General features: G+C 44.1%; 1 protein-coding gene and 2 pseudogenes across 1 annotated transcript; 2 read left to right on the top strand and 1 right to left on the bottom strand.

The window, feature by feature from the left end:
• Positions 1–19032: 19032 nt before the first annotated feature.
• Positions 19033–46290, top strand: LOC114685709 (zinc finger protein 883-like). The gene is made up of 6 exons (XM_028860349.2): positions 19033–19319; positions 23104–23230; positions 24483–24575; positions 28200–28292; positions 42274–42368; positions 42947–46290. The coding sequence occupies exons 1-6, from the start codon at positions 19302–19304 to the stop codon at positions 44525–44527; spliced, it is 2007 nt and encodes a 668-aa protein (XP_028716182.1). The 5' UTR covers positions 19033–19301; the 3' UTR covers positions 44528–46290.
• A 5568-nt stretch (positions 46291–51858) lies between these two features.
• LOC114685698 lies at positions 51859–52415 on the bottom strand (annotated as a pseudogene).
• Positions 52416–62453: 10038 nt separating this feature from the next.
• On the top strand, positions 62454–64484 carry LOC114685703 (annotated as a pseudogene).
• Positions 64485–72089: the final 7605 nt, after the last annotated feature.

Here is a 72089-nt window from a genome sequence, read left to right as displayed (position 1 = left end):
GTTTGATTTCTGCATACCAGAAGATCCTTTGAGGGCACGTGGAGCCCTGCCATCCCCTGGCACCGAATCCCAGGCTTGTTCCCCCAGGTCTGGGTGAGGGGCAGTAAAACAACTTGGTGCTTAAATCCATTCAGATCAAGTGTTGGGAGGGAACCTGGAACACAGCAAATCTACATCTGCCTGCTGTTGAGGAGGAGAAATGAAGGCCTGGGGTCACACCCATTTCACAGTACTTGCTGGGAGCCCAAGGCAGACTTCCTTGTTCACAGTTTGAGGCACCCTGGCTGTCCCATAGATGGGTGTGATGTTCAGAAACTGAGTGAGGAGTGAGTGGAGAAAGTGAGCGAGCGGATGTTGGCAGCTTGGAGACCCGTGGAGGATGGTGTGGTGACTATGGTAGGATGATGTCCCTTCTTAAAATGTGAATGAGGGGACGTAGTGTGACCTTCTGCTATCCATCCACCCCTGGAGCTTCCCCTGCACTCCTACATTTCCAAGTCTCCAAACCTCTCAAACAAGCTGTTCCTTACAGAGATCCCTTAATTCCTCTAAATCATTCCATCTCAATTCTACAGTCCCACCAAATGCCTTGAATTCTTAGTCTTAAAGCCCTCTACTGATACCTGATTTTTGTGACCCAGCATAAGACACATGTAGATTGTGACTACATCTAACAAAATGCTCAAAGCACTGGATCTCCTTTTTTTCTGAATCTTTGGCACTGGCAATATCTGTACCCCTGGACCTCAGGTTTTCTGTTTCCGTTTCTATGAGTCCAGACAGGGGGCAGAGGGCACCCAAAACTAAGTTCTAATTGCCGTGTCTCTTGATAACTTGGTTCCTCAGATTTTACTTTTCCAAGATACCCTCGATCAGTCTGGTTTGAACCTGTTCCCCATTTCTGCTGCCCCTACATATACAGTCCAGAAATCTTGGTTGAAGGGACTCTGTCTAGCTCGAATGTGGCGAGCACGGCTCTGGCAGGCCTTGCTCTTCTTCTCCATTCTCTCTGCCTTGCCAAAAACCATTAGATTACACTCCTAAAGCTAGCCACCAAGCTCTGTTCCCTTATTTGGCCACTTCCTCCTTCTGAGGCTGACTACCAAGGTCCAGCTATCAAAGCATTAAAGTCCAGGACTCAAAAGCCCCCTTTAGTTCACCTAATGAACATTTAAAATTAAACACCTAATCCTAACATGAGGTTTTCCCCATTACTTTTATAAACCACCATTTGACTATGTGTCATGTCTGTCTCCTCTCTATCCAGAGGCCGTCCTTTGTCCCTCTGGGAAAAATACCCCCTCCCCATTTCTACTGTCCCCTTCCCCTTCTCCCTTCTCCCCTATCTCCTTTACCACCACAACCTAGCCCATTCTAGCACAGACCTCCCATTTTTCTCCTCTTAAAAATCACACCTGCAAGGTCATTTGCTGCCATTTTTCTGCCCGAGTCAGAAAGCAGCCACTTTAACTTTTCTTGCCCGCTTAATGGAGGCTCTCTCTGTGAGAACAGGAGTTTGGCTGTGGTTTGTGCCTAAGCCGGGGTCCAGGAGGGCCCTGCTGTGTGTTTGTCCTCTTCACCAGTTTCCCAAGTCAAGTTGCAGACTGTTGAGGTTTTTGCACATTTGGTTCTTTTCATATTGTAATTCCATGTTCCTGGGATACCATGGTCTTCCCAGATTCCTCATCTCACCCATATCTCGACCCCTAGAAATGTTCATCTTACTCACTGTTGACTGTACCATATGCCTCTTGGGCTCTGTACCCCAAGGCCCCTTGACTTAGGAGCCCTCATATTTGGGTTTTGGGTTGGTATCACCTGATGCAGAAATGATGTATAGTCCTTAGGAATTTGCTGCATTTTGTCTCCCAGTTACCCAAAACCACACAATATACAACATTCATCCTTGCTGTCATGTGAGGGATAGGATTTTCCTGCCTTAAGACACAAGGATAAGATGGGAGAAACACACACACACACACACACACACACACACACACACACACACACACCTTCTGACCATCATAAGACAGCCAGATGGGTCAGCACCAATCAAGGCTCCCAGTGGAACTCTAATCTACTTCTTCCGTGTACGGTACATCCTCATCAACCTCAAGTGCAGGGAATTCTATCAAGAATAGCAGTGCTTAGCTCCTCGGCTGCTACCCCCGTCTTCATCAATGCAAAGGCCTCACTTGATTGCAAGGCACTGGCTGGCTTAATCATGGAACGTGGGCTGCTGAGGGAGAATTGTTACCAAAAGTTCATGCTACACTATCAGTATACAAGACAAGATGTGCCAGCTCATGCAATAGTGGGAATGGACTATTGTGGGTACAACCAACAACTTTCAGATTGGATTTAAGTCCCTACTGCAAAAGAGAATTCACAGCTACTAAAGTAGGCCATGACAGAAACTTATGGTGGGGTGATCCGAGGTGCCAGCAACTGCTATTATTTTGTTGAGTAGATGTGAGCAGTTGACGAATTTCCTTCTGAACATTTATTCTTATACCCACAGAGCACTACCTCTGCCTGCCTGAGTTGTGCAGGAGGACACCTCTTGCAGTGTACTGTGGTTGCTGATGGAGAGACATGTTAACTACTGAGAACAAGTAACTATCGCATTGGCATGGTAGTCCAGAACTCAAAAAAGAATCAAGAGCACATCACTTCTTCCAAGGCTCTGGAATATAAGTTTGAAAAAAGAGAACAGAAGGTCTGAGGGTAGACACATGGCCCGAGGAAGGAATGGGACATAATAGAAAAGAAAGGGACATTGGGACACCTGGGAAAGGATAGGAGCCCCTCACTCCAGAATCCAGGTGCAAATAACAAATTTCAATGTGTGAAGGTTGCCTACCAAGAGGTGTCACGTCCGTGGAAATTTCCAGTGAGAATGCTAATACAGGGATGAGGAGTGCATGGCTTTTGAGTATGTGGATCCCTTCTCAGAGGCAACTCTGACGGGAAGAGCAGGTTCTGAACACCCCTTGGGAGGCAGAAAAAGAAGTGCCTGAGGACTTAGCACAAACAAAGGATACTCCTACCTGCAGCTGTCTTAGATGGTCCAGGATGTTCAACTGTTCAGAAAAGCCCCAGCTCTTGTGGTGGTATATTGTGTACCCCAATAAAGCTTGCCTGATGAAAGTTAGTAGTTAGTCACCACAATCAAACTTGTAGTCATGTTAGGTATGTTTTCAATGTCTAACAGAGATATATTTTAGGTGAACAGGTCATCTTCAAATACTCAAGAGATCTACAGAATATGGCATTTAAGATGTTTTAATAACATAGATTTTTTTTCTTTTTTTTATGACTATGAGACACATCTGCTCCTGATAGCACCAATCTACTTCAGAGAAAATGATGGGCATTGAAGAAATTCTGTGGCGATATTGTGTTCCCCAATATATTGTGCACCCTAATAAACTTATCTGGGGTCAGAGAACAGAACAGCCACTAGGTAGACATAGAGGTCAGAAAAATTGTGGCAAACATACCTTTAATCGTATCACTTGGGAGGCAGAGATCCATCTGGATCTCTGTGAGTTCAAGACCACATTAGGAATAGAGCCAGATGTGGTGGCACACACCTTTAATCCCGGCACTTGAGATCTCATGTGTTTGCTTGGAAAAGACACACGCCTTTAATCCCAGAAAGTTATGGCAGGAAGCAGAAAGGTATATAAGGCATGAAGACCAGAAACTAGAGTCTTTTTAAGCATTTAGGCTTTTAGCAGCAGTACATCCGAGATCCATTTAGATGAGGACTCAGAGGCTTTCAGTCTGAGGAAACAAGATCAGCTGAGAAGTTGGCAAGATGAGGTTGGATGTGGCTGGTTCTGTTTCTCTGATCTTTCAGCTTTCACCCCAATACCTGGCTCTGGGTTTGTTTTTATTAATAAAACCTTCTAAGATTCATGCTACAAAATTCCATATGGAGTTCACTTTCTTTGTGGCCAAGAAAGTGCCCTTACATTGACTGCTGACAGTATGCTGTCCAAAATGGACAAGCAGGACACAAAAGAAAGGACTGATAATCCTTGCCAAGAAAAGATAGGAAGACTCTTTAGAAAATCCTGCTTCAGAAATGAGTCTGTCAGATATGCTAGACTTGTAGGACAAAGATGGATGCCCCAACGTTGCAGAGAAACCTCAGGTGATTTTCCAGGCAGCCAGCTGTTTCTGTCATTTCTCACATTTTTTGGAAGTCACTTGTTTGTGCTTCCTCCTTTATTCAATATTATTTCCTTCTCTGGTCTCTGAGGGAGTTGAAGATTAGATAGTTATACTTAGTTTTCCTTGTTAACAAATTCAGAAAAGAAACCCATCAAAGAGGTGTAAAGTGTGTAACTTTGAAAGACATCAAAAGATAGTTTTCAGTTGATAACACAAATTAGGGTAGAAGGTGAATTATATACAATCCTTTGGATTCACAAAGATAGGATAGATTATGGAGTATTTTCTCTGAATGTGTAAAATGCAAATGGACTAGACATTGTTGATGTTATTTATTGCCTGTATTATATTGTATATAGTTATTGTACTTATTTACATAATTTTCTTATATTAGTTATAACCTTTTACTACTTTAGACAAAAAAGGGGAAATGTGGTGATATTTTATTTGTGCTCTAACAAATAAGGCTTTCCTGAAAATCAGAAGGAGCTAGCCCTAGTTAACCATAGAGGTCTGGAGGTCTAGACAGACAGACAGAAAGTGATAGAGCTGGGTGGAGAGAGGAAGTGATAAGGCAGGGTGGAGAGAGTAGCTTGCTCTCTTTGGGCAGATGATTTCACAGGGGTAAGAACTAGTGGCTTGCTGCTCTGCCTCTCTGATCTTTCAGCTTTTACCCCAATATCTGGCTCTGGGGTTTTATTATTAATGAGACCCCTTAGTAATTCATGTTACAAGCTCCCCCATAGCAGCCTCCTCTCCAGTACTAGGGAGGGAGGATGCAAAACATGACAGCCACCCTTGTCTTCCATCATGGCTTATCACCAGCTAGGTGGGGAGGACTCGTTGGCCCCTATCCATTCACACAGACATCCCTTGGAAGAGCCCCAAAAACTTCACAAAGAAGGTCCACTAAACACCCACCCTCACAACAAGGTTGAAAAGGAGCCAAGAAGTTATGTACTCAGCTTCCCTGCTGGAAATGAAGTCCAGTATTAAGGCTCAGAGCCGCTAGCAGCGGTCTTTTTACTCTCCAGGCCTCGGTTTTCTCTACTAGAGGAGAAAGTGGGGTAGAACGGAGCCCCCATTCTCATCCACCTTAATTCCTGAGCCTGCTTTGCTTCCTACCGAGGTCTCCATACAAGTCTCATCAACTAGTGTTCTGTCTGTGATTTCTAGGCAGCTAATTGACCCCACAGAGGCTCAACTCTCTTATCTATAAAGTGAAACAACTTAGGAAAACATACTAATTATTTTTCCAGACAGGAGCTTGTGTATAGCACACACTGTCTTGGAACTAAATTATATAGCCCCAAGTGATCTCAAAATCACCATAATCCTCCAGGCTCAGCCCCCTGAGTGGTAACACTCTGATTGAACCACTACACTCAGCTTAAGAAAACGTTTTTCATTCTTGTAGGGCCTGGTGGCGAGGCTGATGGATCTGGGTGGCACAAGTCGGGAGGTAAAAGCATGGGCACTACAAGTTCAAGATTGCATCATGATCAGTCTTGGCTACATGAGACCATGACTCAAAACCAAAAACAACAAGATAGTTAGATGTAAGGTAGCTACTGTTAACACTGCAGGACTTGTAATGCATGCAAACACTTGCTGTTATTAACAGTTAGACTGTGAATTCAACAGCAGGACACATTCATTGAGGAAAACAAAACAAAACAGAAAAACAAAAACATGTGGTCCCTAGGGCCCTGCTTGCCACTTGTGAGGCTTTCAGAAGGTAGCTTTTCACTCTGACTTCAACACTAAGTATGGTAACAGGTGTCCTGGTCAGTTCTTATTGTCAACTTGCCACAGTCTAGAGTCATTCTGATAAGACAGCCTCAATTGAGCAATGGCCAAGATCAGGTTGGCCTCTGAACATGTCTGGGGGTGGAGAATCACCTTATTTATTGACATAGCTCACTGTGGGCAGCACCATTCCTAAGCAAGGAGGCCTGGGCTATATAACAACTCTAGCTGATCATGAGTCAGAGAGTGAACCAGTAAGCAGAGTTCCTTCTTGGTTTCTGCTTCAGTTCCTGCCCTGACTTCCCTTAGTGACAGGCTGTGACCCAGAAGTATAAGGCAAATAAACTCTTTCCTCACCTAAGTTACTTTTGGTCAGAGTGTTTTATCACAGTCATAGAAAGCAAACTAGAGCAGTGGCTCTTACCTCATAGGACTACTGAGTGATTTGAAACCAGTGTGAAGTATGAATGAAGGAATGATGCCCATCTCTAGTACTACAATGCTTGTAGTCTATTATCATTGCTTTTTTTTTTTTTTCAGTACCAAGGACTAGAAGTCATGAATCACCCTCAACCCTATTTGTTTGTTTGTTTATTCTGTTTGAAACATAGTCTCAATTATACCTAAGCAGGCCCCAAAACACATGGCAATCCTTCTGCCACAGTCTCCCAGCTGCTGGGGTTTCAGTCAAGCAATTGCACGGCTCTCTACACTGCTCTCTTGACCCCTGCTCTCAGGCTGGTGCTCACTGGCATCTTTACAATAAAAACTCTGAAACCTTAAATAAAGTTTCATGATTGTGTGTGGGTGCTGGTGTTGCACGTGGCACAGGCATTTGCACATAGGTCAGAGGACAACTTCTGTGGAGTTGGGTCTCTCCTTTAGTCCACTCAGGAGGATTTGAAGGATCAAACTTGAGTCACTAGGCTTTGAAACAGGTGTCTTTATGCCCTAAGCCGCTTCACGGGTCCTCTTTTTGAGACAAGATGGGCTCATTCACCCTGGGCCAATCTCTGACCTGGAATTAGTCCACTTAATCCCCTAAGAGGAAAGTTTAATTAAAATTCTCATTTGAAGTCACAACAAGAAACTGGGAGGCAGCACACTGTAACGCAGGTTTCTGTGGCTCTTGTTGGTTATTTGCGGAGCTCTTACCCTGAGAGGAAATGTCACAAAACACAACAGAATCCACTAACAAGAGTTTTATTAAGATAAGAGAGAGAGAGACAGATGTGCACAGGCCTGTGGAAAAGACACATGAGTAAAGATGGAGCCGGGAATCATGGTGCTGGCTCATAAAGGCTGGGCCATGCCTGAGTACACAGGTCCATGTGACTATTCCACACATGCGTGTAGATCACATGGTTGCGCTGTGTGCTTTATGCAACCATGCAAAGCCACGGGGTCCTTGTCATGCAAGACATTTTGACCCAAAAATGACTAGGCAGCAGTGACTAGGTCCTGTTGGACGTGCAGGACCATGCCCAACCGTGGGGGCGTGTTGTGAATCCATATCATCCTGGACTCCTGTTTTTTTTTAAAAAAAAAGAAAAAAAAATGGCAGACGAGTGGGTATGGAGTGTCGTTTCTCTCAAAGACTGCTTCCAGCTGAATGGTGGGCATCAGTTGGCTCTTGGGGAACGGGGAGGGTAGCTTCTGAAGTCCTGGGATGATGGTGGGGGTCCTGGGATGAAGTTCTGTCGTCCCTTGTTCTGCAGCTGTCCATCCTTTGTGCTGTGGCTGGGAACCTTTTGTCTGACAAGATACTGTTGACATTAAAAAAAAGCTTAGAGAGAAAAGAATCATTATTATTTTATTTTTGGAGTTGACATTTATCTGAGGCAGATCTGGCCTGTCCAGATGGAGACATGTTAAAAAGTGGCTCTGAGAGAATTAATGATTATTATGGTGTTCCATTCAGCTCTAGTATCCAATTTCCAGATAGCTAACATGAATAGGTGCCTTAGTCTGTGGCTTGTGACAAGTTTCTGCACCCCAATAAATCTCTCTGCCGACACAGCAATCCAAATCAAGCCGAATTAGAAAGGCCCCAGTTTAATGAGTAAAGCGCTCCTGGATGATTTTCTGACCCTCCAGAGAGGAGATTCTGTGGTAGTTGTGTTAAGCATCTCTGGGGGAGGAGCGGTGTTTGGGGAGAGAGATGGGGGAGGGGAGTTGAGGTGGAGCTTCCACCAGAACATTCCAAATTTTTTGGGTATATGGGTGTCAAGGGCTGAGGTGGAGCTTCCACCAGAACAGATTAGATGTTTCTCAACTCCTTTTCCCTGGCAAAGAATGGTTTTAATGGAGTCACTGAGACATGCAAGAGTAAAGTCTTGGATTTGAGAATATCTGTAGGGACTCACACTCTGTCGTTGGCTCTGCTGCTACCAGGACCATGGAGCAGTGAGCTGATGGAGAGATTTCCATTTCAACAGGCAAGAATGGGATTCAACCTCAGTCACTCACAGAAGAAGCACTGGTCTCAGCAAGAACCAGAGGATTGTACTGATAGAGATGCTGATGAGGAGACCTTGCTCAGAATCAGGAAGCCTCCAGCTGGGTTGGACTGGCTCCACAACCTGCATTCTGCCCTGGTTCTGATTCCTTTGGACTGCCTTGCCCAGCAGGGGTGAATTCAGGACAGCTTTCCAGATCAAGGCCTGTACCTCCAGTTCTGCCAGCATGGGAGCCTTGGCAGCTGCCCAAATTTCTGTCATCACACAGATAGCATCTGTTAGCACAAGCACATCTTGGGGAGGAGCTAGTTAATCTCTCCCCTTGCTTCTTGGGCTGGATCTGCACACTGGAGCTGAAGCCTAGCATTGGAACATCACTGATCCCTAGGCATGCTGGGAAACTGATACCTTGTGGCCCTCCCTAATTTCCTTGATCTTATAATGGGACAAAGCAGGAGTGTGAGCTATGGCATTTGCCCTCAGTAGGTGCTAGGTGGGGTCAGGAGTGAGATTCTTAGGAGACATAGGTTCTAGTGAAGAGATAACATCCAAGCCATATAATATGGGGTATTAGTTTCTTCATCAGTAAATGGAAGGCTCTCAGGTGGTTTGGCCTGACTTAGGCCTTATGGTAAATGAATAATGCAAGGACTGTGGAAGCCAAAATTCAGTGGGATCTTGAGTATGAGGCAAGCCTGTGCTACATGATGAGATCTTGACTTTGAATTGTAAATTCTGCCTGTGAGATCATTGGCACAATTCAGTGGGTTTGGGTTCCAAGCAATCAATGCTCACTAAAACCAACCCAGGCCAGTGACTGGGTCCTTTGTCTAGTGAACTCAGAGAACAAATTTCATGGCCAATGGGAGGGTTAATTTTAGAAAGCAGTTTTGTTATAGGATGATAGAGGAGAGCTTCCAAAATAGGAAGCAGGCAGAATTCCTCTACAGCAAGAGCAAGTCTCAGAAAGAGTTGCCACCAAGAGTCATTGCCTAGGACCCCATAATGTTTATCAGGCTAATACAAGCTGGCCGGGTCTGGTTGTTACACAGATTACTTTCACACACCTCTTTATCCTCATAACTTGACTGCAGTTTGGGGCACTCCTCGCTTGTAACTTCCAAGAAGTGTGCTCACTGTTGTGTAAAAAGACATGATAGTATCAAGAAACCAGACCACAGATCAGTGTTGTTACTTACATTTTTGTTGCTGGGATAAAACACTATTACCAAAGCCATATACAGAAGGAAGTTTTTTTTTGGCTTTTGGTTCCAGGCGGATAAGAGTCTGTCATGGCAGGGAAGCATGGAAATAAGCAAACACTGTGGTTAGAGCTGGAGGCTGAGAGTGAACTGGGAATAGAGCATGAATTTTAGACCTCAAAGTCTGCCACCAGTGACACACCTCCTCCAACAAAGATGTACCTCCTAAACTTATCCAAACATCACCACCAACTGGGAGCCAAGTATTCAAACATCTTAGCCTGTGAAGCATATTCTCATGCAAACCACTACTAGTGCCCCTAAGTTTTGGGGTTTTTTTTGGTGTTTTGTATTTTTATTTGTTTTTGTGGCATTTGTGACTATGGCCAGGACAGAACTGTGAAGAGAATTAAGACAGAACTGGTAGTTAATGATCAGAAACAGAATTCTAGGTCTTGGACCCTAAAATGCTTGACTAGCTTCCTTCTCCTGTTCTCATCCCTGGGAGGAGTGTGCAAGGGACTGACACTAGGTATCCCAAGAGGCATGGGTGTGGTGATGGGTCAGACCCAAAGTGGCTGTCTTGAAACACAGGACAAAGAAAGGTGTGTAGAGTTGGTTGAGACAACTCCATCCCATCAAGTACAGAGAGAATCTCAACCCAAAGGCTCTCTGTTAGTGTTCCTTACCAGTGGAAAAGAAAAGTCAAAAGATTTGTTAATTCAAGTATCATGTCAGTGCACTGTTCTCTCTGCATTAATCTCTTGGGGAGAGTGATATAAATAAGGCAGGAGCATAACTTGGGGGAAAACTTGCCTCCCATGCTCTAATTTAGTCACTAGTTTGGACTCCCACTGTGAAGGCAATACAGACCCCATGTTAGGGTAGGGCCATCATCTTAGACCACCTGCTGTACTCAGTTCCAAGAAGGACATTAGGAGTGTGCCATGACAACTTGAACAGATACAGGGCAGTATGCTCCTGCAGACATTCTGTCTGTGGTTTATAGCCCTTGAAGATATCTAGATAATCCTGCTGAGTGGCCAGATAGTCCTGCTCTGCAAGTTGTGGTTCCCAGTCAAAAAGTCTAACCCAATGGTTTCAAATGTGGTTTCTCACCCAAAGTTTAGACCAATAGTTTTTAAAAATCACCTTGTCCCATATCCCTTCTATCCGATCCTAAGTTACCAATTCCTGGCTTGTGGTTTTTCCCTATGAAATCTCTGTATACTTGGGCTTGTGGCCACTGCCACATTTCCTTCCATCTGCCGTGTGGTGGCCCAGGTTAAACCTGATAATAAAAGGACCCTTATGTGCTTGCATCAGAAACCAGCTCCTTGGTGGTCTCTAGGGGTTTTGCAAAATGGGTACAACACCAGTATGATAGAAGACAAAGCAGGGCATTATAATCTGTGTTCTACAAGCACATTTGTACCTCATTTGTCAGAAGTAATCAGCATGTACATATTGCTAATCCATAGTTCAGCACTGAACTTTAAAGGTAGATGTCACCCAACCAGAGAGCCTGCATGGAACTGACCTAGGCCTGCTGCATACATGTTACATCTGGGTAAACTCACTCTTCACATGAGACTCCTAACAGTGAGAGGAGGGGCTGTCTCTGACTCTCTTGCCTGTTTTGGGGATTCATTCCTCCTACCTTGACTCATTCAGCCTTAATAGAAGAGGAGGTGCCTAGTCTCACTGCAACTTGATATAGCATGGATGGCTGATATCCATGGGAGGCAAGCCTGTATCTGAAGAGAAACAGTGGAGGAGTGGATGGGGGTGGGTGGGAGAAGAGGGAAGAACTGGAAAGAGGGCATGGGAGGAAACTTTGATTGGGATGCAAAAACAAATACAAACAAAAAACAGAGGAAAACTCAGAAAGTATTATAATTAAAAAATTAAAAGTTAAGGGGAGAAAAAAAGGAAAGAAAGAAAGAGAGAGAGAGAGAGAGAGAGAGAGAGAGAGAGAGAAAGAAAGAAAGAAAGAAAGAAAGAAAGAAAGAAAGAAAGAAAGAAAGAAAGAAAGAAAGAAAGAGTAGATGTGATCTGAAACCAGGAAGGAAGGATCCAGGACTGAGATTATGCAAACCCTTCCTGGGTACACAGGCAAAGACAACGATGAGGCAAAGTTTGGAGTCTCAAAGACAAGGCCTCCCACTTTGTCAGAGGGACAAGACTAACTTTCAGTTGATTTCTTACCTTTGTTTAGTCTTTTATAAAATATGGGAGAGATAGATTTTCCTACATCTCCCCAGATTCCCTGCTCTCTGAATGAAGTTCTTTGTTAGTTGAGATAGATACCAACACACACACACACACACACACCAACCCCCCCCCCATAAGTCTTAAATCCCTGGATGCTGGATATCCGCTGCTAATGTAATAAGACAATCAAACCAAATTAATAAATTCAGGTTTAATGACGGAGCAAAGTAATCCTGGGTGACCCTTGGAAAGGCAGGGGAAGAGTCACATGGCAAGGATGGCTACCAGGCCTTAAGTAACCTGTAGGAATGGTCTTGAACAGCCCCAGGGAGGGCCTGGCTTTTGGTGGGCTTTGAGGGGCAGTTCTAGGGGAGGAGCTGCTGTTTTTCGGGCTTTGAGGGGGCGGGTTTGGGGAGAGATGGGCGAGGGAAGCTGAGGCGGAGCTTCCATCCAAACACCCCCTACAAAACCAGAACAGGATTTACTCCTGGAAAATAACACAATGGCAGTGGTGAAGGAGAGACACAGATCTACGCTGTCACCCTCAGCAGCACTGTTTCCCTAACATTTTAGGGACCTCAACTAAAACAGGGCGTCTATGACTTGGGCACATAAAAGAACTTCAGTTGTAGTCTCTGTATCGAGCAGAGTTGTAGAGTTGAATAAAGTTACTTTAACATAGGTCTGAGCACAATGTTTAAGAAGACAGATATGGGGGTGTGGGAATGCGCATATCGAAGAAGAGTCATGGAGAGTAAGACACATCCATATGTAGATACAGGCTCCATAAAGGAGAGTCACATTTAACCGTCTTAATATTAGCTATGTATAGCATCTTGGTGACTCTCAAGTTACATCTGAAAAGTTGCTAAGAAACCTTTCTTTTCTTGTTCATCTTTCTTCTTTCTTTTTTTCTTTTTAGATTTATTTATGTACTTTATGTATATGAGCAACCTATCTGCATGTATATCTTCATGACAGAAGAGGGCATACAATCCCATTATAGATGGTTGTGAGCCACCATGTGGGTGCCAGGAATTGAAAGCAGGACCTCTAAAAGAGCAGCCAGTGCTCTTAACTGTGGTGATATTGTGTTCCCCAGTATATCATGCACCCTAATAAACTTATCTGGGGTCAGAGAACAGAACAGCCACTAGATATAGAGGCTAGAAAATGGTGGCACACACACGCCTTTAATCCTATCGCTTGGGAGGCAGAGATCCCTCCCTGTGAGTTTAAAGCCACACTGGAAACAGCCAGGCCTGGTGACTCACGCCTTTAATCCCAGGAAGTGAGCCTTTAATCCCAGGAAGTGATGGCAGAAAGCAGAAAGGTATATAAGGCATGAGGACCAGGAACTAGAGCTGGTTAAGCTTTCAGGCTTTCGAGAAGCAGTACAGCTGAGATCCATTTGGATAAGGACTCAGAGGCTTCCAAACTGAGGAAACAGGGTCAGATGAGGAACTGGCAAGGTGAGGTGGCTGTGGCTTGTTCTGTTTCTCTGATCATCCAGCATTCACCCCAATACCTGGCTTCAGGTTTGTTTTATTAATAAGACCTGTTAAGATTCGTGCTAGACTTAACCGATGAGTCATCTCTCCAGCCAGTCTTTTTTTCCCCCTTAACATGTGATTTTATAGAGTAGTTCTCAAAATGCCATATGAAGAACTATAATAGGATAAGATACATCCTTGTTGTGGCCATGGCATAGACCCTAGTGCCGAGCCAGGTTGGGAACTCCCTTCTAAGAGCCTCAGGGAAAAGTGTGCATTTCATACACAGTATAGTTAATAATAATGTGGATTAGAGAAGCAAAGTGGAGGTTTGCAAACATCAGGAAAAAGGCCACCACTCAGGGATTTGTTGTCTTCCTGAGAAGAGAGGGTGGACAAAGGCAGAAGGCACTTCTGGTATTGTTCTACCTGTTTCTCGAAACCCCCAGAGACCACCAAGGAGCCAGCTTCTGATGCAAGCACATAAGGGTCCTTTTATTCAGGTTCAACCTGGGCCACCACCATGCAGATGGAGGGAAATGTGGCAGTGACCTAGAGCCCAGGTGTACAGAAGATTTATAGGGAAAAAGTATAAGCTGGGAATTACATGCTTTGGCAACTTAGGATTGGGTAGAAGAGATATGAGGCAAGGTGATTTTTTGAAACTTGGTTTAGACTTTGGGTGAGAAACCACATTTGAAACCATTGGGTTAGACTTTTTGACTGGGAACCACAACTTGCAGAGCAGGACTATCTGGGCTGCTCAGCAGGATTACCTAGATATCTTCAAGGGCCATAAACCACAGACAGAATGTCTGCAGGAGCATACTGCCCTGTATCTGTTCAAGTTGTCATGGCACACTCCTAATGTCCTTCTTGGAACTGAGTACAGCAGGTAGTCTAAGATGATGGCCCTTCCCTAACATGGGGTCTGTATTGCCTTCACAATATAACTTCCTGTAAAACTGTACTCCACTGTAGAGAAGGGAGACAGCGGGGGTACTAGGGACCCCAGCTTCTTTCTCATGCTAACCACATAAGGACTCTGGAGCTCCAATGACTGTCTCCCTTCAGCATAGTTTGGGGAGACAGCCTGGTCTGGACTACTGGGCAGAAAAGGAACTGAACTGAAGGCATCAGAACCACATTGCTGGGCTGAGAGGAGTTTCTGACTCTGGGGCCGACTCTGAGAGACCCAAGAGACTACAGCATTCCACAGCCCTAGCCTGTGCCTCCGCCTCTGTCCCAGGCACCATTCCAAGCTGTGGGCTGTCACGGTAAGTGAATGTTACAGCTCTGGAGGGAAACTATCCTGACTTACTGGGAAGCTGGGGGATACCTAGAGCCACAATCGCACAGCTCAGCCCCAGAGGGAAAGGTATCCTGACTTGTTGGGAAGCTGGGATGCGGTAGGGGATAGTCTTCCTGAGAGATATAGCAATCCTGCTCCTCTCCTAGGAGAAAGCCATTACAGCAGAACTTTGTTTGGCTTCCCCGACAAGAGGGCTTTCCCCCAGAGCTAGGCTTCTCTACCAAGATGGTGTTCACTCTGCTACACTGGAAACCCTCCGCTGAAATGTAGCAATCTCCTCCAGCTCCTGCGAAAAGTTGTTACTTTTTTCCACTCTGCCTTGCTCAGCCCCACAAACGGAACCTTTCAGCAAGTTTTTTTTCTCCCCAGTCTCCTAATGGATGTCTCAGCAAGTTTCTTCTGTTCTCCTGGTGTTTTCTGCTCTCTTTTACAAAGACCCCTTAAGGGAACGTCTCTGCAAGTTTTTTTTTTTTTTTTCCTGCTCAGTCCCCTAAGGGACATCTCAGCAAGGTTCTTCTGTTCTGCACCAGTTAATGAAGATTTTTCACCCAAGACTCTTTTGAGAAACAGATTTATTTGAGAAGGAGGAGTCCAGGAGAGCAGTCCAGAGCTGCCTCTGCCACGGTGGGAAAGGACAGCCAACTACTGAACAGGCAGAGGGCCTTATATAGGGCTTCTTAGGGATGGAGTTTCTCCAGGGAGTAGATTTTCTGCTCAGGGATTGGTTAATTTTGTTGGTCAGGAGCAGAGTTGGCTCTGATTTTAGGCCCACCCTGTGTTTCTTTCACTGGCCCTTTTTAGCTTTTTGACTCTAATTCTACAGCCAGGCATTTATTTCTTTCACTGGCTCTGATTCTAGGGACAAAGTGTGTTTCTTTGGCACTGATTTCCAGGTCAGGGCATGTTTCTTGGGTTCTGGGTTCAGGACTAAAGTGTCTCCTTTACTGGCTGAGGTCTCAGATCTAGGGTGTGTTTCTTTCACTAGCTCTGGTTTCAGGGCCAGGGTGGGTTTCTTTGGCTGGCTCCCTTTACCCTACAGTCACATTGCCCTCCTCCACAGTCTCCTGTGTGTGTGTCACAATCAGACAGGTGACATAAACACTCACGAAGATCTTAGATTAGAAAGTGCTTGAAACTCACAATGCTCAATGTACAGAAACAAATGTGTGCTGATCCTGTTCCCTCGCAGATGGCACACTACGCCAGAGGAAGGTGCCGAGCCAGGCCAGACTGGAAGAGCGGCCACTGTTGTCCTCCAATGATGACCATAAACCCTTTGCCTCCTTTGGATTTCTATGGTTTACATCACCAGCATTAAGGATGACTTCATCTTGTTAACACAGTCTGTCTTCATTTTGTCTTGAGGCAAGTTTGACCACAACAGCCTTACACTGATTACAGAGACTCCGTGTGATCCAGAAAAACCTGTGTGACCTACAAAGTCCCCAGATATGAGGTTTCCTTCCCTCCTCTACCCCACTGCTTCATGTGTTTCTTCCCGCCTCCCCTCCCTTCATTCCTTTCCCCTTTTCTCTCTACTCTTCTGCCCCCACTCGTACCTCCTTCCTTACCCCCCCCCCTCTTTACCTCCGTCTCTCCATGCCCCCTCCTTGCTCTATCTTTCATACTCTCTCTTGTTCTTTCACTTCTGGACCTATACTCAAGGGACTGTATAAGCCGGGCAATTGTTCTGCTACTGAAATATTCACCCAGCCAGCACTGAAAGGAACGTTATTATTGGTAATTTCTAAAATAAGTTTTTAGGGAACTTTGAAATGTACTACAGCAAATGGGTTCTTATTTCAAAGGTATAAGAAAAAAAAAAACCAGTAGGGGCTGCAGACATGGCTCAGTGATTAAGCACACTTCCACCCATGCAGAGCATCAGAATTCTGTTCCCAGCACCCATAACCACCTGAGATCCACAAAAAATCCAAAAATCTCTTCTGGCCTCCTCAGGTACCCTCACACATGAGCACACACAAAAATAAAAAATTAACAAAAGGAAAAAAATTGGATGTAATTTAAAACTATTAATGTGTTGAAAAGATTCATGAAAATTGCTAAAAAAGGTTCTGCAGGATCCTGCTTACTAGGACAGGATGCAGATACCATCTAGGGTTCTCATTTAGCCCGTGCAAGGCCACGATTTTAGTGAATTTGCTTACATTTGCAGGGATCATCTCTGAAATCAAAGCAACATAAAATCATAATTAGCTGTGGCTTCACTCACTTTCTGTGTCCTCACTCCAGACCTTAGACAAACAACAATCCAATTTTGATATACATAGATGTTCCTCTTCTGAACTTTCTAGGAAAGAGACTCTAGACCATTTGGGGTCTCAATGACTGGTCTTACTCACAGAGCATGGTAGTCTCTGGGGATATCTATGTTGGAGCAGGGATCAATACTTCACTGTTTTTCATGATGGCATGTCACAAGTTTAGTGTCCTCCTTTGGGTATTGTGAATTAAATTCAGTCTCTGTCTTAAACAAAAAAGGAAGGGAACTCTTATTAAAAACAGACACGAGGCACTTTGATTCTATAGGAATAAGAAAAAGCTTGGAAAGGAGCACACGAGAATATTCTAGAGAGGATGAAAATATTATATACTTATGTTCCTCAGCATCTTAGAATAACAGCAGAATTCTGTCTAGTTTCACAGTGGGACATACATGTGTGGCACTGCGCTATTTTTGGAACTCAGGGTGGTGCAGGGAATATTGTGAGTTTAAGACTAGTCTTAGTTGTGATGTGGTTTTAGGTCAGTGCCTGTCTTAAAAACAAAAAGGAAAGAATAACTAAATAAGTTGCTTTGACTTTTATCCTTACAGTTAACTTTTATCCTTATAGAATGGATTTTAATACTTTGGGTCAGTCGTTAATACTTTAACACTGCAGGTATTTTTTGTCGATTTTTGCTTTAATTTAGTGAATGGCATGCTTTTCTTTCAAAGTTTGTCTTTCTTTCTTTCTTCCTTCCTTCCTTCCTTCCTTCCTTCCTTCCTTCCTTCCTTCCTTCCTTCCTTTCCTTCCTTCCTTCCTTCCTTCCTTCCTTCCTTCCTTCCTTCCTTTCTTTCTTTCTTTCTTTCTTTCTTTCTTTCTTTCTTTCTTTCACCAAAATGTTCACTCTTAAATGTTCATCCCATAAATATTTTTATTGTGTTAGGGCGCTTGGCAGAGTTCCATGTACATATAGTAGGACACTTGTAAACTGTGTTTAATCCAGAACAAAATGAGTAACAGAGGTTGAGATGAACGAATGATAGTAATCGGTTAATGAACAAGAGTGAAAGGCCACAACTCATCAACAAACACTTTCATATTTAATTTGAGAAACCATTTGCAAGTAGCTGGACGCAGTGGATTCTTACACACAGTGGTTTGGGAATGGCCTCACACTATGTTTACCAGGAGAGTTCCAAACACTGTCCATGCCAGGATCCTACTGCCCTGATTCTGATTTCATTGTAACTGAAGTTTGGAAGGTTTAAAAAAGTCCTAGGGGGTTATAATGTGCAGCCAGCAGTCAGATCCATGAGTTCCAGGGTCTTGGATGAATTAGCTGTGCATGACACCTATGTACACTACATGGCTTTGCCCACCACCACAGAGCTCATTTCCAGGTGTAAAAAACTGCTTTGCCCAGCTAAAATAAAATTCAAGACACACTCCTTATATGACAATGTTTTTGCAAAACAAAATGCATTCTCAGTGGATGGCACATCTCTCTTAATGTCATTTGCTTTCCTCCTAGATTTTTCAACAGTTTTGAAATTGTTTGATCACAAATAGCACACAAATACAAAGGGGATGGAAATACTTTGCATGCATGTGGAGGTCCATTATACAATGTTTAAAACTTTTTACCTATAATAAGACATAAATTATGCCATTAATCTTTGATATTGTTGCTATTACAGTCAATTTTACCTGTTTAGATTAAAAACAAAACAAAACAAACGAACAAAAAACCTGACACTTCTCAGAATACATGTGAGCTAGAGGGGAGACACCGGAGAGAATACAGAACAGGCAATGATGAGAAAAAAGTATAACGACACTCATTGGAAGACGATATTATGCATAATAACCTAAATAATTAAAGGATTTTTAAAATTCTGCCTGCCACGTTGCTTGTGTGGGATATTGCTGCCTTACAGGACTGTTTTCCATTTCAAAGCTCAGAGTTGGTAAAAAACAAAGGTTAAAACCGTCACTATGTGATTTCCACTTGTGAATAAGATGGATGCATGTATTTCAGGCGTGAATCTGTAAATCCTTCCTCTCTAGGTCAAGTGCAATCGTTCAGTACTGGGCTCTGTTCTCTTACGGGCTGGGGGAGGGGAGGAGGAGCCCTGCCTGGCAACACCTGTGAGCAAGAATTTGCTTTTTATTTATATATTTATTTATTTTCTTCTTGCTTGACTCACTCACTAATTGGTGCCGTCTACTGTCGCTCATCGCCAAGCCCGAAGTCCTGTCCAATCGGATAGAAGAGGCTGAGAACGGACCAATCAAATATGGAGACTGATCGCGGCGGGCAGGCCTTCGCTGTGGCCTTTGTCTGTCCCCGGCCATCTTGGATCTGTAGCCTCGTCCTGTAAGCGATCCCGAGGTCTGGGGACAGTGCTGCGGCCTCTGTCTCCCGTGACAGCCGCTGCGGGGAGGCCCGCGGAGGACGTGGGATGTCACAGCCTGCCATGGTGAGTGCGGGCGTCCCGCGGCATTGAAGTCGTCTGCATCCTCCGCCGCGGTCCCCACCCCCCTCGGCCCGCCCCTCCTGCGTGTGTGCGTGTGTGTGTGTGTGTGTGTGTGTGTGTGTGTGTGTGTGTGCGCGCGCGCGCGTGTGTGTGTGTGTGCGTGTGCGTGTGTGTGTGTGCTGTAGTCTGCAGATTGCTTGTGGGTGAGTGTGCGTGTGTGCGTGCGCTATAGTCTGCAGATTGCTCGCGAGGGCCGTGTGTGTGTGTGTGTGTGTGTGTGTGTGTGTGTGTGTGTGTGTGTGCGCGCGCGCGTGCGCGCTGTAGTCTGCAGATTGCTCATGAGGACCTGGAGGGCGATGTAGAGAACTCTTCTCTGCCTTGGGGGTTAGGTTACTTCAAGAGAGGAGCTGGGTCGTGGAGTCTGTAGTCCCTCATCGGTCAGGGGGTCGCAGCCCAGCGTGGCGGCTAGTGAGCAAAGGAGAACCCAGTTCGGGGACTTCCCACTCAGCTCAAGCTTTGAGCCCAGAAGACACAAAATTAATTTATTAAGCGAGGATAGATTGAAGTCCGTGCTTTTAGAGAGAGTAAGATGCCCTTAGGGCTTCACAGTGGTTGTCTGAGTCATCTTGTGAATTTCTCAGTTAAGGTTCCCTGTACATTGATGTCACCTACATCAAAGTAAGGTACTTAAGCAAATTTTAAGAGTTAAGTAAAATTTAAAAACTTAGGTAAATGGCTTCTTACTCATTTCTCTAGTCTGTAGAAAACACATCTCTCACCTCAACTGGATAGGAGAGAGTTTATTCTGGGACAAATATGAGTCACCATGTTCAGAAGCATGTATTTAAGTTGCCCTAAATGACATGTTCCAACGTGGATGTGGTTACATGAGCTTTTATAGTGCAGAACAAAAGAAAGTCATAAATCAGGGGATTTACCAAAGACACTAGCGGGCACATCAGGTTAGGTAGGTTACAGCCGAACATTGGAAACTGCTACAGATCTGAGGTATTACCTGATGACAGTCTTGGCTTTTGGCTTGGTGGGAGCTAGTGGTCTGCTCTATGGGGACGTTCCCAAGTTTTAAGTCGATAGTTGATGTTAGGTCACATAGAGAAGATGAATACTCAATGGCCGTTTAGGGAACTAACTATGACGAAGAATTCAGACTCTGCACTTGCAGTTTTTCAACTCGCCAGAATCATAAGTTCTAACCAGGCAAGAAGCCTTATAAAGTCTTTAAAACACATTTGGAGCTTTTCTCCAGGGGGAAGAAGAGACTTGAGTTTCCACTCTTAAGAATTTTCTGGCTGGGGAGATGGCTCTGTGGGTAAAGGCACATGCTATCAAGCCTGACAGTGTGAGTTCCAGCCCTGGGACTCACATGGTGGACGGGAAGAACTGATTCCTACAAGTTGGCCTCTCCACTTACGTGCTGAGGAGTGGTGACAGAAAAACAGTAAAAGTCTTTGCTTTCACAGTTAAGCCACCAGGCTTCTGTAAGAGCAGAAAACTATAGTGAAAGTACTACAGTCTCTAACACTGGTCTCAAATCAGAACCAAGGTGTTTCTGTTGGAATGGCATGATGTGATGGCATATGTGACCTGAAGGAAGGTGGCAGTGAAGGGGCCAGATGTAGCACGCGTGAGTGAGGCCAGAAACACCTGGGTGCATTATGTATTTGATTTTGAAGTAACTTCAAGTCATTGGGTATTGCTGTTGCCCATTATTTCCTGACACTTATATTCAGTGGCTTTATAAGGCATAGAGTGCTACTGTGGTTTCTGGGAATTGGACCCATGCCGTTGCTCCATCTAGACCTGCACCACCAGCCACACTGCCTTTTCACAGATCTGGTTATTCTTTACAGTTCATGTTACCTTTATATGGTTGAGTTTATGTACACTCAGGTCCCTGTGTATTGTTTGTGTACTGACTCATTTTTCTGAAGTATCTCTTGACTGCAAAGAGACTGGACATTTGTTGGACTGTGGTGATATATTATGTACCCTAATAAACTTATCTGGGAATCAGAGGACAGACCAGCCACTAGATTAGATGTAGACAGTGGTGGTACAAACCTTTAATCCTATCTGTCACTCAGGAGGCAGGGATCTGTCTGGATCTCTGTAAGTCCAAGGCTACACTGGGAACAGAACCAGGCATGGTGGCACACGCCTTTAATCCCAGCACTTGAGATCACATGTCTTTGCTTGTAATTGAAGTCCATGCTTTTAGAGAGAGTAAGATGCCCTTAGGGCTTCATAGTGGTAGTCTGTGTCAACTTGTGAATTTTTCAGTTAAGGTTCCCTGTAAATTGATGTCACTTACATCACACCCCTTTAATCCCAGGAAGAAATATGGCAGGACACAGAAAGGTACACAAGGCACGAGGAAACAGGAACTCGCTCTCTTGAGGCTGGGGATTTTGTAGAGGTAAGGTGGCTAGCTTGTTCTGTTTCTCTGATGCTGTGGGATGGTCTGTATGTAAATGTGTTGCTCTGATTGGTTAATAAATAAAACACTGATTGGCCAGTAGCCAGGCAGGAAGTATAGGAGGGACAAGGAGAGAGGAGAATTGTGGGAAGTGGAAGGCTGAGGGGAGAGACACTGTTAGCCGCTTCTATGAGAAGCAGATGTTAAGATACCGGGAAGCCATGAGCCACATGGCAACTTATAGATTAATAGAAATGGGTTAATTTAAGATAGAAGGGCAGTTAGCACGCAGCCTACCACAGCCATATAGTTTGTAAACAATACAAGTCTCTGTGTGTTTACTTGGTTGGGTCTGAGCGGCTGTGGGACTGGCGGGTGAGAGAGATTTGTCCTGATTGTGGGCTAGGCAGGAAAACTCTAGCTACACTCTGATCTTTCAGCTTTCACCCCAATATCTGGCTCTGGGATTTTTATTAATAAGACATTTTAAGATTCGTGATACATTCGACTTGGTAGTATTAATAATATACTTTGAGAAAATTTAAGACATGTACTTAACCTGCTATCGTGCTGTATTGTCGCTGAGGCTGTTTGAGTTTAATGTGCCTTTAAGAAAACAATCTTCCTATGCCTTGGATTTCCTATTCAGTCGGCTTTTACCATCTAAACCGAGAGCATAGTTTTAATCTTAAATTATGAACTCTTCCATGCCCCTGACCCAGAGTAATATGTGTTTCTTGTGGCAGTTATTTGCTGAAGACACCCAAGAGGTTAAAAGTAACCTTATACAACAAATATTCACCCAAAATATTGGAAGTAACATGTGGCTATGGTTTGATAACATCTGTTTGTGATTATGTTTGCTATTCTGGTCAGCCGGGAACAGTAAAGCAATGTCTTCCTTGTAAAACTCTTAAACTTTTCTATAAAGAAACCCTCTTTCCTTTCCCATACCATGTTTTCTGTGCTGGTCAGTAAATACACAGTGAAACCCTTTGTTGGGGACAGAAGGACAACACAGGGAAAGAAATGAAGACTTAAAATTTGTGCTATCTTTTGGCCAACAACACAAGAGGGAGTCTGTTTTCCTTCCATAATGCATTATTGATACACTGTAGATTGTTTCTATTATAATTCTTTGGAAAACTTTTGACTCGTATTTTTGTGATTCCACATTAACTCACAAGGATGATGTTTGTTTTGACTTTGCTCTCTACCGTGATAAGGAATACACATCAAGCTGCAGCTTATTTAAGACACTGTCAAGTCACTCCTACACAGAGAAGGACAAACCCAGTCCTTGTTCCCAGGTCTGAGGGTTCGGTCTGAAAAGAAGTGCTGTCATTCCAGGAGTTGGTGTCCTTTGAGGACATAGCTGTGTACTTCACCTGGCAGGAGTGGCAGGACCTGGACATTGCTCAGAAGCTGCTCTACAGGGATGTGATGCTGGAGAACTACAGCAGCCTGGTGTCCTTGGGTGAGTGTAACTCCCTGGAGTCCTCCTAGCAGTTGTTTTCTGTGCAGGGGTAACTGATGCACGATAATGGCACACACTTCTGGAGGACAGTGTGGCTTTCCAATACACTTACACAAAATGTAATGATCAGATGATGGGAAGTCACCGCTCAGGCATATACCACTTGTTTGTAATGGGAGAGATAAAATCTCTCAGATATTTTGAAATACTCAATTTGTTTTTTGCCCACCATATATTTACTTTCATATTGTAGACCATAAGTTACTCAGTCCTTCCCACATCTACCTCAGTAAATATTATACACCCTCTCCTCCAGACTCCCATGCCTTTTCCACACTTTTTATTTCCCCATCATTTCTTTGACATTACCTTTAGCCTTCATGTGTAACTAGAACACACAGCATTTTTCTTTTTCTGACATAGCTCACTTATGTATTACACTTTCCTAGGCAGATGCAGAAGATCTGTTTACTCTGGATACAGGGGAAATCAGGGACCAAAGAAATGCCCTATAACTTCCAGCTTTGCAAAGAAATAAGTTTAGTGGAGTTAAAGAATGGCTGGGGAAATGGGTTGTCCAGAAACTTCCTTTCATGCAAGAGTGCAGACCTGAGTTTGTTCTTCAAGCCCGCGTATATTGTTACTTTTGTTGTTGCTGTCATAAAATACCCTGGCCAAACAGCTTAAGGAAGGGAGTAATTATTTGGACTTACAGTTCCAGGGTATAGTCCATTATGGCAAGGAGGTCATGACATCAGGAGCCTGAGGCAGCTGGTCACATTGCCTGCCTGATAAGGACGCCCCCTGGAGTGATGAATGCTCCTGCTCAGCTAATTTCTCTGCCCTGGGAGCCATAGAGCTGACCCCCCTCTACCGCGCCCTCTTCCCAGCCCCCGTGTCTGCCTCCTGATTTTATTTCTAGCTGTTTCTTTTTTAATTGAAACTTAATTTAACTTCTTGCTCTTTTTTCAATTTATTCTGAAGTGTCCTCCATCGGTTTTCCAGTTTTGTTGTGTTTGCTTTCTTATTCTTTTCTGTTTACTTACATATTCATGTTGTTTGGGGTTATGTGTCATATAGTTCAAAGCCACGTAAGGGTAGTAGTCTAGTTTGCGAAGGGGGTGAGTGTAAACACTTTCTGACAAAAGTTTTTGATTTACCCACTGGAGCACAATTCCTCTCATCGAAGGGTGTCTCCTCAGGGAACCTGACTACATATTGGCAGACACTGAACATTATTTCTCATTTACAGGCTGCTGCATGGTCAAGCCTGAGTTGATCCTCACGTTGGAACATGAATTTGGGCTATGGAGGGTAGCAGATACCTCAGTCTGGAACCTTCCAGGTTAGTCAGTGTGTACCGGTAAGAGAAAAGGTCATCAAATACCTGTCATGGTGAGCTAATTTTGCCAAATTTTACCCAGATTCAGTCTTGAATGTGGTTGGCCTTATGGATCAAACAGTCTGAAGAGGTTTCTCCACTTTAACCCATCTCCCTGTTTTGTTGCTCAAGAATATTTTGTAGAGATTTAGACTCTTATTTGAGGTCAAGTTTACCTAGCAGATGTAATGACAACATGCACCATTTTATGTTGTTGTTTTTCCTGATAGATTTTTTTTTTTTAGGGAGTTGAAAAGAAATAATCTCTTTGCCTTGTCTTAGTTAGAGTTTCTATTTCTATGATAAAACACCGTGACCAAAAGCAACTTCTAAAAGAAAGCGTTTGAATTTAGGATTTTAGAGGTTAGAGTACATGATGGGTGAGCAAAGGCATGACACCAGGAACAGCTAAGAACTCCCGTCTCAAACACCAAGTAGGTGACAGAGAGGCACACTGGGATTGGCACCAGGTGTTTGAAACCTCAAAGTCAGCCTCCGGTGACACACTTCTTCCAACAAGGCCAGACCTCCTAATCCTTCCCAAACATTTATACCAAATGTGCAGTGCCTCACTAGCCCACAGAAAGATCCCATTCATCCCATTTGGTAAATATATTACTTAGAATACAAAAATAGCTTTGAGACAGTTGTATCACCTACAAATCTCAGCCCTAGTTAGTTCTTACCTCTTTATGTCACATGAAGTTGGGCAGAGTGAGTCCTCAGTGAAACCTCAGTTGACTCTTACACTGGTAAACTCACAATGGCTATGATTGCCTACACAAAATCTTCACAAGGTAAGTCAGTCAGCATTCTAACATAGGTTTTTGGGACGAATCTGATAAGAAACTATTGACAGTTGATGGATGTTGAGGAGGTAAGTGTCAGTTTTCATTAGGGGTGTGGCTCCTGATAGGTTGACCATGCTGTAGTAGATGGTCCCACAAACACCCGTGGGTAAATAGGCAGCACACATTACAGCCAGTGGGTTCTTAAGGAGGAGGGGAGGGATGGAGATGAAGTTAGCAGTGAGTGGGTGGATGTAGAGGACTTAAGGGGAGGAACTGCAATGAATATGGTCAAAATGCATATATATATATTATAAAATTCTCAAAAAATTAATACAAATATTTTTAAAAATCTCATTTGAGGGGCTCATATCAGCCTTTTGAGAGAATGTAAAAGCCACATTACCATTACCATGGACTTAGATATCTGTGATTTATTTTTCTTTCTTTCATTGCCGTGACTGAAGCTGTTTTGTTTTTGAGATGGTGATGCACATGCTACTCTTTTTTTTTTTTTTCCCAGAGCTGAGGACCGAACCCAGGGCCTTGAGCTTGCTAGGCAAGCGCTCTACCACTGAGCTAAATCCCCAACCCCAATTATTTTGTCTTTTTTTTTTTTTTTTGGTACTCTTAACATAATGCCCTTCACTCCTGCCCAAGTCATTGTTTTATTGGATGAATATTCAAGTGTTGATATGTGCCATCTTTCCTTTGTCTTTGCCTCTGTTGATCGACATCTACATTGATGATATATCTTGACTTTTAAGCAGCAGCTGCAGTAAACAGGTGTGCAACTTTCTCGCATAAGCCTGATTTCATTTTCTTTACCTCCATTTGGCCAGCAGTGAGATCATGATGTGACGTGCCAGCTCTGCACGTGGCTTTTTGAGCAGCATCATATTTCATATTAGGTTATGAGGCTTTTGAGCATTTGTTATTTTGTGTCTTACATCAGAACCTTTGTGACTGCGGTGCAGGGATGCTCTTCCTTGTGGGTTTGATACGCATCTTCCTCAGGACTGGGGTAGTATACATTTGTTCGTTGATCTATGAGCTCTTTGTTTTACACGTTGAAGTGTCTCATTTAGGCCATTTACACAGATTTCATCATCAGGTCACTTGCTTTTCTGCTGCTTGGGTGTTTTGGGTTTTTACATATTCTGAATCTCTTGTTTGATAAATAGTTTGCCAGTATTTTCTCATTCCTGAGGTTTAACCTTCATCCTGTTGATTGCCTGCTTTTCTTTATAGTCAGATTTCAATTTAATGAAATCCCATTTGTTGTTCTTTTGTTTGTGTTGACTGTGTTTTTGATGTATTTAAAAATACTGTTTGCGTTGTCCCAAATGTCCTTGCATATTCTAGAAGCTTCACAGTTTCTGTATAAGTGAGTACTTCATTGCTGGGATGATTCACACATGATAACTGTAATCATTTATGTGCCCTTATACCTTTCTACGTTCATTAGAAATATTGCTTGTATGGTTTGTTGCATCGTGTCTAGTTTAAAAATCATTGTAACACTAGTGTATGAAGTGACAGCCAAGAACTTGGATATTGTGTGTGTGTTTCTAATCTATTTTTTGAGAATTTCATACCTGTATACAATGTATTTTAATCATATTAACATTCAGCTCCTCCCAGACCTCCTTCCATATCTTCCTCTCAACTTAATGTCCTCTTTTCATAGCCTACCAAATCCAGTCAGAGCCATACTTATGTGAATGGGTGTAGGGCCATCTACTGGAAAATGGACACCCAGTCAGGGGCTGCTTCACTGAAGAACACTGGCTTTCCTCCCCCAGCAGACTTCAACCGTCAATTCTCCTCAGCTAGGAGTGGGGATTTATGAGTTTCTCTCTCTTAATGATGGAACTTTAGTTCCCTTGATCTTGTGCAGGTCCTGTGTAAGTAATTCCCAGCTACTGTGAGTTCCTGAGTCCGCTTAGTACTGCCAGTGGACGCCTGTGTGTGGTACCATGTCCTGGTCCATAGGCAGTCTTTCGATGGTCTCATCTCCAAAGACAGACTATCACTTCCCCAGAAGGCATTCATTGCCAGTCACCACTCAGCTAGGGGTGGGACTTTATGACCACCTACCCCCTCCACAGTGGGATTTTGTCAGTTTTGATTTTGGACCAATTGTGTGCATGCTGTCACAGTCTCTGAGTTCATATTTTTGGTTTTTTTTAGAGGTAGTGCTTATGAATCAAAGCACTTTTTATTTCTTTTTTCCCTACTTTTAATAAACATATGATTGTATTTATTTTATTTGAATAAGTATTTGCTTGGATGTATAGATGTATATCGGGCATGTGTCCTCCCCCATCCACCCCAGGTTTTTAATGTGCCTAGGTTATTTGAAAATAGCCTCTCTTTGTGCACAGCTTTTTCTTCTTTTTTTCTCAGCCTGGTCCATTTTCTATGAAGTCTTTTTGCATTTTAGTTACTTCATTAGTTGAGTTACTTCTCCTACAAGTTTTCTTGGTGTTTGTTTCTTTGTTTCTGTTATTGTTGTTTTTATGACCTCATTTTATTCAGTTGTCATAAATATGTGTAGTTTTTCAATTTCATTGTGTTATCTTTTATTTTTCTGTTCTGTTTACTTATGTTTAAGAACAGTCATTATTTTAGGCTATCATGCATCTTAATGTGATTTGAGGGTAATATTCCGCTCAGTAAAGAATGTGAGTTTCAGACCCACACATTTTAAGCAGAGTTCCTGACATGGATCTGCTGTCTCTCATCATTGGTCCTGACTTGGCACATCTGGATAAACTACCTCATTTCCTCTTTACAGGGTACTGTGTGACCAGACCAGGGTTGAACATCAAGTTGCAGCATGGATTTGAGCCATGGAGTGCCTCCCAACCCTCACTCTGGAGCCTCCCAGGTCAGTTGGAAGATGCTGTCCTAGGGAGGGCCGCAGGAGGACAGCTCAGCAGATGCTGGTTGTGTTGATTGATCTCTTTGCATCCACTTTCACCAAACCTAGCCCAAGGAGCTCATGGTTCTCACAGACACTTTATGCAGTGTCCAAAAAGTTCCTCATGGCTGTCCAAAGGATTGATTCAAAGAAGAACTGACATCAACACTCCAAGTTATTCAGCAAAATAGAAACTCACTGAACATTTCCAAATTTCTCTCACAAAACCACTATTAAATTGATACCAAAGGACCCAACAAAAAAGAAAAATTGAGCCAGGCGGTGGTGGTGCACGCCTTCAATCCCAGCACTTGGGAGGCAGAGGCAGGCGGATCTCTGTGAGCTCGAGGCCAGCCTACTTTACACAGTGAATTCCAGGACAGGCTCCAAAGCTACACAGAGAAACCCTGTCTTGAAAAACCAAAAATAAAAATAAAAAAATAAAAAAAAGGAAAATCATAAACTAATATGACCCTTGTGAAGATAGATGCAAAAATTCTCAATAACATACTTTGCAAACCACACTCAAGAACACATCAAAATGATTATCCAGCAGTCAAGTCTGTTTGACCCCAGAGATGCAGGGCTGGGTCAACATTTGTAAATCAATAAATGTAATCCACATAAACAGACGAAAGGACACATGATCATCTCATTAGGTATAAAAAGGGCCTTTGACAAAATGCAAAATATCCCTTCATGATGAAAGTCCTGGAGAGACTAGAGATAATAAAGAAAATTACAGCAAGCCTATAGCCAGCATCAGTCTAAATGGAGAGAAACTCAAAACATTTCCCCTAAACCAGGAACAAGAAAGGCTGTCCTGTCTCTCTATAGCTGTTCAATGTAGAAGTCTTAGCTAGAACAATATGACAACTGAAATAAATCAAGGGGATACAAATAGAAAAGAAGCCAGAGTATCTTTATTTTCATAGGTAGGGTTTTATCCATCACGCCCCCCCCCCTTTTTTTTTTCTATGTTGAGGTGTGTTTTCTTAGATTTTTTTCTAGTACATATATAGGTCTTTTAAGACATTTTTGTTGGTTAGCTACTTTACCTAACTGCTTATTTGTTTCTCTTTCTTTTTTTAAATCAGAGTGGTTTTTGTTTGTTGGTTGTTTAGGTTTTGTTGAGACTGTTTTACTATTTTTTCTTTGATTACTTTGTAGACAATTTTCTCTGTTATGGGAGAACCAATAACAATAGAAAACATTTTCTTTAAAGGACTTACGTTCAGTGAGAAAAAACTGAAGGCCAGATATATGTACTGTGGTCAGATAACTACAAAGAACGTTTAACCTGGTAGAAAGGAACAAAACATGCTTTTTTTCATTTGTTTTCTTTCTAGTCTTAGAGAAGATACTAAAGTGACCTAAATTTTAAGGAATTATTCATTGCTTTTATTTGAACTTTGAGATGACAGTTTTCTTTTTTTTTCTTTTATTGAAAATAGATTTTTTTTTCCTCACATAATATATCCTGATTACAGTTTCCACTCCCTCTACTCCTCCCAGTTTCTGGCCACCTCCCTTCCCATCCATATCTACTCCCTTTTTGTGTCTCATTAGAAAACAAACAGACTTCTAAGGGATAATTAAAATAAGATAAAACAAAAGCTAACACATTGGAGTTGGACAAGACAAAGAACCAGAAGGAAAAGTCACCAAGAAAAGGCATAAGAATCAGAGAATCACTTGTTCACACACTCAATCCCATAAAAACATTAAAGTGGAATCCATAATATATATACAGACCTGGTGCTGATCCATGCACAACCTGTGCATGCCTCCTTAGTCTCTGAGTACAGATGAGCTCTGATCATGTTGGTTTAGAGGGCCTGGTTCTTCTGGTGTCCTCTCTCCCCTCTGGCTCTTAACACTCTTTCCACCTGCCTCTCCTTGGGTTTCCCTGAATTTTGAGGAGAGGGTTTGATGGAGACATCCCATTTAGAGGTGCTTAAGGTCTCTTATTTTCTGCATATGGAGTAATCCCATTTAGAGCTGTTCAAGATTTCTCATTCTCTGCATAATGTGTAATTCTTGCAGTGGATCCCTTTATTTGCTCCCATCTGCTGCAGGAAGAAGCTTCTCTGGAGATGGTTGAGTATAGCAGAATGTCAGTAGTCAGTAGGAATCATTTGATTGCCTTTTTTTTCTTTTTTCTGTTTTTAAAAAGAAGAGTAATATTTGGTCTTCCTGTAGGTCTCAGGACTGTCTAGTCCTTGGTTCTTGGTCACTCAGGCAATCCCTGGTATGGGTTCCATCTCGTGGAGTCAGACTTAAGTCAAATCCTCTGTTGGTTGGTTACTTCCAAGAGCTTTTTGCCACCATTGCCCTAGCATATCTTCCAGGCAAAGATACTATTTTAAATCAAAGAATTTGTGACTCGCTTGGAGTTTACTTTTCTCTTTTGGTAGTATAGTGTATGGAATATCTTTCTGTGCAAAATATGCTAAAACATATGGGTAAAGGTTATTAGTTATATAGGTATTGTTTTCAGCAATGGGGCCTTGCTCTCAGTTTAGGGAGAGCATCCTATAATCTTGACAACAACCTGAGTTGTTTGGGGATTTTCCATGGGACCCCTTTGGCCAGTGTCAGGCCTGCCTACAGTCAGCTGGGTCATTGGGTAGAGTTGTGCGGATTGAAGAGACAATGAAGAAGACAGAAAAGAGTCAGTGTTAGGGTTGGGGTCGGGGTTGGGGTTGGGGTTAGGGTTAGGTCATTGCTGGACAGCCCCAAGTTTATTTCACAGCCAGCTTATATACAGTTTTGAAGGACAGAGATAGAACAATGCACAGCACAGGCATTCAACCACTGTCTATCCTGCCCTGCATCAAGGAGCAGGCAGCTTCATTTTCTATCTCAGTGTACCTCTGGCTGGCATCAGCAGCCTGCATCTAGCTAGATAGTGTGTTCCTTCTTGTGGGCTAATCAGGACTTTCTCACAGCCCTTCAAGGAGGCTCTGTGGGCTAATCAGGACTTTCTCATAGCCTTTGAGCAAACAAGCTTGAACTCTATTGACTCAGAGTAGACTTCAGATTCAAACTGGGAAACTGAGTTAGTTGTGGGCTCCCACAGGCCAGCAACCCAATTAGATATGACCCAATCCTGGTACTTGAAGCTTCAATTTTGTCACACCATTTCTCTGATTATTTCAGAGAAATAATTTCTTATTATTCAGATTATTTCTCTGGCAATTTCAGTTAGATCACCTCCATATATGCATATATTTTAGAAGCTTCTACTGTATGGCCATGAATTTTACATGATTCTTCCTGTATTCCATCCCTTGTCCCCTTCATACCTCCCCAATACCACTTGATATTTAATTCCAGCCCCTTCCATCCATTTATAACTATCAATTCTGTTTATCTTTCCTAATGAAATCTGTGTTCCCTCGTCCCTTTCTCTATTCCTAACATCTGGTTCCACAGATTGCAGCTTGATGGTCATTGACATAACAGCTAATATCCACATAGAAGCAAACATAAACCATGTATCTTTCTGGGTCTGGGTTACCTCACTCAGGATAACTTTTTTTCTAGTTCCATCCATTTGCCTGCAAATTTCATGGTTTCCTTTTTTAACAGCTGATTAATACTCTATTGTGTAAATGTACATTTTCTTTATTCATTCTTCTGTTGGGGGACATCTTGATTGTTTACAATTTTTAGTTATTATGAATAGAACAGCAGTGAACATGGTTGAACAGGTGTCTGTGTGGTAGGATGAAGGATCTTTTGAGTATATGTCCAAGAGTGGTATAGCTGATTCTTATGGTAGACCTGTTCCCATCTTCCTGTCAGCCATCACACTGATTTCCATCGTGGCTGTACAAGTTTGCACTCCTACCAGCAATGGAGGAGAATTCCCCTTGCTCTACATCCTTGCCAGCATGAGCTGTCACTTGTATTATTGATCTTAGCCATTCTGACAGGGATGAGATGAAATCTCAAAGTCATTTTGATTTGCATTTCCCTAAGGACTAAGGATAATGAATTTGTTTCCCAGCCATTTTAGTCTCCTCTATCGAGAGTTCTTTGTTTAGATATGTACCTCCATTTTTAATTCGGTTATTTGTTTTCGTGATATCTTGTTTTTTGAGTTCTTTATATATTTTGACTATTAGCTCTCTATAAGATATGTAGTTGCTGAAAATCTTTTCCCATTCTGTAGGCTGCCACTTTGTCCAAATGATAATGAAGCTTTTCAGTTTCACGAGGTCCCATTAATTGTTGATCTTAGTGCCTGGGCTAAAGGTGTTATGTTCAGAAAGTCTTTTCCCATGCCGACAAGTTCAAGGCTATTTACCACTTTCTCTTCTATCAGGTTGCATGTATCTGGTTTTATGTTGAAGGCTTTGATCCACAGTGTGATAATATGGATGTGTTTGGATTCTTCTACATGCATTCATCCAGTTTGACCAGCACCATTCGCTGAAGATGCTTTCTGAACAAAAAGAAATAAAAAAGAGAGGAAAGGACGTGACTGCTCCTAGGTATGGTGGAAAAGAGTTTTATTTGAGATAAAAAGGAGAGTGTAGCCAGAGGCAGGGACATCTGGGAGAGGCCAGAGTGAACATGACCAGGCTGAGCTGGGCCAGATGAAGTGAAGGGGAGGGGAAAGAAAGGAGAGAGAGAAGGGGGAGCAGGGTGCAGCAGCCAGGAGGCCAAAGGTACAAAGGGGTGGGCAACCAAAATGTCTGGTTTATATAGAGAAAAGCCTCTGGGGCAAGGGCAGCCCAGCCTGTGGGCTGGAGAGTTCAGGGTAGACAGTGGAATTTGCCAGCCATACCCAGAAACAGATAGGACTGAGAGATGCAAGGAGAACCTGGAGGCCATGGTTTGACATGTTTGACATGTTAAATATGTTGAAAATTGAGACCTCTGCAGTCTGTTTCTGGCTTGAAACTTAACACTTTCTTCCAATATGTATTTCTGGCCTATGTATCAAAAATCAGGTATCCATAGGTCTATGGATTTCTCTCTAGGTTTTCAAATGATGCCTCAGCAGTCTGTTTCTGGTTTGAAATTTAACATTTTCTTTCTTCCAGTGTGTATTTCTGGCCTTTTAATCAAAAATCAAGTGTCAATAGGTATGTAGATTTATTTCTAGGTTTTCAGTTTGATTCCATTGATCAACATTTCTGTTTATGAACCAATAAAATGCAGTTTTTATAACTATATCTCTGTAGTGCAACTTGAAATTGGCAATGGTGATACCTCCTGCAGTTCTTTTATTATTCAGGATTGTTTTAGCAATTGTGGGTTTTTTGTGTTTCCATATGAAGCTGAAAATTGTCCTTTTAAGATCTGTGAGGAATTTTGGCCTTTTGAGGGGGATTGCATTGAATCTGCAGATTTCTTTTAGTAGGATGGCCATTTTTACTACACTAATCCTACCTACTCATGAGCATGGGAGATCTTCCAGTCTTCTGATATCTTCTTCGGTTTCTTTGTTCAATGTCTTGAGGTTTTTGTTATATAAGTTTTCACTTGTTTGATTTGAGTTATTGCAAGATGGTTTATATTATTTGAGGCTGTGGTGAAAGGTGTTGTTTCCCTGATTTCTTTCTCAGTTTGTCATTTATATATAGGGGGCTGCTGAGTTTTGTGAGTTAATTTTGTATCCAACTACTTTGCAGAAAGAGTTCGTCTGCTGTTGGACTCTCCTGGGGTAATATTTAAGGTCACTTGTGTATACTATCATATCATCTGCAAGTAAAGATACTTAGACTTTTCCATTCACACTTCTTTTTCCCTGATCTCCTTCAGTTGTCTTATTGTTCTAACTAAGACTTCAAGTACTATATTGAATAGGTATATAGAGTGTAGGCAACCTTATCTTGTTCCTGATGTTAGTAGAATTGCTTTGAGTTTCTTTTCTTTTCTTTTTTTCCCTTTTATTTTATTTTACAATACCATTCAGTTCTACATATCAGCCACAGATTCCCTTGTTCTCCCCCCTCCTGCCCCCTCCCCTTCTCCCCATCCCACCCCCCATTCCCACCTCCTCCAGGGAAAAGCCTCCCCCGGGGACTGAGATCGACCTGGTAGACTCAGTCCAGGCAGGTCCAGTCCCCTCCTCCCAGACTGAGCCAAGCGTCCCTGCATAAGCCCCAGGTTTCAAACAGCCAACTCATGCAATGAGCACAGGACCCGGTCCCACTGCCTAGATGCCTCCCAAACAGATCAAGCCAGTCAACTGTCTCACCTATTCAGAGGGCCTGATCCAGTTGGGGGCCCCTCAGCCTTTGGTTCACATAGTTCATGTGTTTCCATTCATTTGGCTATTTGTCCCTGTGCTTTATCCAACCTTGGTTTCAACAATTCTCACTCATATAAACCCTCCTCTTTCTCGCTAATTAGACTCCCAGAGCTCCACCCGGGGCCTAGCCGTGGATGTCTGCATCCAGATTCTTCAGTCCTTGGATGGAGTTTCTGGCACGACTATTAGGGTGTTTGGCCATCCCATCCAAAGTAGGTCAGTTCCGGCTGTCTCTTGACCATTGCCAGCAGTCTATTGTGGGGGTATCTTTGTGGATTTCTGTGGGCCTCTCTAGCACTTTGTTTCTTCCTTTTCTGAGTTTCTTTTCGTTTAAGTTAATGTTGGATAAAAGTTGCTGTAAACTGCCTTTATTATATTAAAGTATGTCCTTTATATCCTGATCTATCCCGATCTTAATCGTGAATGGGTTTTGGATTTGTCAAAGGCCTTTTCTGCCTCTAATGAGATAATCATATGCTTTTTATCCTTTCAGTTTATTTATATGGTGGATTCCATTTATTGATTGTTGAACCATCCCTGCATCTCTGGGACGAAGCCTCCTTGATCAGTGTGGATAAACTTTGATGTGTTTTTAGATTCATTTGCAAATATTTTATTGGGAATTTCCCATCTATGTTCATAAGGGAAATTGCTTTGTAATTATCTTTCTTTTGGGGGACTTTATGTGGTTTGGGTTGCAGGGTATCTGTGGCTTTGTTTTTTCTTATAAAAGTGCAGGAGAGGGACAATGTTCCTTTTGTTTGCATTTTGTGGAACAATTTGAGGACTATTGACATTAAGTCTTTGAAATGCTGGTAGAATTCTGTGCTAAAACTCTCTGGCCCTGGGCTTCTTTTTGGTTGGCAAACTTAACTGTTTAGATTTCACTGGGGGTTATAGGTCTCTTTAAATTGCTTATCTGATCTTCATTTAACTTTGGGAAGTGGTATATATCAAGAAAATTATGGATTTCTCTTTTTTTTTTTTTTTTTTTTTTTTTGGTTTTTTGAGACAGGGTTTCTCTGTGTAGCTTTGCGCCTTTCCTGGAGCTCACTTGGTAGCCCAGGCTGGCCTCGAACTCACAGAGATCCGCCTGGCTCTGCCTCCCGAGTGCTGGGATTAAAGGCGTGGGCCACCAACGCCCTTCTCTTTGATTTTTAAAAAATGTGGCAGAGTAATATTTTTAAGGTATGTCCTTATGATTCTCTGAATTTCCTCAGTGTCTTTTGTTATGTCTCTATGATTTTTATCAAAGAAGTAACTGTTTCATTGATTCTTTGTATTGTTTTCTTTCTTTTTGTTTCTATTTTATTGATTTCAGCCTTTAGTTTTATTATTTCTTGCCATCTACTCCTTTGGGTGACTTTTTTCCCCTCTCTTTGTTCTAGAGCTTTCAGGTGTGCTGATAAATTACTAGTATAAGATCTTTTCAATTTTTATTTTTTTTTTATGTAGGCATTTAGTGCTATGAACTTGCCTTTTAGAATCACCTTCATTGTGTTCCAAAAATTTTGGTAAATTGTGTTTTCATTTTCATTCAGTTCTAGAAAATCTTTGATTTCTATCTTGACTCATTTTTTATTAGTAATGAGTTGTTCAGTTTTCATGAGTTTGAAAACTTTCTGTTGTTTCTGTTGCTGTTGATGATATCTAGCTAGAATCCATGGTGGTCAGATAGGATGCAGGATGCTATTTCAAGTTTCTGTTTTCTGTTGAGACTTGCTTTGTGTCCAAGTATTTGGTCAATTTTATCGAAAGTTCCACTAGGCCTAAGAATAAGGTGTATTCTTTTGTGTTTGAGTGAAATGTTCTGTAAATATCTGTTAGGTACATTTGGTTTATCATGTCAGTTAGCTCCAGCATTGCTCCATTTAGTTTTTGTATGGATGATCTGCCTCCAATATCAATGTGTCTTTCAGTATGTGATTCAAGCTATAGTAGTGTTTCTTTTATGAACTTTGGTGCCCTTGTATTTGGTATGTAGTTATTAAGAATTCCAACATTGTCTTTCTAGTGGATTTTTCCTTTGATGCATATGTAATATCCTTTCCTATTTCTTTTTAGTTTTGGTGTGAAGTTTATTTTGTCAGACATTAAAATGGCTACACCAAATTGCTTCTTAGATCCATTTGCTTGGAATGTCTTTTTCTAATGCTTTTACCCTGAGGTGATGTCTATCCTTGATGTTAAGGTGTGTTTCTTAGATGCAGCAGACAGATTGATCCTGTTTTCAAATATAATATGTTAGTTTTCGCATTTTTGTTGGAGAATTGAGGCCTCTGATGTTATCAATGAGCAGTGATTGTAGATTTCTGTTACATTGTTGTAGTTGTTGTTGTTGTTGTTGGTGTGTGTGTCCATGTCCCTTCTTTTGACTCCGCTGGTCTGAGACTATTCCCTGTGTTTTCTTGTGTGTAGTTTATTTCTTCAGGTTGGAATTTTCCTATTAGAACCTTCTATATTACTGGGTTTGTAGATACTGCTTAACTTTGGTTTTATCATGGAATGTCTAATTTTCTCCATGTATGGTGATTGAAAAGTTTGCTGGGTATAGTAGTCTGGGTTGGCATCTGTGGTCTGTTAGAGTTTTCAGCACATCTGTCTAAGCCCTTATGGCTTTTAGAATATCCATGGGGAAATCAGGTGTGTTTCTAATAGTTCTTCCTTTATATGTTACTCCATTTTTTTCCTTGCAGCTTTTAATATTCTTTCTTTGTTCTGTACATTTATTGTTTTGATTATTATGTGCCATGGGGACTTCTTTTCTGGTCCAGTTTCTTTGATGTTCTATATGCTTCTTGTATTTTGATCAGCATCTCTTTCCTTAAGTTAGGGAAATATCTTGTATGATTTTGTTGAAAATATTTTCTGTGCCTTTGACTTGTTTTTCTTCTCCTTCCTCTATTCCTATTATTCTTAGGTTTGGTTTTTTTATAGTGTCCCAAATTTCCTGGATTTTTGTGCCAAAAGCTTGTTTAGATTTAACATTTTCTTTGACCATGGTATCCATTCTTCTGTTGTGTGTTCAATGCCTGAGATTTTCTCTTCTATCTGTTGTATTCTGTTGGTGAGGCTTGACTCTAAGGTTCCTGTTCAAGAACCAAAATTTTAATTTCCAGATTTCCCCCAGTTTTGATTTTTTTTTTTTATTGATTCTATTTCCACTTTCAAGTTTTGAATTGTTTTATTTATCTCCTTCTACTTTTTTGGGTTTTTTTTCTATAGATTTTTAATTTTTTTTTTATAATTTTTTTAAATGGTGTGTAAAGATACTTTTTAAAGACCTCTGTTATACTCACAAAGCCTATTTTAAGGTCTTCTTGTTCTTCAGCTATTTTGGAATACTCAGGGCCTGCCTGAGTAGGGTTGCTGGGCTATAATGGAAAAATATAGTCGTGTTTGATATTGATTGTTATGTTTGCCCTGTCATCTAGGCTTCTGGTATTGGGAAGATTCTAGATGCTGGTAACTAGCCCTGTCTTTGTTGGGTGGGTGTATTGTTCCTTGGTTTCTGTTGCCTTTTCTGGGTCACAGGGGAGTGTGTTGCCTGATAGGAAATTCTGCTGGGATTCTGATGGTTGTGGCCACTCTGGGTTTTAGGTAAAATGTATTTCTCAGCATTGACAACTGACACTTAGGAATGGAGATGGGTGTGGGAGGGGCTGAGGGGTCTACAGGAAGGGGGGGAAACAGGGTATCCCACTAGTATCTCCTTGGTTCTCTGGGAATTGGGGTAGAGACTGAGAAGAGGCCACAGCAGGTTTGCTACAGAGCTGGGGATGAAGCTGGGGCATTGGACTTGGAGAAATGGAGGGAGAAGTAAAGATCTGCATTTAGCCTGCTTGCTTTCCTGGTCCATGACCTATGGGTTTCCAGGAAGCGCCTGCTGGAGTTGGGGGAGGAAGATTAGGAAGAGAAGTATGATTCTCTGGAGATGGGAGCAGGGGTGCAAGATGGCAGCAGCTGGTAGTCTGCTGCAGAGCTGGGGATGAGCCTGGGGATTTGGATTTGGGATTTGAGGGAGAGGTGGAGATCTACCTACTAGTTATTCTACCTACTTCTCTGGCTGGAGAGATGACAGTTTTCAAAAATTGGTAGATGATAAATTATCTAATATAAATTAAACATTTGATGGTGATCATGAATAGAATATAAATTTGAAAGTCAGCAGCCCAAACATAGCTTGTTTTTAAATTTCTCTGTATTCTCAAGAACTTCCTATATGTATTCAATGAAATATGATCTACTCCATTTTCTCCTTCAGGTCTCCTTATGGTCCCACAACAGTCCTTGCCCCACTGACTTCATATCATATTTTCTTTTTATGTTTTGGTTTTTATAACCCACTAAATCCAGTTAGTACTGTGTATAACAAGCATGGGTGTGAGGCTATCCACTGGAGCATGGGAAAGCTATCAGAACCATATCCTCAAAACAGAACGATGCCTTATCCTTAACAGCAATCCACTGTCAGTAGCTTCTCAGTAGAGTGGGTCCTGTAGATCATCTGTCTCATGTAAGACTGGATTTCCCCTGGCTTCCTGGACCTTGTGCTTGTCCCATACAAGTAAACACAGCTGCTGTGAGTTCATGAGGGGGATGGGATGTTCAGAAGACAGCATCCAAGCACTCTTCTCCATCCTTTGGCTCTTACGTTCTTTCTGCTTCTGTTATAAGATTTTCTTTGAGCGTTGGTGGTGCTGGGGTTGATGCAGATGTCCTGTTTGAGCCTGAGCACTCAGACTCTTGTTCTCAGCCCCGCGACTAGTTATCCTCCTCTCTGCTGGCTGCTATCCACTGAGAAAAGAAGAGCCAACTCTGGCCAAAGTTGAGAATAGCCCAGCTCTGTGGGTAACAGAAATATTTAGAACGCAGTTTGACAGTGTGGCCATTCAGCCCAATAACACCAGCAGCTTCTTCCCAAGGTAGCAGTTTGCCCTACCCTGCCATGGGCTTTTTGACCAGGATTATAGTACTGGGGATTAAACAGTTTTAATGTAGTTACTAGTGCATTTTCCTGTGGGACTTCTAAGAGAATGAGACAGGAACATCTGAGTTTTCAGGATACGATGGCAGATTAGTTTTCTTCATGGTATTATGGGAATAGGGAAAATATCAACAACAAAGGAGAGATTGTATTCAAGGTGGAGAGAGGGAAATGTGCTGGAGATCAAGAAACATGCGTTTCTTTATAACTTTATAAAGGAGAAAAGCAGATAGGCAAAGCAGAAAGGAAGCAGGAAACAGTTCATACCCCGAGCTCCCAAAGTCAGAACTGTAAAGTAAGGCCAAGTGTAAGGTAAGTATGAAGAGCTCTGTGTCCAATAGACTAGCATTTTTGAACACAGTACACACCTCTTTTCTGTAATGTATTAAATACACCGCTCTGGTGTATCTCACACTGACTGCCTGGCAGCTTAGGCTTGGAGAAGAAGTCGATTGCATTTATCTTGGAGTGCCTTCTAGGCTTGGGACTTGAAAATGAGCAGTCACAAAGCAGGGAGACTGGGGCCACATTGACACTATGACAGATGGCTGCATGAGGCAGTTGTGAAAACTGCTGGTCCAGATGCCAAACCACTGAGTAACTTAAGCCACAGGGAACCTTTGATGGGCAATACTTGGGAGTCACACACTGTGTGAGAAGTGGGCCCCAGTCCTTTGTTGTAGTTCACTTCAAAGAGCAGGAAAGGGAGACCGTTATTAGCAGATTGTTTGGCCTCCAGACCCTCCTCCCAGCTGTGTATGCTTGACTAGCATAATCAGACCAAGAACCCTGAACTTAGGTCTAGCAGATCTAGTTTTCAGTCCTCTTTCTATAATGTGATTTACTATTGGTTGGTCCTGAAAACATCAAGACCACCCATGTCCCAGTTTCCTCTGATCTTCCATAGTCCAAAATCTTTGGCTTAGACTTCCCCTTTTGCACAAAAAATGGGGCCTTTGGGAATTATTCTACTCAATCCATAAAGTAGAGCTTGTCGATGTCAGAAGTGGCTCCTTTTGTGTAAACAGTGAGGTTTCTTAACTGAATGCAGCCGGGTTGCTCACAAAACAGTGACCATCCCAGCTCTCAGCCAGAACATAGCACCAAGAGTGAGCTGAGAATTAAAAAAAAAAGTTAAACTTAACTTGATCCTAAGTAGCCTAGTAATAGAGAACACAGGTAAAATGTTTCTCTGATAATTTGTTTACTTTCTTTCTTTTAACATATTTTTACTATATTGCTAGTGTTTTCTCTCTAGAAAAAATAATACCTGACAAGAAGTTGATGGAAGCAAAAAAGTATTATTGTTTTAAGAAGCCCATGTAAATCCAGCAAATGAAAAAGATGAACAAAACTTAAGATAGACTAAATGAAGAATTTGAAGAAAGTTGCTTTCTCGTTTTTTTTTTTTTTTTTTCAGGTAGAAAATTTGCATAAGTAAATAATTAGTTGTGTCTCAGGACAAAGTAGATTAATTGAATTACATGTGCATAGAAATCCTTTCCTTAACCTTTATTCTTGCTTATTCAACTATGCTTACACCCTTAAAGAACTGATACAGATAACCATTAGTTCACATACAAAAGAGGTTCAGTGTAGAATAGCACTACAAGCCCAGATAATATATTAGAGAAACGGAAAGGACAAATGTCAGGTCAAAACTGATGTATGGAAATCTACAGCCAAGAAGTAGACGGATACTTTACCTTACTTGTTTGAGCCAAGCACAGCAAAGCCTCAAAGAAAACTGACTAAGCCCTGGAATTCCGATTCTTCTTTTTGAAATTTAAAAAGTTTTTTTTTTTCATTATGCATACCAATCCCAGTTCTCTCTCCTGCCTCCCCCCAACCCCACCTCTCCATTCCATCCCCTATCCACTCCTCAGAGATGGTAAGGCCTCCCTTGGGGAATCAACAAAGTCTGGCATACTAAGTTGAAGCAGGACCAAGCCCCTCCCCTGTGTCAAGGCTGAGCAAGGTTTCCTACCTTAAGGAATGTGTGCCAAAAAGCCATTTCATGCACTCGGATAAGTCCTGGACCTACTGCCAGGGGCTCCCCAAGCAGATCTAGCCACATAACTGTCACCCACATTCAGAGGGCCTAGTTTGGTTCCATGCAGGCTCCCCAGCTGATAGGCCAGAGCCCATGTGCTCCCACCAGCTTGGGTCAGCTGTCTCCATGATTTTCCCCATCATGGTCTTGACCTCACTTGCTCCTGCAAACCCTCCTCCCTCTCTTCAACTGAAGTCTAGGAGTTCAGCCCAGTGCTTGGTTGTGGATCACTGTATCTGCTTCCATCAGTTACTGAATGTAGGCTCTGTGATGACAATTAAGGTAGTCACTAATCTGATTATAGGGGAAGGTAAGTTCAGGTACCCTCTCCAATATTGCTAAGAGTCTTAGCTGGTCTCATCCTTGTGGGGATTTCCCTGGCACTAGGTTGTAATACCTAGTCTTGCAATTGTTGCATTAACTCATTGAAGACATATATATGTGTGTGTGTGTGTGTGTGTGTGTGTGTGTGTGTATGTATATGTATATATACACACATATGTATATATATATATATATATATCATAAGTGAATATTTTAAAACTTATTCCTTAAAGATACAAAGACACTATTTGAATTGCCTAAAAATTCTTTGTGTGATTCATAGACTTTGTTTGTTTGTTTAATGTCATTTTAGATGTGCGTAATTTAAGTGGCCTGGGAAATCAAGAGACAAACTTGTGGCAAGTTGAAGTCACCAACGGCATTACATCATATGAACAGATGGTTGAAGTAGGTACAATTTTTTGTATATGCTAAACCACACTTAAAGTATAAATATTCAATAATACTCTACTTACTCAGGAACTTAATCCATAGCATACTATACTAACTCTCCACAATGAGCCTGATAAGATGGAGACTGGAAAAGGACCTGATAATTTTAATATAACTGAGACTCATGGAGCATCTTAGTCTCTGCTGTTAGAACCAAACTTTGCAGTATATACATACTATTTGGAGCCATTGAAACTCTTCTATTAAAAGATAATTTTATTGATACATAAGAAATCTCATATGTGGGAGACCTGTAATTAAAGTTTGGTGAATATTGCAATCTTTGGATGATGTCACATTTCCTGCCCAAGACATGGCTTAGGTAGGAAAGAGAAGTAATGTGTATTGGATAATATTTGGTAGCAAGACTAAACTCAGTAAAGAGTATGAAATACACAAAGATCAGCACTCCAAATGTAATGATTGTGAGAAATTTTTTTATTAAGAAATCAGACCTCAGAAATATTGGGAAACAGATATTGGTGAATAGCCTCATGGTTTTATAAGAATGTAACAGATTTTTCTGTCTCAAGGCAGAACTACAGATTCAAGAGAAAATGCATCAAGGGGCAAAACCGTATGACTATAACCAATGTATGGAAACATTTGATCAGAATTCACAGCACACCATGAATCAGACATCTCAGTCACATGAGAACCCCTTTGGATGGGAGGAATGTAGAAAATCCTTCTATTATCAGTCCACCCTCACTCAACATCAAAGATTTCATATAGGTGAGAAACTCTATGAGTCTCCGCAATGCTGGGAAATTTTCCCCTGGAAGCCCCAAGTCAGTGTACAGGACACATTTCATGCAGGTGAGAGACGTTACGAGTGTGAAGAATGCAGGAAGTCTTTCCACCGGAAGGCAAACCTTATTCGACATCAGAGAAGAACACATAGCAGAGAGAAGCCCTTTGAGTGTATAGAATGTGGGAAAAATTTCTACTGTAAGTCAGATGTAACTCGACATCATAGAAGAACTCATAGTAGAGAGAAACCCTACGAATGTGTAGAATGTAGTAAAACTTTCTACTGTAAGTCATACCTTATTCGACATCAGAGTAGAACTCATAGTAGAGAGAAGCCCTATGAATGTACAGATTGTACTAAAACTTTCTACTGTAAGTCAGATCTTACTCGACATCAAACAACTCATAGTGGGGAAAAGCCTTTTGAATGTAATGAATGCTCCAAAACATTCTACTATAAGTCAGACCTCGCTAATCACCAGAAAACTCATACAGATGATAATCCCTATGAATGTAAAGAATGTAGAAAAACTTTCTGCTCCAAGTCAAGCCTCAATCAACATCATAGGATTCATACTGGTGAGAAGCCCTATGAATGCAATGTATGTAAGAAAAGTTTCAATTCTAAGTCAAACCTCACTGAGCATCAGAGAAGAACTCATACTAGAGAGAAGCCCTATGAATGTAGTGAATGTTGGAAATCCTTCTACTGTAGGTCAGAACTCATTAATCATCAGAGGACTCATACAGTGGAGAGATACTATGAATGTAAAGAGTGTAGGAAAAATTTCTACTGTAAGTCAAACCTCAATCAACATCAAAGAACTCACACAGGAGAGAAACCGTATGAATGTAAAGACTGTAACAAAGCTTTTTATTGTAAGTCAAACCTCAATCAACATCAGAGAACTCATACAGGTGAAAAACCTTTTGCATGTAAAGACTGTACTAAAGCTTTCTATTGCAAGTCAAGCCTTGTTAAACATCAAAAAATTCATTCAGGTGAGAAGCCATATGAATGTGAAGAATGTAGGAAAACTTTCTTCCAAAAGTCAGATCTCACTCGACATCAGAGAACACATACAGGTGAAAAACCCTATGAATGTAAAGATTGTAGCAAAACTTTCTATTGTAAGTCAAACCTCAATCAACATCGGAGAACCCATACACATGGAAAACCTTATGAATGTAAAGAGTGTAGGGAAACATTCTGTTCTAAGTCAGAGCTCACAGAACATCAAAGAAGTCATACAGACGAGAAACCCTATGTGATGTTTAATATCGATTGTCAACTTGACAAGATCTGGAATCATCTGGGAGACAGGCCTCTAGGCATGCCTGTGAAAGATTATCTAGATTAAGTTAGCCTCTGGGGAAGTCTGATTATCTTGATTTGCTTAATTGAAGCAGGAAGACCCACCGTAAATATGGTGGCATCATTCCCTGGCCTGACGTTATGTACTTTATGGAAAGGGGTAGCACCATTCTGTAGCCTGGGGTTCTGGACTACATGAAAAGGAGAAAGGTAGATTAAGCATGGCCATTTGTTGTTTTCTGCTTCCTGTCTGGATGCTACCCGACTAGCTGCCTTAGGCTCCTGCCACAGTGACTCCTCTGCCGTAAGGGCTTGTACCTTCAAACTGAGCCACAGCAAAAAGTACCTAATCTAGGAAATTGGTTCCGAGAAGTGACGTTGCTCTGATAAATTCGGCGATATGGTTCATGGGCCATTGGAAATGGTTTTCATGAGGAATGTAGAAGATTTGGGGACTTTGGGCTAATATAACCTTTGAATGCTATGCTACAGAGCTAAATAGGCCATTCTGGTGGAAGTTTATAAGATCAGGAGGCAGAGGGAAGTACAGGCTGTGGAGGCTTGGCTCATAAGGCCTCAGAGGGGAATAAGAACTGTCAGGAAGTGGGCTGGAGACCATTTGTGTGATTCTTTCCAAGAATCTGGCTTCATTCTCCCTGTGTTCTGAGAACTCAAGTAATGGCGAATTTAAAGAAAATGTGCCGATCTATCAGGCGAAGAAAATTTCCCAGTGGGAGTGTATTTTGACTGACACAGCTTCTCGTAACAGCACTTGTAAAGTTCACAGTGAAAAAACTTGCTTTGAGCAAGTGCAAAAGTGATCCAGACTTGCAGCATCTCATGGATTAAGAAAGCCACAGCAAAGCAACATCTGTAGGCAAGGCATGTATGAAAAAAGAGGCTTTCTTAAAAGAACCTGCTTTGCCCCAGGGCAATAGGAAATGTGTGTGAGTGCCCTGCTGCACCTACCAAAGGTTTCAGCTCATGACAATGCAGACGTATTTGAAAGTAAAAAGCCAGGACTGAGAATGCAGCTGCAGGGGTTCCCTACTCTTTGAAGACAACTCCCCCGGGCCCCTGGACTCCCCTGGGCTCCCCGGGGAAGTGTTTCTGTAGGGTCAACACACTCTAGGTGGCATAGCTGTGATCCAAGAGGGCACCTTACATGTCTAATGAGCAACAGCTCTTGGAAGTTTTGTGTATGTAATAATAGTTTCCTAAGCATGAAAGGTGGAATACTGAAGGGGTCAGGTAGACTTGCTCCAGAGTTTCAGATGGCAGTTGTGGCTAGGCATTCTAGATCAGGACTGGAGTTTCTACACGGAGGCTCTGATTGGCCACTGCATGAACCTGTGAAGGTGAACTCTAAGTTGCCATGGAGACTCCAGTATATAAGTGACACCAGGACCATGGGGGCATCCACCAAAGAAACCTACAGGCAAAGAGTGGGGCCAGCTTTAAAGAAAGCCACAGGCAGCAGAGATGGAAGGTCTCAAGTACTTTGGATTCCAGATGACTATTTTACAAGTCTCAGATGCTGGACATGGAGCAGCAAGATTTACTGTTTTCTCTGCTGGGTTTCAGCCCTCATTTTTCTTTTCAGGAATAGGAATGTTTACGCTTTGCTTTTATGTATTGGTACCATGTAACTTCCTTTTTTGGTATTAAGGGACCTCACAAATAAAAGATTGTTTCAGATGAAACTTGGACTTTGGATATTAAAACAGCATTGGAATTGTTGAAGACTAGGGACTTTGGGTGTTGTACCTAACACACTTTGCATTATGAAATGGCCATCAGCTTATGGGGACAAGAGAGAAAAGTTATTGCTCAACAGTGATATCCATGTCAGGTTTGCAAGGAATAGAGTTTTGATCACTAATATTCTCAGCTTGATAAGATCAGGAATCTCTTTGGGAATGTCTGGGAGAGATTATCTTAAGTTAATTGCCATGGGAAGAGTTACTTTAAATGTTTGTAGCACCACTCTATGGACTGGGGTCTAGATTGCATGAAAAAGAGAAAGATGGCTAAGAATGAGCACTCATTGTTTTCTGATTCTTGGCCGTGGATGGCACTGGACCAGATGCTTCAAGCTCCTACCACTGTAACCTCCCTGTCTGGATGGATTCTACTTTTGAACCATGCGCTAAAATAAACTCTTCCTTAATTTGCTGTGTCAGGGTATTTTATAAAAGCCACAGGTAAGTAACACACCCTATGAATGTTTAAACATGTAGGAGTTGCATTGTAGAGTTGGCTCAGCCGTTAAGAGCATTGACTACTGTTCCAGAGGATCTAGTTTGGGTTTACTGCTCCAAAATGGCTCACAGCTGTCTGTTAATCTAATTCCAAAGGCTTCCATGGGCAATGCACTCATGTAGTGCACATACATGTATGCAGGCAAAATATTTGCATACATAAATAATTTTAAAAAGCATGTTGGAAAACTTGCTCATGTAAGTCAAACTTTCTGACATCTAGAATTCACACAAGTGAGAAATCATTTTAGAGTAAAGAATGTGGAAATCTTTCTGCCAAATTAAAATTTTACTAAGCATCAGAGAGTTCATGGATGATAAACAAGAAATCTTACTGTAAGAACCCAATGTTTACTTGACCTCAGAGAACACGTTCTGGTAAGAAACTTGAATGCAAAGTGAGCACAGTGTAGCTGGGAGTCACAGCCCCTCCCATTTCCCTAGAAGGGCTGTGTGCCCTGGAGGCTTCAGTCTCACTACCTTGGTGAATACAGCACGATTAGAATGCCCCAGCTACTTCCGTTTTCCCTATGGAGCACATTGTGCCTGGGAGTCTCCATCCCTACCTGTCAGTTTGCTGAGCATATACATGGTTGGGGCCGCACATCTTAGAGACTCAAGCTTGTTCATTGCCCACATAAAGGATGCATACCCAGGAAGCTCCAGGCCCTGTGAGCACATTGTACCTGGGATACTTCAACCTCTCTTATCACCCAGGTGAGGGCTATGTTGTGAGAATCTCCAACTTCACATTATCCCAGTAATCAGCATACCCAACAGTTCCATCCTATCCTGTGGCCACTTTGAAGGGCATATGCATGGGAGATTCCAGCCCAGGCAAGTAAAAGGTGCTTGGTGAGATCCATCCTGTCAACTGCCCCAGCGTACACAACTCATCTAAGCAGTTCCAGCCTCACCTGTTGCCTTGTGACCAAAGAATTACTGAGTGGCTCTTGCCCATCTCATCACCTCAATAATAAGCACAGGATGCCTCAAGGCTCCATCCAGTTTGTATGTTATACCCAGAAGCCTCCAAAGGCATCCATCATCCAGGTGAGGGCTGTATGCCCAGGAGACTTCAGACCCTCATGTCACCTCCTTGAGCACTGTTCACACCTGAGAGATTACATATCAGTGTGTGATTCTGGTACACACAGGGTGCTCAGGAGGATCTATTCCTTGGCTCATTTCTTAGGCAGAGGCTTTATGTCTAGAAAACCCTAGCCCTGCCCGTCACTTCAGTGAACACAGTATTCCCAGAATACACTGGCTTTACTCGCCGTGATGAGCATAGTACACCTGGAGGTGTCCAGACCAAACCACTTTGGTGCTCAGATTGTGTGTCCAGTCATGGTGAATATAGCATGAATATGGTGCTTGAGTCCTGTTACCTGCATGGAAACAATAGAATGCCTGGGGACTCAGAATAAGAGGGAGTTGATATAAGGAAGAAAAAATTCAACCAGTGACTTAAGTCCAGATTGTAAGATGCAATATAAAAGCACAATTTCTATGAAAAGACAAACTCCTCTAAGAATTAAGAATTTTACAATAATGACATCTAGTGAAAATAAATAATTAAAAACTTTAAGTATGTTCAAATAACTCAAAGAAATATTCTTGAAAAAAATAATTCCAAGAGAGATGTTAACTAATTGAAATAAGACTGACACATTATATGTAAAAATAAATTTAATAAGGGCATAGAAATATCGAAAAGATGCTAACTGAAATAGTAGACATTAAAAATATAAGATCTGTGAAAAGCCTCATCAATGAAAAACACAGGGAGGACAGACTATTTCAGCTTAAAGAAAAAGTGGAGAAATTAAAACAAAAATAATTGGATGACTCCAAGGAAACAGTGTCTTCCAGACACAACAGGCCTGATGTGTCTATGAACCCACAGAGACTATGACAGCGCACACAAGACGTGCACAGGTTTAAACTAGAGTCCCAGCACTGAGAAGCAGAAGGGGACACGGTATTCCACCCTTCACAGAGAAGCTGTTTGTAATTGATACTGATGGACAAAGGGAAAATAAGTATTCTCCAGTGGAGTGTCACTGGGTATATCAATGATACTCAGGGCAGGCCCACGCCCAGGAGTAATTGGCCAGCACAAAACAAACTCAGTGGTACTTTTGTGGACTTTTGTTTTCCCTTGTTTGGACATTTTGGGTCTTGCTGATCTTTTGCCTGTTTTTAATTTAAATGGGGGGGGGCGCTCAAGTAGATACTTGTACTCTACAGCATAATTCATCAGAGATGAAAGTTGAAAACAGCTTATGACCATCAATAAATGAATGAATGAATTTCAGGTGTTATATGCACTGAAGGATGTTTTCAGGCACAAAAATTAAAGAATTTACAGTATGTGTGGACTGACAAACAGTATGCTAAATGAATTAAGGCAGTCACAGAATGAATCTGCATGATTCCATGCATATGAGTTAATCCAAGCAGTGGGATTGTGATTATCAGGAGATGAGTGTAGGGATAAAGGGAACTTATAATGAGTATAGAATTTCTATCAGTGGTTATTATAAGTGTTACAGCTCTGGCGGGAAAGGTATCCTGGCTGTCAGAAGCCAGGCTATACCTATAGCTCTGTTCTGGTAGGGGATGGTTTCCCCACAGGAATGTAGTAATCTTGCTCCTCTCCAAGAGAGCCCTTACAGCCCAGCTCTGTCCCCTGCTGCTAAGGGGGTTTCCCTCCAGAGATGCAGCAATTCTGATCCTGCTCTAGTAAAATTTGTTACTTCTCTGCTGCTCTCTGCTAAGTGGTTCTCTCCCTCACCATGTGCAGAAATGTAGCAGTTTGCTCCTGCTCCAGTGAAAGTTGTTACTTCTCTGCCCTGCTCCAATCCAGAGAAAGAAAGTCCTCACCCAAAACTCATTCAAAGAGATTTATTTCAAGGGAGGAATCCGGGAGAGCAGCTGCTTCTCCAGAGAGGAAAAGGCAGCTCACACCTGAACAGGCACAGGGCTTATATAGGGTTTCTTAGGGGCAGAGTTTTTCCACGGTGAAGATTTTTCAGGGTAGGAATTGATCAGACTTCAATCCCTGAGCTTGAACAAGCTCAGAGATTGGCTAGATTTCATGCTCAGTGATTGGTTGGTTTTTGTGCTGAGTTGGTCAGGAGCAGAGTGTGTTTCTTTGGCAGCAGGTTGCCAAAAAGGGTACTTACCCTATAACACCAAAATCAATTTCTAAGACACATGTCTCCTATGCTTGCTTTCTCTGTGATCAAACTAGAGATTACTGTTGATGCAGGGCAGAAACCTATGGAGGCTGTCCTTATTGTTTCTTTAAGAGACATAATGCATATTTAGGAAAACACTCCTTTTTTATTAAGAATGGAGAATCTTTTATGTCCTAATTAAGGACCCATGGCACTCCAGATGAGAAATGGGAATCATTGATAAGCTTTATTTTGTATTTATCACAGCCGCCCATTGGGCATGCTCAAAACACAGAGGGTGTACATCCCTTTCTCTTGACCCCTAGATATAGATACAGTAGAAGAAGTGGTCCAAAGCTACTCAAAAGTGCTTACACGCTTAATGTCACCCTTTTTGATGATATTGATCCCACCTTCCTGTCACACCATCTCATTTCAGACCTTAACTTCTGCATATTGGCTGTTGAATAACACTCAGCCTAACCTCTTTGGAGAATGCTGGTTGTATGTCCCTCCTGGGTCAAACTCGAAACCGCCATTTGTGGCCTCACTCTTGTCTTATTAGATTCCCTCACCTTACCACTTGCTAATTGCTCAGAGCCAAAAGTCACTACAACCTCTATCTCTCTTACATTCCTCTCTTTGCTATTAGACCACTTTAACTCCTCAGGAACACACCTAGGCTGGCACAAAACTCAGTCCTGCCTATGCCTTCCAAGTACTGAGATTACATCACACTCAGTTGGAAACATTCTGAGTACATAGAATGCTGATTATTAAATCTTGTGCTTGTGTTTCCATGCCTTTGTAACACATGCACACAAATGTCTACATTGGTAAATATTTTATATCCCTCTCTCCACAATAAAAAGTCCCACAAATTGTTAAATTTCCATGATTAATTTTGTACTTACTGTATATACAGCTTTAAGCTGAAAGATATTTTCACAACATTCCTTCAGAAGGCCACATGTCACCCCTAACACAAACAGGAAACTAGTGTATTCAGTGAAGCTGGTCTAAGACCCCACCAGACCCCACAGCATGATTTTAAAATCAACTTCAGGAGATTCTAAACACATTAAAAATAACATATATTTTCATCTCTCTGATTTTTTTAGTCTGATATCAAGTTTGGCCTTGAACTTGGACCCTCTTGCCTAAGCCTCCCAAATGATGGGGTTATAGGCATACATGACATGTCCATCCTCTTTCTTTTTTCTCTTTCTTTTTTGTTTGTTTGTTGTTGTTTTGTTGTTGCTGCTGCTGCTGTTGTTTTGAAACAGGTTCTCTCTATATTTAGTCCTGGCTGTCCTGGAATTTACTATGTAGCCCAGGTTGGCTGCAAATTTACAGTAATCCTCCTCCATCTGCGTCCTGAGTACTGGGATTAAAGATATACACCACTGTGCCTAGCTAACCAACATCTTCTAAAACAAGACAGCATTTTGCTCTCAAACAATCCTAAAAGTCTTTCTCTGTGAAATGATTTTGATAATTGCATAATTATCATATACAATTCACTCCAAGTAAAATGAGGAATTGGAATACACATGCATTATTTGAAGTATGCTCAGTATAAGAGGCAGAACTCTATAACTTTAAAAGGAAATGTTAAATACCAGGAGCTTTTTATTGTTGAAATAACTATTCACAAAACAGAGAAGCCCCCCAATGAAACAATGGTCATGTTTTACTATTGATATTTGTTCCTTTATCTTCTAAGCACTTGTATGTTCTTTAAATGGTGGTAGACATTTACTTTGATCTCAAGTATGATAAAATAAACCCAGTGTCTTTTTTCCACCTCTTAGTTTCTTTTACATAGAAAAATGTGCTAATGTCTCTTCATGGTTTGTTTGGCCATTGTTGTCCCACCCACAGACGGTCACTTGACTTTCTGAAACTCTTCTGAACTATAATCTATCCAGTTAAAGGAAAGATGTCCTCCTTACACTCTTAGCATCTCCAAAGGGTGAGGATGGGTAACTGGCTTGAAGACAATTGGGAGTGGTCTTCAGAAAATAGAGGGCCATTGGCAAACTATGCAGAGGCAAATCTTATTGACAAGATAACACCTCTTTCAATTAAACTTAGGAGAATGCTGCCACCCATCACAGCTGACCCAACCATGGCCTCAGGTCCTTTTCTTGCTGGCAGGATGGCTCCCATTAAGAAACTGCTAGTGATGGAGTTCCAGGTATCTTCCTCCCTTCTTGAACCATACTGCAGTCAGTCATGGAAAAACTCCCAAAACTGCAAAGTCACCTTCCAACTGTGGAGCTTTCAAACTCCCTCTTAGTCTCTGACTTAATTCTACTAGAGAATTTTAAAAACCATCGATGACTTGAAAGATACCACAACGTTTGCCCTTTGTAAAGGCACCATTACAGCCATCCACAATCAGCCAGAGGCAAGACTCCCTCCATCTTGGCTCCAGCCTCGCAAGTGTTCGAGAGCATGCTAGACAAAAACTTTTGATTTTCATTTTTATGTTTTTATAGGGTTTGTTTGGTTTCTTTCTGTTTGTTCTTCTGCTTAGAGAGAAAGAGAGAACATAGGTTTGAATGGGTTGGGATATGGGGAGTAGGTGGGATGAGTTGTAGAGGGAAAAACCTTAGTAACATATACTGTATGAAAAGTATTTTAATAAAAAATGATAAGTTCTTGGAGCTGAAGAGAAGGCTCAGTGGTTAAGAGCACTTCCTGATTTTCCCAGAGCACCTGAGTTTGGTCCCCAGCACGCACTAAACTTACAACCACCTATAAATTCAGCTCCAGAGGATCCAATGCCCTCTTCTGGTACCTGCATACATGTGCAATACATTCTCTGTCTGTCTCTGTCTCTGTCTGTCTGTCTCTCTCTCTTTCCTCCTTCCCTCCCTCCCTCCCTCCCTCTCTCTTTCCCTCTCCCTCTCCCTCCCTCTCTCTCTCTCTCTCTCTCTCTCACACACACACACACACACACACACACACACACACACACTACATGCCTTTAAAAGGTATGAAGTAGATTTTTGAGATACTAGCAATCCCCTAGAAAAAAATCAAATCTACAAGTCATGAATATGAATAAGTTAAATTCCTTTCCAGACATGTAGAAAATATTTTCTTTTTTTATTAAGGGCAGGTCCCCTTCTAGCCCCACCAGGAAGGATCCCCTTGTCCAAGCCCCCGGCAGCCCCTGCAATCTCCACGCCCTGCCCCCACGCCCATCTGCCCGAGACCCCAGTCACTTCCTGAGACTTAGAGATGAGCCCCCAGCTCCCATCCTGCCCCCAACTTCCCTTCTGGACCAGAGGTGAGTATCCGGGCCCATCCCGGACCCCATCCCTGGGCTCCAGCCACCCCTGGGAACACCTGCTCAACTTGGCCCCAGGTTCTGGCCACAGGGAAAGTCCCCTTCTAGCCCCACTGGGAAGAATCCCCTTGTCCAAGACCCCAGCAGCCCCTGCAATCTCCACGCCCTGCCCCCACGCCCATCTGCCCGAGACCCCAGCCACTTCCTGAGACTTTTTTTTATTTATTTTTCAAACCAATCAAAGATCCTCCTCTTCCCTCCCTATATGCCTCTCTGTTCTGCCATCTCATTTCCTCTCTCCACCCAACTACATCATTTCCTCTTCCTGCCCAGCTCTGTCACTTCCTGTCTGTCTTTACAGACCTCTAGACCTTTGTGATTACTGCTTGGATTAAAGGTATTTACCACCACTCCTGGCTCTGTTCCCAGTGTGGCCTTGAACTCACAGAGATCCACACAGATCTCTGCCTTCTGAGTGATATGATTAAAGGTATGTGCTACCATTGCCTGACCTCTATGTTTACAGTACTGGCTGGCTTTTTCCTCTGATCCTCAGATAAACTTTATTGGGGTGCACAGATAAAATATCACTACACTTCTGTTTGTTTGTTTTGTCCTATTTCAACTTGTTTGGTTTTGTTTTATCTTATTATTATTCCTTAGATAACTTTGTTTTCTAACAAGAGATAGACAGAATGTGAAGATCCATTCAGACAAAAGAGGATGTGGGAAGAAACTGTGAGGAGTTGGAGGAGAGAAAACTGTGATCAGAATATATTGTATAAAAAAATCAATTTTTAATAAAAGAAAAACATTAAATTGAAATGACAATGACTTTAATGAACTGTTAATAAAATAAACATTTATACAAAGCACTTCAAAACCTTTTAAATTGTCATTTAATTAGAACATCTAAAAAATCCACAAATTATGTAGAATATTTGAGTCATCAACACATTAGAAAAAGTGAATAGTAAATATGAAACAGAAAATTAAATATATGAAACAAAAGGACTTTATTTTAGTAGGAATTTCTAAGAAACTATTAGTTTTTTGTGAAGTGTTTACTTCAAACTCACAGTAACAAACTGAATGGTCAGAACATGAAAAGTCGCAAACCAAATGCAATGATGAGGAACAGCCTTTGTCATTCATAGGTCACATCTGGGCTTGAAGCAGTCACCAGCACTTATTTTTAGTTCCTATTACATCAGTTTCAAAACTTATACTTAGTCATAGAAGTTTCACTTGTACAACAGTTTAAAAAAATCAGAAGAACATTATAACTAGTCTTAAATTGTACACAATGTCTAATTTCTTGAGTTCTTTAATATATTTTGACATTAGCTCTCTATTGGACATGGAGTTGTTGAAAATCTTTTCCCATTCTTCTGTCTGCTGTTTTGTCCTATTGTTGATGTTCTTTGCCTTACAGAAACTTTTCAGGTTCATAAGACCCCATTTACTAATTGTCAATCTTAGTTTCTGTGCTATAGGTGTTCTGTTTAGGAAGCTGTCTCCTGTGCCAATGTGTTCAAGGCTATTCCCCACTTTCTCTTCTATCAGGTTCAGTGTGCCTGGTTTTATGTTGAAGTCTTTGATTCACTTGGACTTGAGTTTTGTGCAGGATGATAAATATGGATATATTTGCATTCTTCTATATACAGACATCCAGATAGACCAGCATTATTTGCTGAAGATGCTTTCTTTTTTTCCATTGTGCATTTCTGGATTCAAATATCAGGTGTCTGTGGGTGTGTGGATTTATGTCTGGGCTGTCAGTTCAATTCCATTGATCAATTCATCTGTTTTTAGGTCAGTACCATGAAGTTTTTTTATTACTATAACTCTGTAGTACAGCTTGAATTCAGGGATGGTGATACTACTGGAAGTTCTTTTATTGTTATGGATTGTTTTAGCTATCCTGTGGTTTTTTTTTTGTTTTTCCATATGAAATGGAAACTAGATATCAACAAATCAAATAATCCTATTTAAAATTGGAGTATGATCAAAACAGACAATTCTCAGCAGAGGAATATCAAATGGGTGAGAAATACTTAGAGAAATGTTCAAATCCATAGCCATCAGGGAAATAAATGCAAATCAAAACTACTTTGAGATTCCATCTTACACCTGTCAAAATGGTTAAGACCAATAACACAGGTGGCAGCTTTCATAGTGTCCCATAAGTTTGGGTATGTTTTACATTCATTTTTATTGAATTCTAGGAAGTCTTTAATTTTTTTCTTTATTTCTTTCTTGACCCATTTGTGATTCAGTTGAGCATTATTCAGTTTCCATGCGATTGTAGGGTTTCTGTAATTTTTGTTGTTATTGAAATCTAACTATAAACCATAGTGGTCTGATAAAATACAGGAGGTTATTCCACTTTTTTTTGTGTGTGTGTTAAGATTTGCTTTGTGACCAAGTATGTAGTCAATTTTAGAGAAGGTTCCAAGGGGTGCTGAGAAGAAGGTATATTGTTTTTTGTTAGGGTGGAATGTTCTGTAGATATCTATTAAGTCCATTTGAGTCATAACATCTGTTAGGTCCCTTATTTCTCTGTTAAGTTTCAATCTGGTGGATTTGTCCATTGGTGAGAGTGGGATGTTGAAGTCTCCCACTATTAATATGTGGGGTTTGATGTGTGATTTAAGCTTTAGGGTTGTTTCTTTTACATATGTAGGTGTCCTTGTATTTGGGCCATAAATGTTCAAAATTGGGACTTCATCTTGGTCGATCTTTCCTGTGATGAATATGTAATATCCTTCCTGATCTCTTTTGATTGATTTTAATTTGAAGTCTGTTTTGTTAGAGATTAGGATAGCTACACCAGCTTGCTTCTTAAGTCCATTTGATTGGAAAGTCTTTTCCCAACCTTTTACTCTGAGATAGTGTCTGTCTTTGAAGTTGAGGTGTGTCTCTTGTATGTAGCAGAAGAATGGATCCTTATTTCATATCCATTCTGTTATCCTGTGTCAATTGAGTCCATTTATATTAAGGGATATTAATAACCAGTGATTGTTAATTTCTGTTATCTTTTGGTGGTAGTATGTTTGTATTTCCCTTCTTTGGGATTTACTAATGTGGGGTTACCTATTGCCTGTGTTTTTGTGGGTGCTTCTGACTTCCTTAGGTTGGAGTTTTCCTTGTGCTTTCTGTAGGGCCAGATTTGTGGATAGGCATTTTTTAAATCTGTTTTTGTCTTGAAATGTCTTGATTACTCCATCTTTGGTGATTGGAAGTTTTCCTGGGTATATTAGTCTAGGCTGGCATCTGTGGTCTCTTAGTGTCTTCATTACATCTATCCAGGACCTTCTGGCTTTCAGAGTCTCCATTGAGAAGCCAGGTGCTATTCTGATGGGTCTGCTTTTATACATCACTTGACCTTTTTCCTTTGCTGCTGTTAAAATTCTTTCTTTATTCTGTATATTTAGTGGTTTAATTATTATTTAGCAAGGGGACTTTTTTGGGGGGCCTAGTCTATTTGGTGTTCTATAAGCTTCTTTTATCTTCATAGGCATTTCCTTCTTTAAGTTGGGCAAGTTTTCTTGTATGACTTTGTTGAATGTGTTTTCTGTAGTTTGAGGTGGTGTTCTTCTCCTCCTATCTCTATTCCTTTTCATGGAGTCCAAGATTTCCTGGACATTTTGTGTTGTGACTTTTTTTGGCTTTGGTATTTTCTTTGACTGATGAATCTATTTCCTCTATTGTATCTTCTACACCAGAGAACCTCACTTCCATCTCGTGTATTCTGTTGGTTATGCTTATATCTATGTTTCCTGTTCATTTACTCAGATTTCCTATTTCCAGCATTCCCTCTGTTTGTGTCTTCTTCATTGTTTCTATTTCAATTTTCAGATCTTGAACTGTTTCCTTCACATTTTTAATTGCTTTTCCATGGTTTTCTTGGCTTTCTTTAATGAATTTTTTGATTTCTTCCAATTTTTTGTTCTTCTTTTCCTTAATTTCTTTAAGGAAAATTTTCATTTCTCCTTTAAATGCCTCTAGTATCTTCATGAAGCTATTTTTAAGGTCACTTTCTTCTGCTTCTTCTACATTGTCATGTTCAGGTCTTGCTGTTTTAGGAGGACTAGGTTCTGGTGGTGCTATATTGCTCTTTATATTGTTGTATGTATTTCTGCACTGGCATCTACCCATCTCTCCTCTAATAGGTGCAAGAGGTGCCTATGTCTGACCAAGCTGCTATTGATCCACTCTGTGTGTTGTCTCTGTGTCTCAGGGGGCCCCTCTGGGTCCAATCTTAGCTCTTGCTCTAATTATATGTGGCAGATTTTGTATCTCAGGGAGCTGCTCTTGGTCCAATCCAAGCTAGCTGATTCTTTGTGACTCAGGGAGCCACTCTTGGTCTTATTACGGCTCTTGGTCCAGTCAAAGCTGGTGGATTCTGTGTCTCAAGAAGCCTCTCTTGTTCCAATGAGAGCTAGAAGATTCTGTGTCTCAGGAAGCCACTGTGGTCACAGGGGTATGGGTAGGTTTTATGTATGGCATGGGCCTTGTAGATTGCAGGGTCTGATGGGGGATATTGGTGAGAGAGCCTGCCCACAGGAGTCTTCCCTATTGTCCGGCAACTAGATCAGAGATGGGTGGGGGCTCCCAGGGACTGATTGTGTCCTAGGGCCTAGGTCCCGGAGGCAGGACTCTCTGGGTGGGAGAAGAGTCACTCACTTCTTGTTTAAATTGCTTTTCAGATATGTAGAAAATATTTTCTTTTGAATTTTTAAAATTAAATTATAACTACCCTACTTTCCCCTTTCCTTTCCTACCTCTAACCCCTCCAATGTCTCCTCCCTAAATCATTATTAAAGAAGTAATAGTCAAAACTTCCTCTGACCCAGGAAAAGAAACATCCAGATACAGGAGGAATTTAGAAAATCAGATGGACAATATCAAAATGGAATTCCCACCACCATGTAATTAAACCATTGGTATAGTCAGGACAAGTAAAATATATTGAAAGTAAAAAAAGAACCAAGTCATATATAAATCTAGGCCCATCAGAGTAACAACAGACTTAACAACAGAAACATTAAAAGCCATTGAAGCATGGAATGATGTTTTTCAGGTTTTGGAGTACAAATAGCTGCACAGATGGATCTACAACCAGCAAAGACATGATTACTGCAAAGAATAAAGCACCCTCGAGTAATAGTTTAGCAAGAGGGGAATAGGAAATTACCAAGTACGGCACAGTCAAGAAAATGTCAGGAAACCATGAGCACCTTTCAGTAAATTCTAAATATTAATGGTCTCAATTCTTAAATCAAAAGACACAGCCCATATTTAATTTAAAGAAAGAACACAACTATTTGTTATTTACAGGAAAACATACCTCACTGTAAGCCAAACATTCTACTTTTGGGTGAAAGGATGAGAAAATGTATTCCTGCCAAGTAGAACTAGGAAACAAGAGTTATTGATCTGACAATTAATAAAATAGGCTTTATACCAGAACTACTCAGAAGAGATAAAGATTGTCATTTCATATTGGTTATGGGACCAATCAGTTAAGATGGTTTTAGAATTCTTAACAGATATGCACCAAACATTAGGTACACAAAAAAATACACCTAGAGGTACACTTATGGAATAACGTTGGAACAATAACAGTGAGAGACTTCAATACTCCACTTTTATCAATAAATAGTTTATCCAGACAAAAAATAAACCTCAGAATTAAGTGACATCATTAACCAAGTGAACCTATAGATATCTACAGAATGTTCTAAGTACTATAGAACACACATATTTTCAGCATCCATGTAACTTTCTCTAACATAGATCATGAATTAGGAACCCAAAATAAGTCTTCATTATCAAAACTCTCTCCTCCCTCCCTCCCTCCCTCCCTCCCTCCCTCCCTCCCTCCCTCCCTCCCTCTCTCTCTCTCTCTCTCTCTCTCTCTCTCTCTGTATGTTCATGCACATGTGCACATGCAGGCATGTAGATGTCACAGCATGCACATGGAGGTAGTGAGACAACTTTTGGAAGTCAGTTCCAACCTTCCATTGTGAGTCCCAGTGATCAAATTCAGGTCATGAGGCTTGCCTTGCAAGAGCTTTTACCTGCTAAGCCTCTTACTAGCCCACAAAGCAAAGCTTAACAAATATAGGAAAATTAAGCTGATTCCTTGCTGCAGCCCGTGTAGCTGGAGCACGAAATCTGGCGAAGGATGCCGAGGTTAAACAGCACTCTAGACACCCAGTTTCAGTTCGTCAGGGAAGCAGCTCTCTTTATTCGTACCAACATGGGCTTATATACCCCTCTAACAACAGGAGTCAAGGAATGGTTACTCTGTATCCAGAGGCAAGCTGGACACTGTTTTCCAAACAGGAAAAACCACAGGGGAACTATTCCCCAGCACCCTCCGGAACCCAGCTGCACATTTTTCACACAAACAACTTAACTGGGACAGGACAAAAAAGGGCATTTAAAATTAAGGTAGCAAACTTATTCCTGGTGACAGTTCCTCATGTTTCATCTTATCACAATGGAATAAAGTTAACTCCAACTCCAGGGGATCTGGTGCCCTCTTCTGGCCTCCATGGAAACCTGTACATATGTAGCCTATATACACACAAACACAAAGATATAAAAAAATAGTAATAATTATCTTGGAAGTTTTTTGTCCAATAAAGAAAAGTAACTTCTTTATTTGTCTATGCATTGTTCTGGTATAGTGTGTATACATCCCGATAGGAGGTTTTCTACTTTGGATTACAATGTCTACTCAAAACTGTCACTTCACTATACTCCAGAAGATCAGTTGGATGGTATCACTCTGGTAGTTTGAATGTAATTGGCTCCATAATCTCATGAAAGACCCCAGCATACTAGCTTAGCCTAACGCCATTTCGAGTAAGGTCTGAAAAGCACGGGGTGTCTACGGCCGGCCACCTGGCCCCAGAAAAGGGTACTAAAGGTCAGAAAAACAACTTGGAGCCAGACAGCAGGCGTGTCGAGCTCGGGGAAAAACCACGAGCTGTCCTGAGTTTGAACCTGGCCTCATTTGAATCGTCCAATCAGAACCCTGTAAACCGAGCTTCTCGTGCTCCTGCTGCCAGACCCTATAAAAACCCTCCACTCCAGCCCGTCGGCACGCCAGTCTCTTGAGCCTCTTGAGGGACTGTGTCGCCCCGGGTACCCGTGTTCCTGAATAAAGCCTCTTGCTGTTTGCATCTGACTTATGGTCTCGGTGTGATCTCTGGGCGAGGGTCTCTCCAGAGGGAGGACTACCTTCAGGGGTCTTTCATTTGGGGGCTCGTCCGGGATCGGAGACCCCCCGCCTCGGGACCACCGACCCACTGTCAGGAGGTAAGCCGGCCGGCCTTGGTGTATGCCATCTCTGTCCTGTCTGAGTGTTGTGGGTTTGTCTGAATGTTGAATGTTGTCTGTTTGTGCGCCTGAATCGGTCTGGAGTCAGTGGGGCTGAAGGAGCTGACGAGCTCGGACTTCGCCACTGCGACCCTGGAAGACGTTCCACGGGTGTCTGAAGTCCCCTCTGGGGCACGGTCTGAAGTCCCCTCTGGGGCACGGGAAGTCCCCTCTGGGGCACGGGAAGTCCCCTCTGGGGCACGGTCTGAAGTCCCCTCTGGGGCACGGGAAGTCCCCTCTGGGGCACGGTCTGAAGTCCCCTCTGGGGCACGGTTTGAAGTCCCCTCTGGGGCACGGTTTGAAATCCCCTTTGGGGCACGGTCTGAAGTCCCCTCTGGGGCACGGTTTGAAGTCCCCTCTGGGGCACGGGAAGTCCCCTCTGGGGCACGGTTTGAAGTCCCCTCTGGGGCACGGTTTGAATTCCCCTCTGGGGCACGGTCTGAAGTCCCCTCTGGGGCATGGTTTGAAGTCCCCTCTGGGGCACGGTTTTTCGGGGCCACCCCCGAATCAGAAGAATACGTGGTGCTGGTAGGGGACGGAGAATTCAAACACTCCGTGTCCCCATCTGAGTTTTTGCTTTCGGTTTTACACTGAAGCTGCGCAGCGTGTGTTAGTCTCATTTGTGTTTGTCTGTCGTTTTTTTGTTTTCTGTTTAACCGTTCTCCTCCTAGAAACAGTCATAGGAAGCCGGATCAGCGGATCTCTCCGGCTCCCCGTTCCTCCTGACCCCTCCACCAGTGTATTGTTTCCTCTCCCCACGTTCCGCCGCTCCGGCGGTGGGCGCCGGTGCGCCCCTCGCCTCCTCCTGTCCTCGCGGCCGCGGCGCGGTCGCGGGGGTTCGGGGCGGCGCTGGGGGGCCTCCCCTCCTCGCTCCCCGCTCTCCCCGGCCGTCCGCGTCTCCCGCGCGGGCGGAGGGTCGGGGCTGCGCCGGTCTTTCCCCACCGGGTCCGCCCGCCGAGCCGCGGTTTTCCGAGCGCGGCGGCCCCTGCCGCGGCGCCGGCCGCGGCCCTGGCGGCTGCGCCCGCGGCGGCCCCTGCCGCGGTGCCGGCCGCGACGGCTTTAGTCGCGACGCCGGCTGCGACCTCCCCGGCCCAACCCGCCGCGCGCCCCCGGGTGGGGGAGGAGCGCAGGGGACGGGACAGAGGGGTCCCCCCCCCCGGAGCAGAGCCGCCCTGCGCCTTGTCCCTGTGCTGATCCCTGCCCTCGCCGGAGACTGGAGCGCAGACCCACTCTCCCGCCGCGGACCCACGACCTCCCCGACGCCCGGCGACGCCCCACGCCTCGCCGCCAGTCCTCGTGCTGTCCCTGTGCCCGCTGCCATCGGGACGCCGTACGCCTTCCCGGGCTCCCTCCTCGGAGCAAGGAGAAGGAAAAGATCGCGCCCCGCTCACTGAAAGCGCCAGCGGGCGGAGCGGAGTGGACACCGCGTGCGGGCATTGTGTGTGCGCGTGCAGCGTGGGGTCCACAGCAGGGAGCGCTTGTGGGAGGTCCCGTCCCCAAGGGGCGGAGCGCGGGGCATCGAGCTCCCGGCTCCGGGTCCCGGCAGAGTCCCAGCCGAGCCCGACTGCTGCTGGGGCGGCGGGACGGCGCGCCTGGCGGCCGGGAGGGTGCACTGAAAGAAGGCCGGACAGCTCTGGTCCCCGCGGCTCCCGCTCGGGTTCCGCTTCGGTCCGCGGATCTGCGGAAGAGAGGCTCAACAGCCGACCCAGGGCGCGCGCAGCCCGCCCACCCCGTTGAGGGAATCTGCGAGTTCCCGTGGGCTGTGTGTGGCGGTTGTGCCTGGAGCACGTCCACTGCCTCCACCGACCCCTCCGGTGCCCGGCCCTCGAGCCCTCACGGCGTGCACCATGAGTGGCGGCGGCGGTGACGACGTGGTGTGCACCGGCTGGCTGAGGAAATCGCCTCCCGAGAAGAAGTTGAGGCGCTATGCCTGGAAGAAACGCTGGTTTATACTGTGGAGCGGCCGGATGAGTGGCGACCCAGATGTTCTGGAATACTACAAGAACGAGCACTCCAAGAAACCCCTGCGGATCATCAACCTGAACTTGTGTGAGCAGGTGGATACAGGCCTGACCTTCAACAAGAAAAAGCTGCAGGACAGTTTTGTGTTCGATATCAAGACCAGTGAGCGTACTTTTTACCTGGTGGCTGAGACAGAGGCCGACCTGAATAAGTGGGTCCAGAGCATCTGCCAGATCTGCGGCTTTAATCAGGCTGGGGAGAGCACAGACTCCCTGAGAAACCTTTCTTCAGCCAGTCATGGTTCCCGCTCTTCTCCAGCTGAGGTCAGCGGCTCCACTCAGCACCTGCTCCGAGAAAGGAAGTCCTCCGCCCCTTCACACTCTGGCCAGCCCACTCTGTTCACGTTTGAGCCCCCTGTGTCAGGCCACATCCAGCCTGCCTTGTCCACCAGTGCACCTCAGGAGTATCTCTACTTGCACCAGTGCATAAGCCGAAGGACAGAAAATGCGAGGAGTGCCAGCTTCTCTCAGGGCACCCGGCAGAAGAGTGATACAGCCATGCAAAAACTTGCCCAGGGCAATGGACACTGTGTCAATGGAGTCAGCGGTCAAGTCCATGGCTTCTATAGCCTTCCCAAGCCAAGCCGACACAATACAGAATTCAAAGACAGTACTTACGACCTCCCCCGTAGCCTGGCTTCACAAGGCCACACCAAGGGCAGCCTCACAGTGTCCGAGACAGACACTGAGGATGTGTACACCTTCAAGACACCCAGCAACACCCTGTGCCGGGAGTTTGGAGACCTCCTAGTGGACAATATGGATGTTCCAACCACCCCTCTCTCAGCCTACCAGATCCCTAGAACATTCACACTGGACAAAAACCACAATACCATGACAATGGCCACTCCTGGAGACTCAGCCATAGCTCCCCCACTCCGCCCCCCCAAGCCAAGTCAGGCAGAAACACCTCGGTGGGGCAGTCCTCAGCAAAGACCTCCAATCAGCGAACATAATAGATCTGTAGCTGCTACTATTCCCAGACGCAATACCCTCCCCACAATGGACAACAGCTGACTTCACCGAGCTTCTTCCTGTGAGACCTATGAGTACCCAACTCGAGGCGGAGAGAGTGCCAGCTGGTCTGCTGAATCTCCAGGGAAGACTATCGTGGGTCGATTAGACAGTGCCAGCTCTGATGACAACTATGTACCCATGAACCCAGGTTCTTCTACCCTTCTGGCTATGGAACGAGCAGGGGACAACTCCCAAAGTGTCTACATCCCCATGAGCCCAGGGCCCCATCACTTTGACCCGCTTGGCTACCCATCCACAGCCCTTCCTATCCATAGAGGTCCCAGCCGAGGAAGTGAGATCCAGCCACCCCCGGTCAATCGCAACCTCAAGCCTGACCGGAAAGCAAAGCCAACACCCCTGGACCTGAGAAACAACACTGTCATCGATGAGCTCCCCTTCACCAAGTCTTGGTCCAGGCTCAACCACACCGCTAACTCCAGCTCCTCCCAGTACTGCCGCCACCAGTACAGACTCGGGAGACAGCGAGGAGAACTACGTCCCTCATCCCCTGTTCCCAGTGGCACCAACAGCCCAGCTCCAAAGAAGAGTACTGGCAGTGTGGATTACCTAGCCCTGGACTTCCAGCCAGGCTCCCCGAGCCCTCACCGCAAGCCATCCACATCATCTGTCACATCGGATGAGAAGGTAGACTATGTCCAAGTGGATAAGGAAAAGACCCAGGCCCTGCAGAACACCATGCAGGAGTGGACAGATGTGCGGCAGTCCTCAGAACCTTCCAAGGGTGCCAAGCTGTGATAAAGGAGCCGCCGCCTGTACTACCCGGGCCCTTCTTCATGCCGTCGGATCGCTCCACGAGCTCTGTGAGACCGTGCTGGAAGGGGAGACCATCTCTTGTTTCATAGTGGGAGGTGAGAAGCTTCTGTGCCTGCCACAGATCCTTAACTCAGTGCTGCGCGACTTCTCACTGCAGCAGATCAACTCAGTCTGCGATGAGCTGCACATCTATTGCTCACGCTGCACCGCCGACCAGCTGGAGATCCTCAAAGTCATGGGCATCCTGCCCTTCTCCGCGCCCTCGTGCGGGCTCATCACCAAGACGGATGCCGAGCGCCTGTGCAACGTGCTGCTCTGCGGCGGCGCCTATCTGCCGCCTTGCAAGAAGGAGCTGACGGCCAGCCTGGCGCTGGGCCTGGAGCTCAGCGAGCGCAGTGTCCGTGTGTACCACGAGTGCTTCGGCAAGTGCAAGAGGCTATTGAAGTTTTAATACGTGAATACTCCAGTGAGCTAAATGCCCCCTCACAGGAGTCTGACTCTCACCCCAGGAAGAAAAAGAAGGAAAAGAAGGAGGACATTTTTCGTAGATTTCCAGTGGCCCCATTGATCCCTTACCCACTCATCACCAAGGAGGATATAAATGCTATAAAAATGGAAGAAGACAAAAGAGACTTGATATCGCGAGAGATCAGCAAATTCAGAGACACGCACAAGAGATCATATGGTGACTAATGCAAGATGAAACTCAGCTTGGAAAGTAACAAGGAATAGGATAAACTGGAAGAAGAGAGAGAGCGAGAGAGAGAAAGAGAAAGAGAACGGGAACGAGAAAGAGAGAACGAGAAAGAGAACGGGAACGAGAAAGAGAGAGAGAGAGAGAAAGAGAACGGGAGCGTGAACGTGAGAAAGACAAGAAGCGAGACAGGGACAGAAAGATGATTAGACAATGTGGGGGTTATGAAAGTTACTTCTGTAAAGCATGGGGATGTGAAACAACTGGTAATACCTATTGGAAGCCTTCATCCACTTGGGACCTCATTAGGGTAAAAAGGACTACCCAAGGAGAAAGCCACTCATGGCGTCCCCTTACCCAAGGACATTGTTGGGGAACTGTCACGTCAGGAAGAGATAACACTTACTGGAAGGGGGGGGGCCCTGTGTAAATTTCACCTGCAACCCCCTGAATATATCTTTTACTCAGAAGGGAAGGGAGATAACACAAGACTGGATTAAAGGTAAAACATGGGGACTTAGACTTTACATGACGGGACGGGACCAGGGAGTCGTATTTACGATTAAGCTTAAAATCACGGAGCCCTCGCCTCTATAGGTCCCAACCAGGTTCTCTCTGACCAAAAGCGCCCCTCTCTACCCGCTCCGGCACCCCCGAGGGCTACCCCCCGACCCAATTCGGCCATTCGCCCAAGCACGGCTCCGAATGCTACTGTAACCCCAGTCACCCTCTAGCCACCCAGGCCCGGTATCATACTGGGGTGGTGAGAGATAATTCTTTGAAGAACGGCAGGGATGGTTTGAAGGATGGTTTGGGAAGTCCCCCTGGCTCACCACCCTCATCTCCACCCTTATGGGACCCCTTCTGATTTTATTGCTCCTTCTGATGCTCGGGCCCTGCATCCTAAACAGACTTGTCCAATTTATCAGGGAACGTGTTTCTATTGTTCAGACTTTGGTATTGACCCAACAATACCAACGACTCAACCAGGTGGAAATGGAGCCACATCCCTATTCTTCCCCATGAATGGAGGATTCCATTCCCTGAGATAAGAAAATGGGGGAATGAAAGACCCCAGCATACTAGCTTAGCCTAACGCCATTTCAAGTAAGGTCTGAAAAGCACGGGGTGTCTATGGCCGGCCACCTGGCCCCAGAAAAGGGTACTAAAGGTCAGAAAAACAACTTGGAGCCAGACAGCAGGCGTGTCGAGCTCGGGGAAAAACCACGAGCTGTCCTGAGTTTGAACCTGGCCTCATTTGAATCGTCCAATCAGAACCCTGTAAACCGAGCTTCTCGTGCTCCTGCTGCCAGACCCTATAAAAACCCTCCACTCCAGCCCGTCGGCACGCCAGTCTCTTGAGCCTCTTGAGGGACTGTGTCGCCCCGGGTACCCGTGTTCCTGAATAAAGCCTCTTGCTGTTTGCATCTGACTTATGGTCTCAGTGTGATCTCTGGGCGAGGGTCTCTCCAGAGGGAGGACTACCTTCGGGGTCTTTCACTCATAGGGAGTGGCACTATTAGGAGATGTGGCTCTATTGGACTGAGTATGGAAGGGACAGGCTTTGAGGTTTCCTATGCTCAGGATACCACCTAGTGTCTCAATTGACTTCCTGTTGGCTGCAAGATGTAGAACACTGTTACTATTCCACCACCACATTTGACTGCATGCTACCATGCTCCTGGTTATGATGAAAATGGACTGAACCTCTGAAACTGTAAGCGAGCCCCACTGGTGAAATGTTTTACTTTATAAGAGTTGCCATCATCTTGGTGTCTCTTCACAATAATAGAAACCCTAACTAAGACAGAAGTTGATATTAGGGACTGGGTTATTATTGTGATCGTCCAGACCATGTTTTTGTTTGGAGTAGTATGGACTTTGGTACTTTGCATTAGGAAAACAGTGGAATGCTTTAAGCACTGTTTAATGGGCTGTACTACTAGTGAAAGACCCCCACTCCATTATGAGAACATGGGGCATTGGGCCGATGAAATGCCCCCCCCCCGGTCCCAATAACTTAGTCTAAGAAACGCCATTGTGAAGGAATCAGAAAAAAAGGAGTTCACAGCTGTGGCCAGCCATCCGGCCTTAGGAGAGAGATAACTGTGGTCGGCGGCCTTGGGAGAAAAACAGTTGAGTCAAATCAGGATATTTTATGGCTGGCCCCCTGGCCTTGAGGAATAAGCAGCTGGGCTGGAAAAACACCTACTATACCCTGGGCAAGGCCAAGTCAGCCACACACATACGACCCCAAGTTTACCCTGGCCTTCTTTGAAACAACCAATAGGGACCCTGTAACTATGCTTCTCGCTTCTGTAACCGCGCCTCTGCCCCTGGGATCCCATAAAAAGTCCCCCTTGCCCTAGGAAGGGGCGCAAGTCCTCCGAGAGACTTCGCCCCAGGTACCTGTGTATCTAAATAAACCCTCTTGCTGTTTGCATCTAATCTGTGGTTTCGGTGTGTTCCTTGGGTTTGGGGTCTCTCCTGAAGGAAGATCTCCCCTGGGGGTCTTTCATTTGGTGGCCCGTACGGGGATTGAGACCCCTCCCTGGGACCACCGACCCACCGTCAGGAGGTAAGCCAGCCGGCCTCGGTATATGTCATCCCTGTCCTGTCTGAGTGTTGTCTGTTTGTCTGCGTGCCTGATCTGTCTGTGTCGGTGGGGCTGAAGGAGCTGACGAGCTCGGACTTCGCCCACCGTGACCCTGGAAGACGTTCCACGGGTGTCTGAAGTCCCTCTGGGGCACGGTCTGAAGTCCCCTCTGGGGCACGGTCTGAAGTCCCCTCTGGGGCACGGTCTGAAGGCCCCTCTGGGGCATGGTCTGAAGTCCCCTCTGGGGCACGGTTTTTCGGGGCCACTCACGTATCCGAGGGATACGTTGTGTTGGTTGGAGACGAGGCTGGACCCTCGCAGTCTCCTCCTGAGGTTTTGCTTTCGGTCTGGAACCGAAGCCGCGCAGCGCGTGTTAGTCTCATTTGTGTTTGTCTGTCGTTCTTTGTTTTCTGTTTAACCGTTCTCCTCCTAGAAACAGCCATGGGACAGACTGTCACCACCCCCCTGAGCCTCACGCTTAACCACTGGTCAGACGTGAAGACACGAGCCAACAACGAAGGAATTGTAGACAAGAAGAATAAATGGACCACCCCTTTGTGAGGCCGAATGGGTCATAATGGATGTAGGATGGCCTCGCGAGGGAACCTTTAACCTCAGTCTTATTTCACAGGTGGAGGGAAAAGTTTTCGCTCCGAGTCCCCATGGCCACCTGGACCAGGTCCCATACATCGCCATGTGGAGACTCCTGGCGACAGAACCCCCTCCATGGGTTAGGCCGTTTCTCCCCCTCCAGCCCCCCGGCAGCATCAGCGCTCGCTGAATCCCGGAGCCGAGGAAGCCGGATCCGCGGATCTCTCCCGCTCCCCGTTTCTCCCGACCCCTCCACCAGTGCGTCGTTTCCTCTCCCCATGTCCCGCTGCTCCGGCGGCGGGCGTGAGATGTGGCGGGGGTGCGCAGGCGGGGCTGGGGATGGAGTCGACGGGGGACCGCCCCCGGCCGGCGGCTGCCGGGCGCACTTCCACCGAGGCGGTGCACTGCGACCGGCTCTGGGACGGCTGGGGAGGCCCGGTTTGGGGAAGGTGGACCGTGAGGGGCAGCGTCACCTGTGGACGCCGAGTCACCCCGCCCCGAGTGTTACAGCCCCTCCACAGCACCACCGCTCCCTCCCGTCACAGCACCACCACTCCCTCTCACCCCTCCTACTCCCAATTGCCCTTTACAGAGAGAGCGGGAGGATGAGGCTCCGGCTCCCTCCCCAATTGCCAGTCGCCTGCGAGGAAAGTGCGACAATGCAGCCTTTCCCCTCACCCATCCGAACTGGGACTTCGTGACCCCAGAAGGTAGGGAGCGCCTACATCTCTTTCGCCAGTTGCTCTTAGCGGGTCTCCGAGGGGCTGCTAGAAGCCCTACCAATTCGGCTCAGGTTAGGAATATGATCCAGGGAAAGGAGGAGACGCCCGCAGCGTTCTTGGAAAGACTTAGAGAGGCATATAGGATGTATACCCCATACGATCCGGAAGATCCAGGACAGGTACAGGGTGTCATCTTGTCTTTCATCTATCAGTCAAGTCCAGATATAAGGGCCAAGTTACAGAGACTAGAAGAATTGCATTCATTCAGTTTGTCAGATTTATTGAGAGAGGCAGAGAAAGTGTTAAATAAAAAAAAAGAGAGGAGAGCGAGAGAACGAGAGCGGAGCACAAGCAGGAGGAAGGGAGGGCGAGAAACAGAGACATGGAGGGAGAGGGAAAGAGGCAGGAAAGATCTTGAAACGAGAAAGAGAAAGGTGTTGGATCTGAGGGGAAAAAGAGAGAGATAAGAAACGTCATAGGGAAATAAGTAAAGTCCTGGCCACTGTAGTGTCTCAGGGACAAGTCAGAGAGGGAATTAGGACGGGAGATCAAAGAAGGACACCGCTTGACAAAGACCAGTGTGCTTACTGTAAACAGAGAGGACATTGGGCTCGTGACTGCCCACAGAAGCCTCAAGGGTCTCGGAGACCTAAGCCAAGGGCCACGGACCTCCTCAATCTGGAGGATTAGGGAGGTCAAGGCCAGGAGGCCCCCCCCCCCGAGCCTAGGATAACTCTCAAGATTGGGAGGCAGCCAGTGACCTTCCTAGTGGACACCGGAGCTCAACATTCAGTCCTGACCCATACCGGAGGCTCTTTCAGTGACCGCACAGCTTTGGTCCAGGGGGCCACAGGTAGCAGGAGGTATCGATGGACCACCGAGAGAAAGGTTCAGCTGGCATCTGGACAGGACCCAAAGGGACCCCCTACAAGTCCTAGCCCTTTGAACTGTTCGTGGATGAGAACTCAGGCTTTGCAAAAGGAGTGCTGGTACAGAGACTGGGGCCATGGAAGAGACCTGTAGCTTATCTATCCAAGAAATTGGACCCGGTAGCTGCAGGATGGCCCCCTGTCTGCGCATGGTAGCCGCCATTGCTGTTTTTGCTCAAGGATGCAGGGAAACTGACTTTGGGACAGCCATTAACTGTGTTATCCTCCCATGCGGTGGAAGCTCTGGTCCGGCAGCCCCCAGATAGATGGCTCTCAAATTCCAGGATGACCCACTACCAGGCTCTGTTGTTAGACACAGACCGAGTGGTGTTCGGACCAGTTGTCTCCCTTAACCCCGCAACCCTGCTGCCCTTGCCAGACCCATCCAAGTAGCACAATTGCCTCCAGATTCTGGCGGAGGCCCATGGCACCCACTCCGACCTAACAGATCAACTGCTGTCGAACCCAGATTTTATCTGGTTCACGGATGGGAGCAGCTTCCTCCAAGAAGGAGAACGGAGGGCTGGAGCAGCCGTTACCACCGAATCGGAGGTAGTTTGGGCCTCACCGCTGCCGCCTGGAACATCGGCCCAAAGAGCAGAGCTGATCGCGCTGACCCAGGCCCTCCGGATGGCGGAAGGTAAGAGACTCATGGTCTATACCGACAGCAGATATACCTTCGCCACTGCCCATGTACATGGAGAAATCTACAGAAGAAGAGGCCTCTTGACCTCGGAGGGTAAGGAAATTAAGAACAAAAAGAAAATTTTAGACCTCTTAAGGGCATTGTTCCTCCCACATCAGCTCAGCATTATACATTGTCCCGGGCACCAAAAGGATGACTCTGTCGTAGCGGTAATCGGAAATCGGCTGGCTGATCTGACAGCTCGGACAGTCGCCTTACAATTCCCTAGGGGCGACCAGCTGTTGGTCTTGCAGGACCAACAGCCAAACAGAGACCCCATGCCCTACAGCCCAGAGGACCAGGAACTAGCAAAGAAAATGGGGGCGGAATGGAGCCCCGAGCGACAAGCTTATATAATGGATAACAAATTAATTATGCCAACCTCCCACACCAAATACATGCTCAAGTTTTTCCACACGCTAACCCATTTAAGCAAAAACAAGATGAGGGCCCTTCTGGCTGATGAGGCTTCGGACACTGTATTATTGAATCAGGAACAGGTCCTCCAACAGGTGACTTCTAACTGCCCTGCTTGTGCCCAAGTTAATCCAGGAAAAGCCCATCTGAGCAGAGGGAGCCGCCTGTGAGGCCACCGCCCCGGAGTCCATTGGGAACTTGACTTCACCGAGGTATGGAATGTCCCAGATATTGGGGTCAGACATTGGGCCCGCCTTCGTCTCCCAGGTAAGTCAGACGGTGGCCAGGCTACTGGGGATTGATTGGAAACTTCATTGTGCATACCGCCCCCAGAGCTCAGGACAGGTAGAATGTGCAAATAGAACCATTAAGGAGACTTTAACCAAATTAACGCTTGCAACTAGCACTAGAGATTGGGTGCTCCTACTCCCATTAGTCCTTCACCGAGCCCGGAATACTCCTGGGCCTCACGGCCAAACCTTGTTTGAGATTATATATGGGCTCCCCCACCAATTGTAAATTTCCTTCACCCTGATATCTCCTCTTTTGCCACTAGCCCTACCCTGGAGGCACACCTTCAAGCCCTCCAACTGGTACAAAAGACGGTGTGGAAACCCCTGGCTGATGCCTATCGGGAGCAACTGAATCGCCCGGTGGTGCCTCACCCATTCAAGATTTGGGACTCTGTCTGGGTCCGACGCCATCAATCCAGGAACCTAGAGCCAAGGTGGAAAGGACCATACACCGTCCTGTTAACTACTCCCACCGCACTCAAGGTTGACGGGATAGCAGCTTGGGTCCACGCGTCGCATATGAAGGCTGCCAAGGAACCCGATGAAGCTGAGAGCACCGAGACATCTAGTTCAACGCTCTCCAAACCCACTAAAGATAAGACTCACCCGGGGGTCCCTTGATCCCCCTAATAGTCCTCCTGACATTAGGAGGGGCATCACCAGAGAGCCTGTTTCCCTGACGCTGGCCCTGTTACTGGGAGGAATTACCATGGCGGAATAGCTACTG

Source organism: Peromyscus leucopus, chromosome 22, assembly GCF_004664715.2.
Source record: "Peromyscus leucopus breed LL Stock chromosome 22, UCI_PerLeu_2.1, whole genome shotgun sequence".
Classification (NCBI taxonomy): Eukaryota; Metazoa; Chordata; class Mammalia; order Rodentia; family Cricetidae; genus Peromyscus; species Peromyscus leucopus.
The sequence above is the reverse complement of the archived record's forward strand: the minus strand, read 5'-3'. Positions and strand labels throughout refer to the sequence as shown.

Bases quoted from the DNA above. Each gene is read 5' to 3' on its own strand.
- LOC114685709 (XM_028860349.2), top strand. The intron at 24,576-28,199 runs GTTAGTCAGTGT...TCCTCTTTACAG, and splicing joins CTCAGTCTGGAACCTTCCAG to GGTACTGTGTGACCAGACCA. The intron at 28,293-42,273 runs GTCAGTTGGAAG...ATGTCATTTTAG, and splicing joins CTCACTCTGGAGCCTCCCAG to ATGTGCGTAATTTAAGTGGC.